General features: G+C 37.7%; 1 protein-coding gene across 1 annotated transcript; it reads left to right on the forward strand.

Moving 5' to 3' along the window:
- The first annotated feature begins 15,955 nt into the window (after nucleotides 1–15,955).
- LOC122688477 (NADH dehydrogenase [ubiquinone] 1 subunit C1, mitochondrial) lies at nucleotides 15,956–16,230 on the forward strand. The gene has a single exon (XM_043894494.1). It carries the CDS (start codon nucleotides 15,959–15,961, stop codon nucleotides 16,187–16,189), a length of 231 nt encoding a protein of 76 aa, XP_043750429.1. The 5' UTR covers nucleotides 15,956–15,958; the 3' UTR covers nucleotides 16,190–16,230.
- Nucleotides 16,231–72,089: the final 55,859 nt, after the last annotated feature.

The following is a 72,089-nucleotide window of genomic DNA, read 5'->3' on the forward strand; positions in this document are numbered from 1 at the left end:
GGTGCCACATGCATTTCTTTGTTTGTTAAAAGCAAATTCTGACGGCTCATATTTGAGTTTTCTGAGTTAGTTAGAATTTGACTATTACTTCATGATTGTTTATTTGCTATCATTTGATTCATCCATACAGAGCACCATTTATTGAGAACCTGTTATGAGAGGTGCGTGGCATACAAAGATGAAAGACAAGGTCTCTTTGGCAGAGAATCGCCTACTATCCTATATAATAACAAAGGCATTGAAGGAAATTCTGTCATAAAACTGGCTTAGTGTTGAGTTACTGAAAATAGCATTTGCTTGATGTAAATACTTTTGATAAATAACAAAACTCATTACCCTTGCTTCTGCTCAGCCCTTTTCTTACCATCAGAATTTGTATATGCATTTGTGTGTGTACATCTTCGGGTGCATTCATCTCTATCTATTGCTCTCTGCATAACTTTAGCAATAGTTATTAAGTGCTACCTCTGTGCCAGGCAGTGTGCTAAGCACTTTATGTACCTCATCCTACTTAATGAAAGAAAAAGAATGATGGATTAAGAACCTGGATGCCCTGATCACAAAACTAGAGGTAAATCACTTCACATTTCTATTTTGTCTTCAAAATGAGGGAGCTCACTCTAAGGCCTTTTTAACTGTAACAATTCTAAAAATGTGTGATTCCTGATGACTTCCTAAGTGTTTCAAGAGAGTAAGATTAATACCTGTCTTGGTTAATCCTATAATATTCTCTGCTTTGTGGACACCTGTTAAGAGGAAAAAGATTGAATAACAGACTTTTTAAAGAAATAAACTTTGTTTTTAACAGATGTATTCAGTTTGGGGAATAAAGGCAGGCTAGTTCTTTATTAAAAATATAAAGTTAAATGTGTATAAAAAATTATTCCCAGATATAAACATTTTTTATTTCTTAATATTCCCAAAAGGATTTTCTTTAGCTGTGAATGTTTAATGGATGAATATCTGGCCTTTAATAGTATGATTTTGAACTCCTAAAAATATTAGAACAAATTTAACTCTAATGAAAATGCCTATTTTCAGAGCATCCATATACATATTTAACCTGAAAATAGAACACTGAGGATTTCTACTCATTAAATTGCCATTGCTCTGTCCAGAGCCACTTGTCCATGTTCTTGTTGTGTCTGCTGCTTGTTATATTTTTCTGGGCTGTTTATTCCACAAAGGGCAATTGCAAAAGAGTTGGAAGCACTTTTTGTGCCAGGCCATTCTCTAGCTTAGGTTCATGCCCCTTGGTTCTCATATTTAACAGAAGCTCAGATAGCCTGAAGCATCTGTCCTTTTGGTTCCCTTCAGGATTGTGTACATTTCTTTGTCATATCGTCATTTCTCAAACCACAGAGTTTCTTTAAATAGCAGCCCTGTCCCAGTAGAATTATGGGGAACTAGAATGCTATAATTTGAAGCATATTCTGCTTCAAAGTGCATTGTCTTAGTTGACTTAAATATTTGAAACATATGTTTTATTTTGTTTTTACTGTTAAGAGGAAGTGGAATATGACCATGTTTCTGCAATGAAATATAACAGGAAATATTGTTTCTTTCTGTCCATATTTGGTTAATGTGATCAATTTCATTGATTAATAATACTATCCTTCCCCAAAACAATCAAAACACAAAGCAGAAAAATCGACCACTTCATAAAAGCTGAAAAAAAAAACCTGAAAAAATTCACACACTTATTTCAAAAAAGTGGTACTTGCAGATATTTTAAAATAGGGTTTGTTGACATATTACAAATAAACAAGTACTTACATATATACAGGCATCTCCATAAAAAAATAAATACATAAATAAAGAAGCCACAGTTTGTGACTATCATGTAGAACAAAAAAATGAGAAATTTCAGAAACATGAAATTCACCTCAATTTCTTTATCTGTTGCTAGTTTAGAAAAGTTATCTGTAGAGATAATAATTCTGTAAGAGCTTTACTCGTATCACATACTGTTATTTGACTTAAAGAAAAATCTGACTTCATACTATTCAATAGATGTCAGATTTAAGAATCAGTAACCTGTTTTCAACTTCATTATTTACACACATGCCTGAAAATATCTATAGAGGATTAAACAACGTTTCACTCTTCATCTGAAAGCTGTGATGAAGTATAATCAGACCTGAAGCTTCTTCCTTTTCATATGTTCCATTTTTCTGTAGGCACATTTGTAAATGGAGAATTCTTTTGAAATTCTCCTTGTTCAGTCTCAGTGGTTTTTGCTCTTTCTTTCACAATGAATTGCAAAAAGCCATTTAACTTCAAGGTTTCTAATCATCCAACTGCACTCCTTCTCACCTTTTTATTGACCACCTTTCCTTGGTTTTTTGTTTCACAAGCAAGATTCTCACCTTGCTGCACATTCTTTCAACTTGGCCATCAATATATAAAGTTGAGAAATCCTTCTAAGTCCAGACGCTTACAGCAGCATTCCACTTATCACTTCTTTCCATCCTCGGAGGGAAGCTCTATCTGAACTGTCTGAAGTGGCTGTTGACGATGTCTTTACTGCTGCTACATGGAAGACTTTTTTTGAGTACTGTCACCGAAAGCTTCCTAAAGCTCAATAAAGTATCGTCAGGTTGGGTCAGTGATGTTTATGTTTCTCTGACTCTACATCTCTCTCTCCCTACACTCTTCTGTCCTCTACTTTTCCCATCCTTTTAAATTTGTGACAAAAGTTGATAATAATACTTTCATAGTAGGCTCAAAAGATTATTTTAATAAATCTGAATATGTTTTATTTTTCATTCTACATTCTGATTTGTGTAAATCACTGCTGCTTTTGACCACCATCATATTTCAATGTATCATATTTATTTCATTTAAACATTTATGTGTGTTTATAATGTATATAAACATTTAGGTATTTTTTAATATATACATATATGTTTCCCCTAAAGTAAATGTGTATGTATATATATGTATATATGTGTGTTTACATGTATGTACATATATTTGTGTAGATATGGATATAAATGTGAGTATAAATATATATATATGCATATTTCTTCCCTCATAATCAAAATTCATCAACTCTACTAAATATTAAGAAAGTGTTTCAGTACACCAGAAACTAACACAATATTGTAAATCAACTATATTTCAAAAAGAAAAGATTTACACTATAAGAAAGTGCTTCAGACAGCAAGAATTAAGAAATACATAGTGTATGAAATAAATCTATATAATAAAGCAATTAATATGTACAAATATATATTTGTGTATCTTATTGTATACTTTCTATATATAATATGTAACAAATATTTATATATAAACACATGGAATAAAGAAATTCAGGTCTTTTTTAACCTCTATTAACCCAAACATATATTTCAATATATTTGTGTGACTTTTACAAATTTCTTAAAGTGTTTTCATAGATCCCAACAGATTGGGCTTGCACTATCACCCCAAAGATTCACAGAACACAGCCACATTATTTTCCCTTTTATCCAAATTTTGCCTTTGTTGTTTAAATAATTATGAGGTCTATCGAGTCATTCTTTTTGCTGCTTTCATTTAGCAATTATGTTTAACCAGAAAGTGCTGGGGAATAGAAACAGTAAATAGAAGCTCAATGGGGAAAAGAAAATACATTGAGATTTTCTTAGAAAATGTTTCCATATAAAATAAGCCTTCTGGGGAATTCACTGGCAGGCCAGTGGTTAGGGCTCTGCACTTTCACTGCCAGGGGCCCAGGTTCAATTGCTGGTCAGGGAGTTATGATCCTGCAGCCAAGATAAACAAAATAAAACAAACCTCTGGTATTAAAGATATTTTTTGTTCCCCATGACCTATGAAGTTTTTTTGTCATTTCATATGCTAAAACCAATGGTCCTTGAGCTATTTATTAAAAATACCTGATTGATCAATAAATGTACTAATGATGAATATTAAGGTACCCTTCAAGAAATATACTTACCTAGTAACTAGAAATCTTGGTATCAGATCCATGTGTCAGGATTAAAAGAGTTTTGGTGGGGCTTATGTGATGATAGTGTATAGAACAGAATCACTAAGTAATAAAACTGCACCATTTTTCACCTATCATTTTTCTGTAGATGCTTAGATAGGAAAAACTTAGACAAAAATAAAATTTTAAATATTTCAATAAACATTTTTTAAGTTTAAAATTATTTAAATGTGTTGAAATATGAAAATATAATAGTTTAAGAAAACATTTTATTTCAGACCGCTGTGAATATTTGGCCATAAAGGTATTCTTAACTATAAAGGAGAAGATCAATTTAAAAATTCATAAGATGTTTTCATGGAAATGAAAATTCAACTATAATATGAATAATACAGGCTTTTTCTATAATATTTTAAACTAGTTAGCATGGAATTTAATTTAATTAGATATTCACAACTCATATGTCTTAACCATGAATCTCAGCCATTTAACTTAAAAACAGTATTTAATCTTTTTAATGATTTTTGTATTGAAACATTTTGAACAAACTACAAAATTCAATGAATTAACATTATTTGTCCTGAATCCAGTAGCAAGGAGCAGTAAATTGAAGGTCAGGTTACATGCAGCTCCATTTTCTATGATTCTAGCATTTTTTTTTTGTTAATTTCTTATCAAAATAGTATGTGAACACCATATGACATTATTTATTTGATAAAATGTATTTTTGAGTTCTTATCAGTTGCTGGATATTATGAGTACAGATAAAACAGCAATCTATTCAGTGGCATAAAGCTATATCTCCCTAGAAACTGGATAAATCTGTGGGTTAAAAATGTACAAGCTCTATAATTTTTCCCTTTCTTCCCTTTCCATCTTTCATCTTTCCATAGTACTGTGGGGATTGGACAAAAATTTGATTTATGATTTCTTTCAAATTTTGGCTGATAAAATTACCACCCTCAATGCTCTGAACACTGTGAATAGTAAAAGCATTGAAAAGATGCTCAGTTCTTTCTATACTATGAATTTTAGAGCCTGTTTGTATGAGGATGATGAGGAAAATGAGTAATTGTGCATAAAAAGTCATTTCATGGGAGAAAGAGTGAAGACAGAGGCTTCAGACATGGGCTTTCTTATGAGCACTTGGTCTTTGAGCATTGGAAGACCTTTAATTAAGCCCTATTCCTCCTCATGGTGGGAGAACATCCCCACCAGGACGTTTCCCTGGCTTCCACTGGTAGTTTTAATGATTGTGCTTCCAGGTAGACTCCTGAGGGGAAGCAACTAAAAATTAACATATAGCATGATCCTGTCATAACGAAAAGTTGTAAATTGTAGTTTAACATGAGTTACTTGTAAATAAATACCGATGCATCTATCAGGGACACATTTAAATAACGAGACCAATTTGAGATTGTGTGTTCTGGAATTGGCAGTTTCAGTTTCAGGAGAGAAAATGAGTCACAGTATTGCATTTTCTTCATTGAAAGTGCACAGAAAACAGAGTTTATTGTACCCTTTGAGACAAATACCTTACTTGCAAGAGATTCTGTAATTGTTTTAATTCCATTTACCATGTTATTTGCTTTGACATTTTTGGTGTTTGAAATGTGATGATTTAGGTAAATATGTATATATGCTGGATATTTTGAATAGGTTACCTGACTTGTACAAATATATTTAAATTAAAATTTTGATACGACACTTTTGAATATAGGTAAAAAAATACATTTATCTGTTTTGTTAAACCCCTGTTGTTTTCTTTAAATACTAGATTATAGTGTCAATGATTTACTTACATGGATATTGTTCCTGTTTTCCTCCTAACACAATTATATTAAATTTTAACAACATCAATTGTAATATCTAACTGGTATCTGGAAGCTTGTGGAGAGCCCAAAGGTTTTATACAAATTTATATGTATCAAGCTCTCACTGATATGCTTTGCCAGTAGATATTTTACCTTGAGTAGTCAGCCCTGCAAATCCCTTCCTACAAAAGATTAAAAACATCCTCCTATTACATCTAGAGATTTCTTTTTGTTATTCAAAGCCATGAATAAATTTAGGAAAAATGTATATGATTTTAATGCCTTAAACCAGAAAGCTTCCTTGATTCCTATTAAAAAATGGAATATTTAATGTTTTCCATCTTCTGTGGTACTTTTTTTGATATTGCAGCAAAGAACAAAAAAGAATTCTGACAACATATAAAACAAAAAACTGTGTTTGAAGTATTATAATAAAACAACCTTTTTCCTTTAATGCTAAGTCCCTTTTTAATGAAGATCTTCTGGCAGCTCTTGAATGTATAACTAGTTTATATCATGGGATGAAGCTGTCTGTTCTGATGATTGACATGAGCCCACATTACAATGTGATTCTGAAAATTAGTCCATAGAGGTCCTTTTCAGGTACTTCTCAGACTGAGAGCTGCCCTCCAACTACTGTAGAGGCTTTTTAACCCCACTCATTGGTATTCTAATCTGGAAGAGCTGTCCTGCCTTTTAAATAACTCAGGCATTCAGGCTCATACCCCCCTTGACACATTACTTAGCCAAAGGATTCAAATGAGATTCAAGAAACATGCAGTACAGCACAAAGGGATTGGAATATGCACAATTAATAATCACACAGTTAATTCATTTTTAATGCAAGGAGGATTTCTGAAATTTCACATTCAGATTTGTAGCACAAAGTAGTGGCTGTCTACCCTGATTACATTTCTAAAATTCCAAAATATAGGCATTATTCTTAAGTAATTATTTTAATATTAAATAGACTCCCTAAAGGTGTAGCTTTAAGTGACATTAAGGTTATGACACAAACTGATAAAATTTTAAAGTGGGACTCCTTTCAGTTCAGATATTGTGCAAATAAATAAACACATGAAGAGTTTTTATGAGAATGGGAATAAGGTATGTATCTGAGTAGATAGGGTTTTGGTAGGGTTTGATTATCTTGGGTCAAAGCCAGCCAACTATGTTACACATTGCAATGTTTTGTTTCTCTCCTTGTTTTTTTCATATATAAGTATTTTTATATATCTAGTGTTAAAGATCTTGCTGCCCACATTTGAGAGGTGAATATGCAGTCTATTGAAATAAGAATGTCAATACATCTTTAACAGTTCTAAGGTTTTAGAACTACATCCAGGAAGACAACCCTTGAGCCAATAATTAGTTGCTATAATTCTTGCTATGTATGAATAATGAGTGCATTCATTCACAATTTGTACATTGTATGTTTCCTATATGGCAGATCCTGAAAATGAAAGCAGTGAATACGAGACAAAATTCCAGCTCTTGAGTAATTTGTATACTTGTGTACAAATAAATGAGCATGTTAAATTCAGAGGATAGTATGTGTTATGCAGAAAAATAGTGCATGGTAAGAGGATGGAGTAATGAGGCAGTAGAGAAATAGGAAGTGATCATCAGGAAGTGAAATTTGAGTAAGAAGTCTGAATGAGTCAGGAGAAAAATGTGGGGAGCGTATTAGGCCAATGAAGGGACAATCAATGGGCTCATATATGGACCTCCATGAGCTGTTAGAGTGGCCTAACTCATTGCACCCTCTACTTTGATCCACACCCTTCTCCTTAGAAATAGCCTAGGACAGAGGAGCCTTGCGGGCTACAGTCCATGGGGTCGCAAAATGTTGGACATGACTGAATACAGGCACACACAAAACAAAAACAAGCAGCAGACAACATAAAGGTAGGACTTTGTAGGCAACTCCGTTAAGCGGTGACATCTCTCTTTTAAAACATTTCTTACCACCGAGCTATATCAGTTGCATAGGGTAATTGTTAGATGGCTTGCAACATCAAAATTATTGTTTTTAAAAAATCATTTATGCTTTACAATGGTTTACAAACATATCAGTGGAGGCTTCACAGAGAGTTTCAATTACTCAGCTGGGCAGGGCATCATAGGATATTTGTACCAGTGCTTTTCCAAAATATTCAATTCCTCTCCCTTAACTTCTCCTCCCTCCCCAAACCTCATCCCCACCTTTAACCTGAGGGAAAAGGAGGAAATTTATCTTTCATGGGAACCAGGCCATGTCTGAAATCTAAAAAGATGGTTGGGGTATCCCTGGTATATGAAATAGAGGAATTGTAAGTCATATATTTATATGGAATAGCTTTTTTGACATCACACCATGTCTTCAGACTCTGGTTTGGAAAGTAGTTCCAACAGGCTAAGCTCACAGTGGTTTCTGCATGAACAGTGCAGGCAGATTTCTGGGTATCTGCTTATAAGTTTCCTATGCTAATTTAATTCTGGCTGTCTTCTTGTGGGTCTAGTTTTCATGTTTCTTCTCTCCTTTCCTTTATTTCTTTTCTTTTTGCTTAGTGTAAATTACTGGGATTGGCCCATGACTTATCTTGGACCACTAATGCCTGTTTTCAAGTATTAAATAGCTCTCAATCTCCAAGCTACAGAGAAAGATAAACTAGTTTTATTTGATGTCTTACTTTTACTAGTGTCCTGAAAGGTGAAATCATTCGAGCATAGGTAATTGCTCCAGCGAGTTTCCTTCATCTGCGTGTGTGATTGTAATTTATAAATACCAATTGGGTAATTGCCTGGAGAAGTTTGAAAAGCAAATGTTGCTAATGTATGGTTGACACACTGGGGTCCCAATTGATTGTATTATTTATAGTATTAATGAATCTGATACTCTTTCTCCCATCAAGGGCAACATTAGTTTTGCCTAATACTCAGTTGTATGACTGGTGCATAATTTTGCCTGGGAGAAAATAGGGAGCCAGGGTTAGCTTTCTCCCTCTAATATGTCATCCTCTGCAGTGCTGTGCACAACCCATATGCTAGTCCAGTGCCCAAAGCTCAAATTAGGTCACAGTCATGAATGCCTGGAATGCAAAAGTTGAGGTTTTTTGTTTTGTTTTTTTAATGTCGAACTCTCAGTATCATCTTCCTTTAATAAACTTAGTCTTAACAGTAAAATGGGAAACACTTTGTAGCAAAACTCCTACATTCAGATGATTAATCCATTAAAAAATTTTGCCATTAGTGATTTACAAAGGAATAAGATAAACTAAAATCCTTTCAGTAGATGCTTTCCCCTTGCAGGCTATGTCAGGCCCAATGTCAAAAGATAGCATTTTATATTCCTGAATTTGTGCCCGTTGGCATTTCCATTGTCAAACATTCATAACTAGATATAAAAATGAAAATAAAGAAAAAAACAAAACTCTATTGCCTAATCACATGAGTGGTCCCTTTGTAGAAGAAATGAAGACATTACTCCAATGGCATTAAGCAGATTTGGGTAACACCCAATGTAATTTCACTCTTTCCATTTGGAAGACACTCTCATGAGCCTCCAAGCTAAGAGAGAAAGAAGGAAAATATGTGGCTTCTTTAAGGAAGATTCATGCTCCTTTCCTCAGGCTCTACATTATGCCAAATTATAGCTTAGGAATCAGAGTAGACCCACAAGGCATTTTACTCATGTGGATTTGCCTGTCCATACCTCAAATGTGCTTCCTGAGAGTAGAACATAAATGCTCAGGGAGTGTTTGAGAGCATACTCCTACTAAGTTGTGATAGGGGGCCTTCAGCCTAAAATGAAGACACAGAGAAAGCCAACAGCTTTGGGATTCTTTACAACAGCAATTTACTCCTCTCACTCCTACATATCTTTGTAAAATAAGAGCCAAGTTGAATGAAAATAGGTCTCTTCCATGCCTAGTATATAAAAGAGCAGGAAAAAAGTTTATTTAAAATTTTCCTGTCTTAATCTCTCTACTATTGGGGGAAAATGTTATCAAGAAAAGCAATGCAGTTGCACTGGTTGTTTACATTTAAAAGTAAGGGCTTCCTAGATAGCTCAGTTGGTAAAGAATCCATCTACAATGCAGGAGACCTCGGTTCGATTTCTGGGTTGGGACGATCCCCTGGAGAAGGGAAAGGCTACCCACTCCAGTATTCTGGCCTGGAGACTTCCATGGACTATATAGTCCATGGGGTCTCAAAGAGTCGGACACTACTCAGTTACTTTCACTTTCTTTTATCACAATATACTTAATAATGCATAAGTTCACAAATGAGTTGGCATAGCATGCAGACTAAGAGGGACCCACATTATAGTTTAAGTCTACAAATAGATCTCCACCTGAAGTAAATTGCACCATGAGACGGTAAGGCTGTGAGGATGTATACTACCAAACTGTGTGCTGATACTCAGTGATACAGAAGACTCACTCATTTGAGTGAGAAAACTTAGATTGTTTTATATTGGAGGATAAAATTTTGATAGTCATTTTTTACTGTCTTGTCCATTCTTTCTCCTTCCATATTTGCTAAAGAGAAGAGGATTTTGGAAGAGTGCACAGGTGTTTATTTTCTGTTCCTGCTTAGGTTTGTATTATGTTTATTTTTTATTTTTCTTCAACTTTTTATTTTGCTTTGGAGTATAGCTGATTAACAAAGTTATGATAGTTTCAGGTCAACAGTGAAGGGACTCAGCCATTCATATTTATGTATCCATTCTCCCCTAAACTCCTCTCCCATCCAGGCTGCCACAGAACACTGACCAGAGTTCCATGTGCTATACAGTAGATCCTTGTTGCTTATCCATTTTAAATATAGCACTGTGTACATGTTGATCCCAAACTCCTTAACTATGCTTTCCCCTCATCCTTTCCCCTGGCAACCACAGTATGTTAATTTTTAATTTCTCTTTATATGTATCCTGTCATTCCTCCAAATATTTCAAAACACTTTTTCAAAATTTATGGAAAAATTATGCATGTCACTAACAGGAATTCAAAGGAAGGAATAGAACAGCAAGTAAGGACAGTGGTGAAAAGACATTCACCAAAGTACCTGATTGAGAGAAACAATCTTTTCTTGTCATTGACCAATTCACTATTCTTATTTCAAAGGTTTTAATGGAATAATTAAGCCTACACATCGCAAATCTTAAATAGGCCTATACCTTCAGTACTTAACTTTGAAAGGAGAGCATTGGTTAGGATTGGTTCTAGGTAGTTGGGATACTCTTAGGATTGGTTTTGAGTAGTTGGGATAAGAGACTGGTTTGTGGTTCACCATAAAGAAATGCAAAGGCAAAATGATTGCCTGAGGAGGCCTTACAAATAGCTATGAAAAGAAGAGAAGTGAAAGGCAAAGGAGAAAAGAAAAGATATACCATTTGAAAGCAGAGTTTCAAGAATAGCAAGGAGATAAAAGAAAGCCTTCCTCAGTGGTCAATGCAAAGAAATAGAGGAAAACCACAGAACGGGAAAGACTAGAGATCTCTTCAAGAAAATTAGAGATACCAAGGGAACATTTCATGTAAAGATGGGTTCAATAAAGGACTGAAATGGTATGGACCTAACAGAAGCAGAAGATACTAAGGAGAGCTGGCAAGAATACACAGAAGAATATACGAAAAAGATTTTCACGACCAGATAATCACAATGGTGTGATCACTCACCTAGAGCCAGACATCCAAGAATGTGAAGTCAACTGGACCCTTATGAACAAAGCACATGGAGGTGAAGGAATTCCAGTTGAGCTATTTCAGTCCTAAAATATGATGCTGTGAAAGTGCTGCACTCAATATGCCAGCAAATTTGGCAAACTCAGCAGTGGCCACAGGACTGGAAAAGGTCAGTTTTCATTCCAATCCCAAAGAAAGGCAGTACCAAAGAATGCTCAAACTACCACACAATTGTAATCATCTCACAATCTAGCAAAGTAATGCTCAAATTCTTCCAAGCTAAGCTTCAACAGTACATGAACTGTGAACTTCCAGTTGTTTAAGCTGGATTTAGAAAAGGCAGAAGAACCAGAGATCAAATTGCCAACATCCGCTGGATCATCAAAAAAGCAAGAGAGTACCAGAAAAACATCTACTCTGCTTTATTGATTATGCCAGAGTCTTTGACTGTGTGAATTCTTAAAGAGATGGAAATACCAGATCACCTGACCTGCCTTCTGAGAAATCTCTATGCAGGTCAAGAAGCAACAGTTAGAACTGGATATGGAAGAACAGACTGGTTCCATATTGGGAAAGGAGTCCATCAAGGCTGTATATTGTCACCTGCTTATTTAACTTATATGCAGAGTACATCAGGAGGAATGTTGGGCTGGATGAAGCACAAGCTGGAATCAAGATTGCTGGGAGAAATATCAATAACCTCAGATATGCAGATGACACCACCCTTATGGCAGAAAGCGAAGAACTAAGAACCTCTTGATGAAAGTGAAAGAGGAGAGTGAAAAAGTTGACTTAAAACTCAACATTCAGAAAACTAAGATCATGGCATAGAGTCCTATCACTTCATGGCAAATAGATGGGGAAACAGTGGAAACATCGAGAGACCTTATTTTCTTGGGCTCCAAAATCACTGCAGATGGTGACTGCAGCCATGAAATTAAAAGACACTTGCTCCTTGGAAGAAAAGCTATGACCAACCTAGACAGCATGTTGAAAAGCAAAGACATTACTTTGCCAACAAAGGTCCATCTAGTCAAAGCTATGGTTTTTCCATCAGTCGTGTATGGATGTAAGAGTTGGACTATAAAGAAAGCTGAGTGCCGAAGAGCTGATGCTTTTGAACTGTGGTGTTGGGGAAGACTCTTGAGAGTCCCTTGGACAGCAAGGAGAACCAACCAGTCCATCCTAAAGGAAATCAATCTTGAATATTCAGGGGAAGGACTGATGATGAAGCTGAAACTCTATTACTTTGGCCACCTGATGTGAACAACTGACTCATTGGAAAAGACCCTGATGCTGGGAAAGATTGAAAGTGGGAGGAGAAGGGGACAACAGAGGATGAGATGCTTGGATGGCATCACTAATGGACATGAGTTTGAGTAAACTCCAGGAATTGGTGATGGACAGGGAGGCCTGATGTGCTGCGGTCCATAGGATCACAGAGTCGGACATGGCTGAGCCATTGAACTGAACTGAACAGTGGTTTACCATAAGGGGTATAACAATGCCTTGATCATCAAGCACTTGTTTCCAGTAACTTATTATAGTCGCTCATTTGGTTTAAGGAAGTGCTATCAGAAGATCCCTACTTTCTGAGAGAGATATTAAATTATTTAGACCCCATGGATACAGTCATTAAAACACACTAAATACTTAGCATGTACTGAGCACAATACTCAGTTCAACAGTATTTGTGAAAGGAATAAAATTGTATTAATAATTCAAAAATCATGTGATCTAGTCTTTCCCATCTAAGCACCAAGTATAGATAAGATGTAGACAGTATAAAGGATTTTAGCAGTGTTTTTCCACTTAATTGGTAGGTTACAGCTTTATTTTGATTCTTTGTGCCTGCCCATGCTTTGAGAGCTGTTACCTTGTGTTATTTGACTACTCAGATTGTATTCAATTGTTTGATCTATTTTTAGATGATTGTGAATGTAAATGGTACATAAAGGAGTAAGTGTTATCTTTGGGTTATCAAGATTTCTCTCCTGAGCAGAAATTGCAAGTATTGCCTGTTACTCACACTTAAAAATCACCTTGATTTGATGGTACTCTTGGGTACAATTTCTACTCTCCCATTTTGGAGAGCTTTTTCACCATAAATACATTTTAAAACACAAAATGAGGTGATTTGGCCCATTTTTCTATGTATATAATTTAACCTTCAAAGGATTATGGTCTATGGAGCAAACAGGTTAATAGGAAGGTTTTAAAAAGACATTTTTTCATCTGATGGGATGTAATTGTACCTATGGAGCTGTTATGGTCCATTGTATAAATCCTTCAAATTCATGGACTATTGGCCCAAAACACAGTAATGGATCCTGCAGAGCATTGAAAATCTATCACGTTAATATTGCCGCAGCATATGCACAGTCTGAAGTTTATTCTCCCATCCGCGCCTTAGAGGATTTGTATGTAATTCTCATATTAATAGGCATGATTCCTGTACTCCAGATGGAATGGTTTGCCAAGCCCCTTACATGTTAAGTAAAACGTCTTCTCGGGATTTGCGCTAAAACCAATGGTAATAACATTCCTATAAAACACTGCCATGTCTAACAAAAATATTTGCTTGTTCCGAATTCCCAGAGGAATCACACCACTTCGGGTTTGTAAAGCAACAAAGAGCTTTTTTAAAGTTGTTAGTTTACAAATCAGCATCTGAAACCATTGAATTGTATCCAACTGAATGCTAAGGTACAGTCCCTTCAAAACTCCTTTCACTGATGCTGGCAAGAACGGTTTTGTTCTGAACACATGTGTATATTTCTAGTTTTATAGACTGATGGACTTTTTTGGAAAGCCTAAGATGCTCTCTATCACAGCATCTCAATTCTCTTAATCTTGTTTTCTTCCTCTCTCTGCAGAGCTGTGAAAGTAAAGGCTATTGGCAGCACAATTTCATGGTCACTCAGAACATAGATCTGTAATGTCAGAGAACTCTTGATCCTAATCCTTAGCTGCACAGACATAAATAGGGACCGAAGGCTGAGGCCAACACAATACATAATCAAATCTATAAGGACCGAAGGGACCTTATAGGGACCTATATAGGACCTAAAGGGACCAAAGGCTGAGGCCAACACAATACGTAATCAAATCTATAAGGAGCATTTCTACAAAGTTTTAGTCTAACTAGAAAGGAAAAAAGGAGATGAAATAATGTTTTCTATCTATATTAACAAAGTTAACCCATTTTCTAGAAATATACTATTATCATTCATTTTAGTGTTAAGTCTGACAAGCTTTTATTTTTTTTTAATTATCATGTCAGGGGCTTGAAGAGTATTAGTTTTTGTTGTTTTTTTTTTTTTTTTTTTCATTATCTTCACTGCTCTCTGTAGACTGTATCATGGCCCCAGAGAACTCTCAAAGAGGTCAGGTGGAGCCCAGGCCTCTTCTTAACAATCTGAATAATACTTTGTTTCATTATCTAGGAATTGTCAAGGCAAAAACAAAGATAATGGCCAAAAGAATACTACTTGGATGTTGAAAACCTCATGGAGGTTCAGAGAATTGAGTTTGCTTGATTGATATTGACTATTCTCCTTATTTTCTCCAGGGAAGAGACAAATTCAGCAGGGAGTTAATCTTCACAGGTAGACTCTGATAATTTTATATTTTTTATCATCTCATAGGTTTTCCTTACCCAGATGTGCTGGAGGACCCCACAGTCACTCTTGTTCAGCTCCAGGATGATAAACTCAATGTCTATGGCTAATTCTCAGTTGTCAAGCATTCAATATAATATTTCCAGTGAATCTAAACCACTTACTTATAAATGTCTATTAAAAAAAAAGTTTAAAAGTAACATTGTATTTAATTCCCTTTCTACTTAAACCTGTTTGAAATGGATTGGCTGTCAAAAGGTCCCAAAACCGGTCCCAAAACTCCACTGCGAGTGACAAAGTACCATCATTTCTCTCTTCAGAAAAATGGAGATTTTACCTCTCCATGTGCAGATGACAATTGTGAATTCAAATCAGAAGCAAGCTCAATAATGTTTACTTGAAAAGTTAAAATGAGATCATCATTTTAAAAAAAATTAGACAAGATTCATCCTCATTCTCATAAGGAGAACACTTTTGTTAAGTGCTCATGCATATGAGTGCTACTATATTGACTTTATTGACCCAGCATGTCTACCTCCTATTTCGTTGGGAAAGTATTTTCTTTCCTTTGGAAAAGTACCCATATTTCCCCCCTTTCGTCACCTGAATATAATATACACTGCCCTGTAGTATGAAGGCATATGACTTCTGGTTTCAGTTGATAGGTTCAAGGAAGGACTCTTAATCCAAGTAAGATAAACTGTAGCTCCTTCCTTAGTTATCCTCCCCTGGCTACAAACAACTGTCCAGCAATAGGTACTTTAAACCAGCTGAACCCATCAGACTATTTCATAGCATTTAGCAAAAGGAAGACATCTACAAAATCAGTTTCTCCCTAGGAATTTAATGCTCTACTATATGCAATTAGTGAGAAGTCAACAGCCATATTCCCTGCTCAAAAATCTAGAAGAATAGAGGCAAGATGGCGCCGTCCGCGTTGATGCGCCCATTCTGGAAGCTGCTGGCCCCAGCTAGGTTCCCGATTGTCTCTTCATCGCGGTCAAAGTTCTACATCCGGGAACCGCCGCATGGCAGCCCTAACTGGCCGAAGGTTGGATTGACCTTGGGCACCTCCGTTTTTTTGTGGATCTATCTCATCAAACAACATAATGAAGATGTTTTAGAGTATAAAAGAAGAAATGGGTTGGAATAAACTTTTGAAATACTAAAATAGTATGTTCCATATAGTGATTATAGCAGTTCCTCTGGATTCACGAAATCTGTTGAATTGTAAACGTGAGAGAAGGAATTACGTGTGAATATATGTCAAGTCAGCATTTGTGTTTTACATGTTTAAATTAAAAAATACTTCTGTATTCTTCAAAAAAAAAAAATCTAGAAGAATAGCATTAGCTGGTCTGGGAAGAGAAAGAAAAGAATAAACAAGTTTAAAGAAGAATGGAAGTCAGATATAGAGGGAGAATCCTAATGCTTCTTCTGTTCTTGAATGTAGTAGTTACTTCATCCTTGTTTTGTGAAGATTACCATATTCTTAAATTCTTCTTGTTTCTTAAATCAAAATATGGTTGTATTTTTATTACATGCAACCCAAAGTTCTGTTATACTTAAGAATAAATTTTAAGTAATAGAAATATGTATTGTGTTTTATAATAATCATAGAGTTTATTTGCAACAAATTAATGGTTGATTTTTAAAAGTTCATAAAAATATAAACTTCTCTTCAAATTTTCAAATGTTTTTATATAATATGCTATACTGAGTTTGATCTTAAACATAGAACAATTCTAAATTCTAAGGTTCAATTGACCCCAAAAACCTGGTTTTACATTTTAACTATATTTAACTACACTGTTTGTTTTTGATGTTAATTTTAGGCTTTAATGTAAGCCTCAGGAGCAATAAAAGCCCTGAATCTAAAAAGAGCTTATTGATACAATTAATTTTGGAGATAAATGAGAACCCAGAAGTGTTCCGTGGTCTCCCTTTTTTTCAAAGGTACAGTGGTAGGTAAATAAGAGGTCACAGTGAGGCAGGGAGTAAAATGAGTTGACCACGAGATATATCAATAAGCTCCAAAAAAAAATCCAGCTGGCCAATAAGAAATGAAATATTGCTATTTGTGGCAACATGGATGGACCTAGAGAATATCATACTAAGTGAAGTCAGTGAAATACAAATATTATATGATATCACTTATATGTAAGATCTAAAAAATAATACAAATGAATTTGCATACAAAACAGAAATAGATTCACAGACAGAAAACACACTTATGATCACCAAAGAGGAAATGGAAGATGGAGGGATAAATTAGAAGTATGGAATTAACAGATACAAACTACTATACATAAAATAGATAAACAACAAGGATTACACAGTGAATTATATTCAATAATTTGTAATAACCTATAATGGAAAATAATCTGAAATATATATATAGGAAGAGTGAGTTAGATATGACCGAGCAACTAAACAACAGCAGCAATATTGTTATGGGAATAAGTGAAAATCAGTGAAGAGTTTTGAAATAACTTGTAACAACAATAATTAAATACATAAAAACAACGATAATCTGAATATTAAGTCACATATTGGGTTTTTTCAAAGAAGAAGCTGAAATATTTTAAATATAAGATTTTTCTTAGGAACAAAACCTGTGAAGATAAGAAAATAAGATGAAATAAACAGAACTAGAAAGAGACAAGTCAAACTGCAGGTAAGAAGAACCTCTGCCAACTCTTATGCATTGAGTTGTGTCTATGCCCCTCCTTCCAAAAAGATATTGAAGTCCTAACTCCCAATAACTATGAATGTGACCGTGTTTGGAAATGGGGAGTTTGCAGATGTAATCAATTAAGGTAAAATGAGGTCACACTGGAGTAAATAGATTCACAGAAATAGATTCACAGACAGTAAAATCTGTAAAGTCGTTTCTTTCTTTCTTTTCTTTTTTTTTTAATAAATTGTTCTCTTATTAGCCCCAGAAAACCAAGGCATTTTTCTTTTTGTTTCATGTTTTGATTTTGGGCCACAAATCATGTGGGATCTTAGCTTCCTAACCAGAGATCAAACCAGTACCCACAGCATTGGAAGGCAAAGTCTTAACCACTGGACTGCCAGGAGAGTCCCCAAGAGTATAATGGCTTCTTAATCCAAATGAATGTTGTCCTTGTAAGAAAAAAGCCATATGAAGACACAGAGACACAAGGAGGATGGCATGTGAAGACAGAAGATTAGACTATGCATTTATTAGCTAAGGAATGCCTGAAGCTATCAGAATGTGGGAGAGAGGCATGGAAGAGATTATCCCAAGAACTCTCAGAAAAAAACAACCCTACCACCATCCTGATTTTGGATTTCTAGGCCCCAGCACTGAGACATACTTTCCTGTTGTTTTAAGCAGTCCTAGGAAACATGCCTGGAGAAGGCAATGGCACCCCACTCCAGTACTCTTGCCTGGAAAATCCCATGGACGGAGGAGCCTGGTGGGCTGCAATCCATGGGGTCGCTAAGAGTGAGACACGACTGAGCGACTTCACTTTCACTTTTCACTTTCATGCATTGGAGAAGGAAATGGCAACCCAGTCCAGTGTTCTTGCCTGGAGAATCCCAGGGACAGGGGAGCCTGGTGGGCTGCCATCTATGGGGTGGCACTGAGTCGGACATGACTGAAGTGACTTAGCAGCAGCAGCAGCAGGAAATATACCAACTGAGTAGGAGGCTATGGAGCAAAAATTGCCCATTAGTGTCTTATGTTGAGCTGAAATGGTCATGCTTTATACCTTGACCTTGCTCAGTCAGCAACTATAGGAGGTCCTTGGAATGGAATGATCTTGGGGAGCACAGTTGGGGTAGACCCTGAAGGACCTGATTGCTGGAGATATATATATATATTAACATGAAAGTCATTTTCCTAAATTCATAAACAATAATAAAACCCAACATTAAAATAGGGAAAGGACATTAAAAATTAATAACGAGATAATTTATTTTTCTTCTTTTATTGTTACCAGGATGTTTTGTCTCCTAATTTAGCCTCAATATTATACCATCAGTAGCCTCAAAGTTTTCAATCTATGCTACTTCTCTGACATTGTTTCCATATTTTCACTAGAAAAGTGGGAAACTGCTATGACTCTTCATTCTGAGGTAGTGTTGTGACGGTCATCTATTAATGTTTTGTTGTTCTTCAGTCACTAAGTTGTGTCTGACTCTTGGAAACCCCATGAACTGCAGCATGCTAGACTTTCTTGCCCTTCACCATCTCCCAGAGTTTGCTCAAACTCATGTCCATTGAGTTGGTGATGCCATCCAACCATCTCATCCTCTGTCACCCCCTAACTCCTTCTGCCCTCATCTTTCCCAGCATCAGGGCCTTTTCCAATGAGTCAGCTCTTCACATCTTGTGGCCGAAGTATTGGAGCTTCAGCTTCAGCATCAGACAGTCCAATGAATATTCAGGGTTGATTTCCTTTAAGATTAACTAGTTTTATCCCCTTGCTGTCCAAAGGATTCTTAAGAGTCTTTTCCCGTGTTTAGTTCTGAATTAATATTTAGACTTGCCGCATATAGTAAGTGTAAGAGCAGGCATTTACTTGCATGTCTTACTTCACATAATTGTGACCATATGTGCAAGTCTATGGAGAAGGCAATGGCACCCCACTCCAGTTCTCTTGCCTGGAAAATCCCATGGACAGAGGAGCCTGGTAGGCTGCAGTCCATGGGGTCGCTAAGAGTTGGACACGACTGAGCGACTTCACTCTCACTTTTCACTTTCCTGCATTGGAGAAGGAAATGGCAACCCACTCCAGTGTTCTTGCCAGGAGAATCCCAGGGATGGGGGAGCCTGGTGGGCTGCCGTCTATGGGGTCGCACAGTCGGACACGACTGAAGCGACTTAGCAGCAGCAGCAGCATGCAAATCTAAGGGCTACCCTGATAGCTCAGTTGGTGAAGAATCCTCCTGCAATGCAGGAGACCCCAGTTCAATTCCTGGGTTGGGAAGATCCTCTGGAGAAGGGATAGGCTACCTACTCCAGTATTCTCGGGCTTCCCTTGTGGCTCAGCTGGTAAAGAATCTACCTGCAATGTGGGAGACCTTCATTCAGTCCCTGGGTTTGGGAGATCTCCTGGAGAAGGGAAAGGCTACCCACTCCAGTATTCTGGCCTGGAGAATTCCATGGACTGTATAGTCCATGGGATTGCAAAGAGTTGGACACGTACTGAGCAACTTTCACTTTCATGCAAGTCTAAATGTCAGGAGCAGAAAATCTTAATTCAGGATCAGAAAGCACTTTGAGGGAATTCCCTGGCAGTCCAGTGGTCAGGACTCTGAGCTTCCACTGCAGGGGCACAAGTTCAATCCCTGGTCAGTGAACTAAGATCACACAAGGTGCATGGCACTGCCAGAAAAAAAAAAAAAAAAAAAGCACTTTTACGTGCCAGATAATTTGGAGTTATCCGGATAATTTCTTAAACATTTCCTCCCACTTTGAAATTTTAACTTTGGACTAGTACTGAATAAAATGTGTCACCTAAACTGCAGGAGACCAGTGAAACTGCTAATAGCAAAAGACCTCCTTGCCTATGGATTCCCTGATGGCTCAGATGGTAAAGAATCTACCTGTAATGCAGGAGACCTGGGTTCAATGCCTGGGTCAGAAAGATCCCCTGGAGAAGGAAATGAAAACCCACTCCAGTATTCTTGCCTGGAGAGTTCTATGGACAGAGGAAACCATCAGGCCACATACAGTTCATGCGATTGCAAAAAGTTGGACACGACAGAGAGACTAACAGTTTCTTTCCCTTCCTATGTGCCAATGTACATTCAGATACATAAAGTGGGAGAACTGTGAAGAATTCTTCAGACTTTGAGCTGGCTCTCTTGGCTTATAGGCTTCGTTTTTGGTATCCTCACACATGGAAGCCAGCGAGGTACTTCTTACCTGAACAGAATGCAGTTCCCCTTTCAACTGCTTCAATGAGACAGCTGTGCCTGGAACATGGCCCCTCCGTGGAGCCCAGAAGCTGAGCCTGTAGGAATCCCTCCCCTGCAGGGCACTAGCTTGAGTTCCTCCACCCTGCCTCTTCCCAGACTGTGGCTGTTCATCTCTTTAGCCTAATGCCTAGCTCTGAATTGTCTTCAGGATGTCATTTTCCCACTGACTGCAAGGAGCTTATGTGCTGTTACTTATTTGGCAATAAGGTCATAAGCACATTTTCTCTGTCAAGCATATGCATGATCAGAAAGGTGTGCCCCCTGCTCATTTATGTTCATGCTGTAAATCTGCTTTCTGGCCTCCGAGCTGATCTCATCAGGAGTAAACCCAGAGCAGCACTTCCAGACAGTTATATTGAGATTGTAACCCTATGTGCCGTGCTGGCCTTTTCTTTTGGTGAATCAGGGCATAAGTACTGCCCTAGAAGATTTAAATAGACAGTTACTGAGATCAACAAGATCTTTTGCAAGATGTCCAGAAGGGCCCAGTTGGAATATTTTAAATGGACTGTTTTCATTGGCCTGGTATGAATCAGTTGTTGTTGTTTTTTCCTCCTTGGTATCAGCGAAAAAGAATTCTCCCCGAAAGGGAAAATCTTGTTAGTTTGGTGGCAAATCTCCTTCACAGTGGCACCTGAGCCCAGATGTCTGTTTTTGTATGACGTGCCTTTAGAAGTTCAGACCTTGCTGTCTGTGATAACTAGGATTAGAATCCTTTTTGCTTTTTGTGGTGGCTTTGTACTGTGTCAACTTAGTTAAGTTGAAATTTTATTTCCCACAACTGCCTTTCCTGATTATGGTGGGTTAGGATGAACTGCAAGAGAAATTGACCTGCAAGATCTGGAAGCTAGAAGTAAAAGTGCAACTATTTCTCCACTCTGAATGTCTGCGCAGGCACTGAGGCAGTTGGCTGTCCTGATCTGCCGAAGTACTGTGTTGGTGTGGAGCACTAGCTGGGCTGGAAGCTCTTCTAGTTCCTACAGAATCTCCTTTCTCAGCATCTCTGAATCTTGGATAGGCTTCCCTGGTGACTCAGACGGTACAGAATCTGCCTGCAATGCAGGAGATGCAGCTTTGATCCCTAGGTCAGGAAGATCCTCTGGAGGAGGAAATGGCAACCCACTACAGTATTCTTGTCTGGAGAATCCCATGGACAGAGGAGCCACGTGGGCTACAGTCCATGGGGTCGCAAAGAGTCGGACATGCGTGACTGAGTGACTGGGCACACCTGAATCCGGGACCATGTGCACGGGCAGCTCCCTGGTAGAGTGCCAGCCTCTCTTGCAGGTGATCTGTATCACTGAAGTTGGAGACAGTGAGAGACAAATGTGAGTTCCAGTGTATCCTTCCTCTCCCTACTTCTGCTCCATCATTTATCCCCAACTGTCTGCCCTGCTGAGACCATACTCAGTATCAGATGCAAGAGCAACAGCCTTGCATAGATGATTTAACCTGTGCCCAAAGTGCACAAAATTAAATCTCTATGACAAATTTTTCATTCTATATCACTCATTGTGTGTTTGTGTTTCTGGACAATCTGTAACTGATACACTTTGGTTGAGTGTATCGACCATTCTCTGCATAACCAGAAGGGCAAACATTTTCCTCTTTCCTCATTCAGTTGATCATCATGTGGCTTGTTTTTCCCCTTGACTGGGAAGATGGTAAGATTTTAATCCCTAAGTGATCTTGTCCCTCTGCACTTTTTGTGCTTCTGGTTAAGTAGAGACAGTAACTATCAGTCCCTTGGTGAATAAAATGCCAAACCACACACGACACCCACTTTGCACTCCCTATTAAAATTTTACAGGTCAAAAATCCAAAACCCACTTAATAAAAATTGTTCTTCATCATAAGTGACAAGAGAGAACAGGTCAATCTATGGAATAATAGCGCAGTAATTAGAAACTTTGTAGTTGATAAAGTGTGACTGCTAATCAATGTTTGGCTAATTAATCAATATTTTAATCATTAGACCTTTTAAATTTGTTTTAATGAGCATTTCCTCTAATTCCCCTGATCCCATTGCTTCCAGTGCTTCTGTTATCACTGTGAAAGAACAAAGCTAGGATTTGTCTGTTTAGGGTCCAGTATTTCTTTAGACTGTAGCATAATTCACCTCTTGTATGTATCAGTTCAGTTCAGTTGCTCAGTCGTGTCCAATTCTTTGTGACCCCATGTATCGCAGCATGCCAGGCCTCCCTGTCCATTACCAACTCCTGGAGTTTACTCAAACTCATGTCCATCGAGTTGGTGATGCCATCCAGTCATCTCATCCTCTGTCGTCCCTTTCTCCTCCTGCCCCCAATCCCTCCCAGCATCAGGGTCTTTTCCAATGAGTCAACTCTTTGCATGAGGCAGCCAAAGTATTGGAGTTTCAGCTTTAGCATCAGTCCTTCCAATGAACACCCAGGACTGATCTCCTTTAGGATGGACTGGTTGGATCTCCTTGCAGTCCAAGAGACTCTCAAGAGTCTTCTCCAACACCACAGTTCAAAAGCATCAATTTTTTGGTGCTCAGCTTTCTTCACAGTCCAACTCTCACATCCACATATGACCACTGGAAAAACCATAGCCTTGACTAGACAGACCTTTGTTGGCAAAGTAATGTCTCTGCTTTTTAACGTGCTGTCTAGGTTGGTCATAGCTTTCCTTCCAAGGAGTAAGCATCTTTTTAATTTCATGGCTGCAACCACTGTCTGCAGTGATTTTTGGAGCCCCCAAAAATGAAGTCTGACACTGCATGTATAGATACCCAAGAATGTCCAGATTTTGGTGACTAAACAAGAAAAATGTAAAGTCATCACATTATGTTGGATCATTTGCTTAATGGAAAAAACATAATTTAGAACATCACATTAAAAAACCATCATAAACTTGGCTTTCACAGAAGTGTTTCGAAACATGTGTTCCTTTCCTTACTGTTAGGATTGGACAGTGTGCATGAAATCTTACTGTCTTCTGTTTCAAGTTCAAATTTTCTTTGATGCTGCGTCATGAACTTCCACTGACCTGCATGGCCGCTGTGTTGTTTTCCTCTTCCTCTTCCTTCTTTTCCCCCTTCTTTCTCTTTTGCACCTGCACTTCCTCTCCCTCCTCTAGTCCATCAGCCTTCTCCATCCACAGCCTTTACTCTGCCCAGAATACAAACACACCATGTTGGAGATTTATGAGAACAACGTAAGCAAGGGCAGAATGCATTCCCTGTCCTGCTTAAAGGCTCGACTACCAGTGAGGTTCAGAGAGGCTGAGAATTGTGTCCACATGACACACAGTCTAAAATAGAACCCTAATCACCTAAGAGTTCTTTTTATATATTCAATGTTCATCTTCAAATTAACTTGGAAATTTGACTTGGAAAGAGGCCTTTTCACCAAGTTAGACAGGTAAAATCTTTCATTTCCCTGCAGTCTTGGTGCAGCAGCTACCAATTTCCATCATATTTCCTTTCAAGCTATATCACTAAAAATGAAGACATAAGTAAAAGAAATAGCAAGAAGTACTCTTGTATGTGCCTTTAAAGCTTTCTTAGGAAAATGCCATAGGGACACCACAGAAACTCAGGCTGGGCACCTGTGAACACATGGGGTTACAGCACTGCAGATCTTCCCAAATGATGTGTTACACCATGTTAGTACATGTGGTGTGTGCCATGAACAGAGCTGGGAATCACTATGGCTGTACAGGCCTCAGAGACTCTGGAACACAAAATAGTAAACACTACACCATCCAAGACTGAGATGACAAAAGTCTTGGCTACCTGAAGGTATTTTCTGATATGCTGATTATTCTGGAAATTCAGGCACTTTGTAAATTATGAGAGTCAATAGTGAAAAAGTAATTAAATATGTGATGAGAAGTATCATTAGTTTGCGCTGGAATTTTGATAACAATTTATGTGATCATTAGGAGAGCTAGTCACAATATTTCAATTCTATCCTTTCAAGCACGTGGTAGGGTTACTCATGCTCAGTCATCCAGCCTTGTCTGACTCTGAGACCCTACGAACTGGGACCCTGCCAGGCTCCTCTGTCCATGAGACTTCCCAGGTAACAATACCAGAATGGGTTGCCATTCCCTTCTCCAGGGGATCGTCCTGAACCAGGGATCGAACCCACATCTCCTGTGTCTCCTGCATTGCAAGTGAATTTTTTACCCCCCCAAGCCACTGGGACACTACCCACCATCTCTGAGGTTAGATGTGATTGTTGATTTGCCTCGACAACTAGAAATATATGTCTCTTCTTAGAAGAAGAGTTAAAAACCACCGGGTGACTCTTCACCTTCCTTTGGCTTTGTCAAAGAGATTGTGGAAGGTGAACTCTCTGATGGTCTGGGCCCCTGCTTGGCTACAAGGAGCACAGGGCTACAGCAGGTGTGCAGCATCACAGAATCTACCTGAGTTGTACTAAGCCTTCCTGACTGATAGGGCCTGCTTTTTGGATGAGTTTAGGTTATGTGGTATTGTGTACAACATCCTTCTTTTTAAAAGCACTTACAGCCCTCTGCAGTGTCATGTGAATAGTATATTCTTCTCACATACAGATATAACACAAACCAAGGAACTAGTATCTTGTGTCTGACTTTGGGCAACCAGTCTCATTATTAATCACAATACTTCATAGAATCTGTTTCATGTTAGAACCATGGTGTTCTCTTGAATAACTTTACCCCCTCTTATTTTAGCTACAAACCCTAAGTGACCTCTTTTACTTTGCTTCTTATTTCCCAAAGTTCAATATAGCCGATCTGTCACCAGTGAAAAAAATTCATGGAGGTGGTTATAAAATGCATACAGCTATGATAGGATTTATTTAGATTTTCTGAGTAAGGAATTAACTGCTATTTTCAGAGACAAAAGAAAAATCCCATAAGGTCATCTTTGTAATAAATTTTCCTTTCTATTACCTATGAAAAAGCAAAACCACTACATTCAGAAAAAGAAGGCTTGCAACTGATATCTAGTATTCTTATTTTGATCATCTCAACCTTATCATGTGTCTTAAATTAATTAGTTGGCATTACACTTTGGATCTTACTTACTGAGTGAGATCCTCTGATAGGGAAGTCCAGGAATCCTAGAGGTAAGCCATTAAGTTCCTGAACCACCAGACAGTAACAGATTTTGGGTTCTAGGGGGTCAAAAAATAACACCACTGTTCCCAACCCGAGATCAGAACCAATTTACAGAGAATGATACAGGAGTCAAGCGGTTAGAGATCAAAATGTCAGCTTTATTACTGATAAAAGCAATCGTGAAGGACATAGCTTAGATAAGTCCTAATAGTCCTGCTAAGGTTCCTCTGAATTGAAGTCACCCCATTCCCATTACCACCAAACAGACAACAAACAAAACCCCTGCCGTCCGCAGAGGTGGAACACAGCCGGCCCGATCAACTTTATCACACAGCTGACAGCAGGTGTAAATCCACCCTCTCTGTAGGCTGTGCGATTCCAGAGAGAAAAGCGAAGGGACAGAGTGTGGCAGGCAAGTCCACTTCATACTTGCGAACCAAATAAGTTGTTCCTCTTTTCTGGGCAGGGAGAGCATAAGGCATGGTGAGTGAGACGCTGGGCAGAGTTTCTCATCCTCAGCACTGTTGACATTTTGGACTGGATAATTTTTCATTACAGAGGGGCTGTCCTATGCAGTATAGGATAGACACACCATATACGAGGAGCACAAGCATTAGATGTAACAATCCAAATTTACCCAAATATTATCTGAGATTGGGATGGGAGTGTGAAATGACTCCTATTAAGAACCGTAGTTTAGAGACTTCTTTTACTTGGAAATGGGAAGGAAAAACAGTTTAAGTGTTCCTTATTACTGAGAACTAGCAGTTCAGTGCATTTGATCATTAGATTTTAAACTGCCTGACTACTTCTTTGAAAATAAAGCCTAGAAAAGTGTCTTTCAAGTAGGCAATAATACTGCAAAACATTCTAACTAATGATAATTCAGACATGACCAGAAGAAAAAAATGTTACTTGCTAAGAAGAAGAAAGTTATCTTTCTACTGATTAGAAAATAAAAAACATCCATATATGTGGTATTAATGAAAATTATCAGATGACGGTAAAGAGACAAAAAAGTAGAAGTGAGGAATATGACTAAATTAATCCACCCAGTATTTACATGTTCCCTCTCTTGTACACAGCATTCATCTTAGTGTTTAGGGGATTATAAACTGTACCTGTACTCTATCATCTAAACTCTGTCTTCCCTGTTGTGAAAAATATGGGCATTCTGACACAAACCTATAAAAAGTTCAATATCAATATCAGGTAGGGTGTGAATCAGTGCAATTCATTGTTCTCCTTTTGCCTTTTAGAATCTATGTTTTAGCTCCCTAAAGTGGAGAAAGTCTTGGCTGCTTTTGTTTTCAGTCTGTAAGCTTGATATCTGCTCCCTCAGAGATTTTTCATCTGGATTAGGTAAATTTCATATATTCAAGTAAATCTATTTGCCATGTAGCTAAAGACACTGTGATAAGCTGTCAGAAAAGGAAAAAAAAATCCTCTCCTGACTTTGGGTAGCAAAAGTTGTGGAATAAGATAAGAAACCAGGAATAAGAGAATCAAGTGAGAACAATGGGCTGTGGGCTAGGCATGGACTTGTGGCCAGAAGCAGAAGTCATTGAAAGACAAAATGAAACCTTGGGTCAGAAAATGCTTGCACAAAATGAAGAAGAACCCTGTGGTTAATGGTGTTCAGCTTTTTGATGTCATATATTCCTTCAAAGATCTGATAAATGCTATATACTCTGTTCCTGAAGAAATGCACACACGTATACAAACATATGGAAATTTTTTCTAAAGTTTCAGTGGATCTTCACAGATTATTTCACTGAGATAAAACAAAGCTATTGGGCTGAAGTCTGAGTAGCCAGGGTAACTAACTGAACAAAGGAATTCTCCTCTGCAGTTGCTACCTAGGATAATGCCTTAAATGAAACAATAGCATCAAAATAGTGCAGGCAGTTATTTAGATAATTTGAAATCAGAAATCTTTTTGAACTTAAGCATATTTTCAACCACAATTATCTTTTAATTAAGTGTTTTTATTGATCAAATTCATAAGTCTTCAATTCATGTTGTCTCTGGATATAGTGCTGATTTAAATAAATACATATCTTAATAATCTCCTTTTCCAGTTTATACCACATCACTGACCACTTAATTATAAAATTTTAAACTCTGATGTAGAAGAGAAAACAGATTTGTTAGGCCATACAGTACTTTAAGATAGCCCTTAATATGTTTTTTAGTGCAGATATATGTTGTGCCCTTAGAACATAAGTTAAGCTGTCTACATTTGTTTCATTCGTTTTTGTGCATGTGTTTCTTTGGATATTCTACCTTGGTTTTCTGTTTTTTAAAATTCTATTCAATTTCCCTAGTTCTGGATATAAAAGCTCATGATTACATTTCTCTTTACCTTTGATACTGGCAACAGAAAACATAAATGAAAACTATAAGGTATCACCCTAAGATCTCACTTGACCTCCATCCACCACAGTCCCAACTTAGATAGCCCTTTGGTAAGCTTTAATAAGAGCTAATGCATACTGAATGTCTGTGGGTTCCCTGGTGGCTCAGTATTAAAGAATCTGCCTGCATTGCAGGAGACATGGGTTTGATACCTGAGTTGTGAAGATCCCCTGGAGAAGGAAATGGCAACCCACTCCAGTATTCTTGCCTAGGGAAAAAAGAAATTAAGGCTGATTTGTGAATTATACATGAAGATATCCATAATATTAATATCATGTTTAAGGGGAAAAGAGTATCTATTGTATGTCAGGCACTGTCCTAAGTACCTTATATAAACTATCTCACTTAATTTGCAAGAAATACTACAAAGTACCTAGTTTAATCATTGCTCCTAGTCCCCCAATTAAGGAATCTGAGGTCTAAAAGATTAAATGACTTTGATCACCACTACTAAAAGTGATGAGACTCAAGACTCTTAGTTTCTTAGTCTCTGAGTCTTGAGTCTTGAGACCCAACCAGTCAATCCTAAAGGAAATCAGTCCTGAGTATTCATTGGAAGGACTGATGCTGAAGCTGAAACTCCAATACTTTGGCCACCTGATGTGAAGAACTGACTCATTGGAAAAGACCCTGATGCTAGGAAAGATTGAAGGTGGAAGGAGAAGGGGACAACAAAGGATGAGATGATTGGATGGCATCACTGACTCGATGGTCATGAGTTTGAGTAAGCTCCAGGAGTTGGTGATGGACAAGGAAGCCTGGCGTGTTGCAGTCCATGGGATCACAAAGAGTCACACATGACTGAGCAACTGAACTGACTAAGAGTGATAGAGCAGAAATGCAAATTCAGACCTTTGATTCTCCAAGCATTTTTCACCTCTCCATTATACTACCCATATGCACAATTATTTGCTTAATTCTTTAATAGCCATTATTTTTGCCATCTGTATCCAAATGTATGCCTTTCCAGGATATGTAATTTCTGCATGTAAAATCTCTGTATGTAATTCAAAAACAATGCTAATTTTAATATTTTGTTAGCTGACCAAAGGAGAGATGACTGCTTTCACCCTTCAGGGCATAATGCATTCCATGTACAATCCCTAAACAGAAGTATATGCCCTGCTGCATTTTAAGCATTTACAAAATTTTTGCTTAGCTTGTTCTTGAAGTCTGTTTTATCTATTTCCAAATTTCTTTCCTTTTGTATGTCTGAAAAATTCTGCTCCACATACATCTTTATTTGATGCCTTCACTTTTTTCATTCCTTAATTTTTCTTCTCATACCTTGTAAGAGAAAGAAACTTAGTCAGCTGAAGAGAGCACTTTCAGGGGGTTCAGAAGGCTGAGATTTTATTCTTGACTCTGCTACTGACCTGTTATATGCCCTTGGGTTTAACCTCACTGCACCGGACTTAGCGAAGAGGTGTTTCGGCTTCTCTCCTAACATGCACTCAATGGGCCAAATCCTCCAAATGAGCCAATTGCACTCTGGGATTAAGTTAAGCCATTTGGAGGGGCATTAACCCTTTCTGGTCAATGAATTTTTTATGCACGAGTAGAATAACTAGCTAAACAGAGCCTACTGTCCTTCATTACGAGCTCCTCCTCCCCCAGATACCTAACTTACACATAAAATGTCACACTCAGTCAATAACCAAGCAATACTTGGGAGAAGTGCTGAGCAGTGGGAAAAAAAGGAATAGCAAGTAAATGAAACGACCCTCAACAAACAGGTGAACAAACTGTAGAAGTCAATGACATGAAAATGGACCGCTTTCCCCTCCTCAGTGAATTTAGTAGTTGCCTGTTTGTCTCTCCTCCTCTTTACTGGCTGCAGCATTCCAGTAGTAAATGTGCCATAGAACAGCCCTGCATGGCCACCGCACTGCCTGGAAAGGAGCCTATTCATTAAGTTCCGGGATGGCATCCATTGCCCTCTGGATCAAAGATAAACTCCTGACTGTTGTCTTCAAAGCTCTCCATTAGCAGGACTCACTCCACTTATCTGTTCTAATCTCAAGCCTGTAAGTGACATTCTCTCTATAGTAGATTCACAGTGAGTTCTCACACTATCGCCTCCAGCCCTTCTCCTGAAACTTCCACATACACACCCCTGCCTCCTGCCTTTCAATTACACCAGAAACACAAGATCTGTCTCCTCCCAAGTTTCCCATGATCAGTTCTTCCAGAAAAACCCTCTGTGAAGCTGGGGATCTTTAGAGATAAATGTATTTTTCCTTATCATGGAGTTGGGCCAGTGATTCTCCTACTAAATTTGCATGCTTCTTGAGTACTGGGGCCTTTTTTTTAATTGATAAATTAGATGTCAAGTCCCTAGACAGGAAATTTGTTGATAGGGTAAGAAGTGGTGGTGGTTCAGTCACTAAGTCGTGTCTGACTCTTGCGAACCCATGGACTGTAGCCCACCAGGCTCCTCTGTCCATGGAATTTTCCAGGCAAGCATACTGGAGTGGACTGCCATTTCCTTGTCCAGGGGACCTTCCCGGTCCAGGGGACCTTCCCTGCCCAGGGATGAAACTCGAGTCTTCTGCATTGCAGGTGGATTCTTTACAGACTGAGGTACCAGGCAACTCTCTTGAATACTGGGGTCCTTTTTTTAAATGATAATTTAGATGTTCAGTCTCTGGACAAGAAATTTATTAATAAAGTAAAAAATGAGAGGAACACATTTTATAAGCTGAGGATACAGCAGGGTATTGCACATATATCATGAACATCCTTTTTCAGTTTGTATGGTAGATTGTACTTTCATATCTAGTTACATATTATGTATGGGTCTCTGTCACAAAATAAAGAGGGAAATATCTTCAAATAAAAAGCAAAGGGATTAGAAAGAGGGAATTATTGTTTTGTTTTTCTGTTAAACAATTCATTTAAAATCTGGAAGTAAAAGCTGTGGGTTATGAATGAACAGATGTTTAACAATTTGTTATTCCAATTTTTATAGTACATCCAGATAAAACTTGAACAAATACGTAGTTGTGCAGCCTTGAACAAATTACCTAATGTCTTTAAGCCTTCAGTTTTTTCAGTGCAATAGAATAACTTCACCTAACTCCAATGGTTGAAGAATAAAACTAAATCATACAACACTATGCTTGGCACATGTTATGAACTAAAAAAGTACAAGTTTTCTGGCTCTCTCCCATCTCTAGTTTCTTCATGTGTTACCACACTTTTAATCCCTGAATGGAAGAATAGGATGGAAACAAATATAGAAAAAAAATAAAAAGAAACCTCCAAGAGTGATTAAAAATTGACAGATAGAAGTTATAATTTAATGAAATCTTCTAGCTGATGGCCTAGATGCAGCCTGCTAAGATATCTAAGACGATACAGGAAAAGTAGAATGATAATGCTTTCTTGGTATAATTTAGAAAAGAAATAATCCTGTTTTCTTGAAAGTTGTCAGGAACACCTTTCATCTCTCTCAGACTCTATTTCCTGGTTCAGAAACACAAGGTCAATGCCAACCAAAACAACTAGAAAGGTGGTTTTGTTTTTGTTTTTTTTAAGCAGCTAGAATTCTGGTAGACTATCCTGGCAGCTATAGAATCTGCAATAAAATGCCAGGAAGGGAAAAAATAAATGTAGGGCTAGAATGGGCCTTGAAAGCATAATACATACTAAGGATTATAATTTAATATGTGCTCCATCTGTCCAGGGTGTTGGGCAAGAAGAGTGTAAAGGTTCAGGTCAGGTCACTATAACCTCCACTAACTGAATATATTGCAGATAGTAGAAGTTGTGATGGAAGTCATGCACTTCAGTGTACTGACTATGTCTAGATCTGAGGATGGGAGAGTACTTTAATTGATAGACTTGGGGAAAAGGGTAATATATCAGTGTAGTGTCTTATGACAAACACTGAATTTTGATAGGTCGCTCTGCCTGCCAGTGGTAAAGAATCTGCCTGCCAGTGCTGGAAACATGGGTTCAATCCCTGGGTTGGGAAGACCCTCTGAAGAAGGAAATGGCAACCCACTCCAGTATTTTTCCTGGGAAATCCCATGGACAGAGTTGCCTGGTGGGCTACAGTCTATGGGGTCTCAAAGAGTCAGACATAATTGAAGACTGGGCATACACGCACTGCTCAACTGAGGATGAATAAACAGAAAATAACAGTTTAGGGGAGGAAAGAGGAAAGGAGTTTGAAGGATAGCATGCCATGCAGATCCAGAGAAAACCTAAAAGTAATTTATCCAGATCCTGAAGATAATTTTATAAAACTGATATCTTCAGTTAAGGTCAGAGATGGCATCTCATGTCCTTGGGATTAAAGACAAACTCCACACCACTGGTATTAACTCTCCATTGGCAGGACTCACTACTGCTGCTGCTTAATTGCTTCAGTCATGCCCGACTCTGTGTGACCCCATGAACAGTAGCCCACTAGGCTCTTTTGTCCATGGGGATTCTCCAGGCAAGAGTACTGGAGTGGTATGCCATGCCCTCCTCCAGGGGGTCTTCCCAACCCAAGGATTGAACCCAAGTCTTCTGCAGTGCAGGCAGACTCTACCATCTGAGGCACCAGGGAAGCCTCGCTAACCAAACAATAATCATTAGACCCATTATGAAATAGGAACCAAAACCCACAAGCAGAGTTGAGGATGAGAAAGAAAACATAGTGGAGGGAAATGCAAAGGAAGTTGGATATCATAAGAAATGATAGCAATACTGGAAAACACTTTTAAAGAGCTCATTTAAGCCATAGCAATATTTTGTAATCTACATAGATGATTAAGTTTCAGATGGTGATTTTATTCATTCACTCATTAAGCAAATGTGTATTAAGTGCTTACTCTGCCAGACACTGTGCAAACAGTGAACAATAAGTTTGGGTCTCTAATCTTAAGATTAATTTTAAGATTAATATAATCTTTAATCATATATGGCATAAAGAATTCAGACAAAAATACAAAAGCGCTGATATTGATAAATGCTAGGAGAATTAGAGTAAATTGTGTAATAGAAAGTAAATGGCAACCACTTTAAGGACTGGGTGGTCAAGGGAGTTCTTTCCAAGACAATCACATGAAACTGAGACACAAATGGCAAGGAGCCAGCCTTTCAGAGAGAAGTGGGGAATTCTAAGAAAAAATGTTACTGCCAAAACCCCGATGGTAGAAACAAGCTCACTGTGTTCAGAGGATGGTAAGAAGGCTAGTATGGCTACAGTCCATGGAGTCACAAAGAGTCAGACATGACTGAGCAAATAAGCATGATGGCTGAATCTTAGTGGACAAAGAGATTGTGTTAAAATATGATTAGATATGAAATCAGAACATATACAGTTTTGTTAAATCAAGGAAAGTAGCTTAGATATCATTCTAAGTGTACTGAAAGCCATGGGAGGTTTTAAATGAGCAAATTGATCCGTGAGTTGGCTTGAGTACCCAGAAAGCAGAATCTGAGACAAAGCTTAAATGTGAGTACTACTGGGGAGAATTTGATCCCAAAGAGCAACTAGGAGGAAGATGGGGGCAACTCAAAGAATGGAGGAGAGCCAGTACAATAATGCATTGGTATAGCAGCCAACACTAGGGACCACTGCTTACTAAATGCAAGAGAGCATCCAACAAACCATATGGAATGTAACTTTGAACTTTCTTTCCCATTTCCCACTGGTTAAAAAATGCCCCACCAGATACTAATATATATCTATATGTCTATAGCTATATGTATGAAAATAGAATCTATATATTTAATTTAACCTCTAAGATAAGAAAAATTAATAAAGTATAATTTAATAAATTATTAAATTTAGAAATTGGAGAGGAAAAATTATAAGCTTATAAATTTAAAAATTAGCAAAACTTATCCACTTGGACATTTTAAAACATTATCAATGCCAAATAATGAGTCAAACAAGAAATTACTAACACAATAACAGAACAATTTATAAAATAAAATATTTAGGTGTGTAAAGTTGTGAAATGAGGCTAAAACTTGAACACAAAGAAATTCCAAATGCTAAAAGATTTTATTTAAAAACAAAATAGATTAAACAATTTCACATAAGAAGCAAGTAGGAAAGTAGCACTAAAGAAAAATAAGGTTTGAAAAAAGAAATTGAATAATGAGTAAAGATGAAAAATTAGAACTTTTCAAGTTTAAGATGTGATTTTTCTAAAAAAAAAAAAAAAAGTAAACAAAAAACATGGAAAGGGGAAAAAAACCAAAGAACCAAAATTACATTAAGACTGCCAAAACTCAGTCTTCAACTTCTGCCCATGTAAGAGCAAAAGAAATTTGATTTACCCCCTTAACCAAATACAAAACTGGACAAAATAAGTAAAGCTACAATTTTCAGACATTAGACAGTGAGTAGAATAGGAAGGGCATCCCTGAAGAGAAAAGGAAATAAATCAAGTGAGTCTTATGAATGCCCCCTTTCTAGAGAAATTTTCCATACACAGAGAGTAAGGGGTAATTGAACAGACTGGACGTCTTGCTTAGCTGAAGAGTTCAAAATGCTGGAAGGCAAAGTTGGCTAGAATCTGTGCTGCAAAATACCAGAGCTGAGGAAAATAGGACTAGTAGCAAAAGACAAAACAGTCAATAGAAACTGGCCCAGGAATGATGAAGATGATAGAAATCGCAGACAAAGACATAAAACAAGAAGATATAAGAAAACATAAGCATGATAAGGAAAGAAGTAGATCTCTAATTTCTAAAGATAAAAACTACAATTAAAAAAAATACTGAATGACATTAGCAACAGATCTGACTCTGTGGAAAGAAAAATTAGCTGAAAGATTTGGCAATAGAAACTATTCAAAATAAATGTAAAAAGAAAAAGGCTGAAAAAAATCAACATAGTGTCAATGAGCTGCTGACATTAAGAGATTAAACAAATATGTAAATTGAGTCTCAGGTAGAGACATGGGACTTGAAGAAGTGTTGTCCAGAATTCTTTTAAGTTTGTTGAAAGCTGCACATCCACAAATTCAAGAAGCTAAATAAATTCTAAGAAAAAAAATGAGGAAAATGACATCAAATCACACCATAAACAAATTGCTGAAAAGCAATGAATAGAAAGGAAAATCTTAAAAGCAACCTGAAAAAAAAAATTTAGGAAGAGAAGAATAAATATCAAAATAGCATCTTTCATGATAGAAAACCAAAAATTCAATACACAATGGTGAAATATCTTCAAAACATTGGAAGAAGAAGGACAGGACAAAGAGGGAGAAAAGCTAGAACACTATACCCAGAAAAGATTATCATTATAAAGCAAAGGCACAAGTTTAGCTATGCAAAATCTGAGATAATTCATTACTAGTAGGCTAGTACCACAAGAAACTTTAAAGGAGGTAATTACTGAAAGTTATAATAATTGGAAATATGGCTCTACACAGATGTAGGAGGAATGCCAGAAATAGTAAATATGTGTGGGAAAAAATAAAATGTGGGAAAATATCAAAATAAGACATTCTTCCTATTAATGAGAAGTGTTCAAAGCAAAATAATAACATGTATTTTGGCTTTGTAAATAGGAAAGAACATGAGGTATAAAAGTACTAGTATGGCCTGGGAGTGGAGAAATGGAATTATTGAATTTTAAGCTTCTTATACTATTCTTGAAGTATAAATAAAGGAGTATAACTAATAAAATGGAGATAAAAATGATATCATAAAATAAATTAATACAAATGAAGACAAAAAAGGGAAAAGAAACAAGCATCTTATTGGATGCAGTGAAAATAAATAACAAGATTTAAACTGAACTTTATTGATAATTGCATTAGATGCAAACAGTTAAGCACTACAGAGTCAATTATATTTGATTTTAAAAAGCAAGGCTCAATTACATAATGTCTACAAACAAAAAAAACTTTAACTATAAAGACATAACTTGAAAAGGCTTCCCTGGTGGCTCAGATGGTAAAGAATCTACCTGCAGTGCAGAAGATCTGGGTTCAATCCCTGGGTCAGAAAGATCCTCTGGCGAAGGAAACAGCAACCCACTCTGGTATTCTTGCCTGGAGAATTCCATGGATAGAGCAGCCGGGCAGACTCAGTCTATGGGGTCGCAAAGAGTCTGACAACTGAACAACTAACACTTTCACTTCAACTTAAACGTAAAAGAATAACAAAAAATATATCTTAAGACTAATTTTAAAAAAGCAGAAGTGGCTATATTAGTATCAAACACTGGATCTATGAAGCCGCTATATCTATAAAAAAGACTGAATTTTGATTAAAATTCTTCTTATAAATGTTTCACATGCTGGGTATGACAGAATAAGATACTACTGGATAAGACTGCCTGCATAAAATATCTACTATATAAAATTTGAACATAATGAGAAAGGAGCTAGAAAGTGTTTGAGAGGAAACAGAAGCAGACAGCTTTGGGTAGAGGGTTCATAACTGCTTGGCAAAGAAAGAGTAGGAAGCCATATAATTCTCACCTCTGTGACTTATAGTCCAGACTGAGTACAGTAAAGGAGTCATACCTTTGCATGTGAGAAACAGACCCTAAACAATCCAGGGCCATTCAGAATACCTGAACTGAGACTGAATCTGCAACATAAGAAATATAGTTTGCAGTTCAAGTTCAGCCCTGAAAATTATCTGCTAAAAGCATGAAAACAATATTCATTGGATTAAACCAACAGAATTCAGAACCTAGACAGCATTGATAATGTTCAAGATATAATCCAAAATTGATACGTGAAGAACCAAGAAAATAGAACATATTCAAATGAGAAAAACAATTGTCTGAGGCCAAGATGGACCAAATGTTGCAACTAACAGGAAAGAATTTTAAAGCATCCATTATAAATATTCTCCATGAAGTAAAGCAAAACAAGTTTCCAATGTCTGGAAATCTTAACAAAAAAATCAGAAGTCTCAGCAGAAACACAATAAGAAAATCAAATGGCGTCTGACCTCCAAGCTGAGGGAGTAAAGAGTACAGTAGATGCCCTCCCCAGGAAAACAATAAATTAAGTGGTGAAATTAGAAAGCTATTTTCCAAAGTTTCTGGAAATTTCCTTAAGGTCATACAACAAATGAAGAAATACACATAGAAGAAAATCTACTAAATGTCAGTAGGAACAGTGAATGTCTGTGGCATGTGAATCATGACTTGGTAATTACACACATCAGCCCTGTGTTACAGAAATTCTGCCCTGGCCATGTGCAGTCTAGAAGATGGGACTCCCTTCCCCAAACACTCCCAGTCTGACTCTCTTCTTTCACTCCAGTAGAGGTAAGTTGCTGGCGTTTCTCATCGCATCCCGCACCCTTAGAGCCCTGTGTTGCAGAAGTTCTGTCCTGGGCAGCTACAGCTGAGACCAGAGCTCTCTCTCTACTCAGCTGAAATACTGGGACCCTGATAGCCTTTGCCCAGCTCACTCACAGGATGGAAGTTCCATGTCAGAAGGAGCAAAAAGAGAAGACTAAAGATTGCCGCTCACACCAGTGTCACACATGTCATCTCAGGGAAAAGAGGTCACAGACCCAAGATCTGGTATAGTGCTGCAGGAGAGACAAGAGAGATCATAAGAACAAAGATCTTCACAGCTCTACTTGAAGGTACTAACTTTAATTGAAATAGAGAGTAGAGAACTTCACCCTTAAGAGTGTCCTCAAAAAAAAAAAAAAAAAATGGTATCTTGGTGGAAAACTGAGAGTAGCCAGTAGCTCTGACACAAGCAAAACATCGGTGCAGCCAGAAGTGTTATAGAGATAGCAAAGAAGAGCCCTTCCCTGATCATAGACAACTCTAGTAGGCAAAAGGGTGTGCTCATTTGCCTGATGGCACCCATTGAGGACCTGGCAACCTGCTCCAGCATTTCTTGCTGGGATAATCCCATGGACAGAGAAGTCCATGGAGTTGCAAAGTGTAGGACATGACTGAAGAGACTGAGTATGCATACACTCAGGCAATCATTCAGGAGTATTCACAGCAAGATCGGACAGATGAGATAGCATGCTGCAAGGGACACATGGAACTATCAATACAGGGGTGAAGCCATATTGGCGTTAAATACAACCTCTGACAAAACACTGTTTAATAATAAAGCATTCTGGCCTAGAAGGAACTCTCAGAAAACCAGATTGAAAAATAAAATTACACTTGTCCCTAGCAGTCTGGAAGACTGTATATGTACAAGACTGTGCCCTTCCAGGAGAACTCAGAGAGGGAGCCTCCACACGCTTTTTCTCTGGATGAAAAAGCACTAGGTGGCTGGGAGGCAGGAGGGTGGGGGCAGGGTGTGTGGAATAGGAAAATAGAATCTCTGAACTATATCAACTTTCAGGTCCAATGGTGAAAGGTAAAAAACTAACTGCCTAAGGGGATTTAAGCATAACCTTTGGCCAATAAGTATCTTGTGCTAGACCATGGGCAATCCCTATGAAACAAGCCTAAAGAAATAAAATAAGTAAAAAGGTCTGATTAGGAGTATTGTGAGCAGCGCACTGCAGGCGAAATAAACTTTGTAACATCAGTTCCGCCAAGTCACAAACAAAGAAGCAAACAAACAAGAAAACAATTCCTGAGGGCAACAGTACCTGGTCACTACAATATGTCCAGTATTCAGAAAACAAATATGAGATATGAAAAGAAATAGGAAATCTTGACCCATACATAGGAAAAGAAAGCAGGCAATGTATATTGCTTTTGAGAGGCCCAGATATTGGACTTAGCACACAAAGACACCAAAGTAGCAGTTATAGATATATTCAAAAGCTAAAAGAGGCCCGGAGCCAAGATGGCGGAGGAGTAGGACGGGGAGACCACTTTCTCTCCTACAAATTCATCAAAAGAATAACTGAATGCAGAGTAAACTTCACAAAACAACTCCTGATCGCTGGCTGAGGTCATCAGGTGCCCAGAAAAGCAGACCATTGTCTTCAAAAGGAGGTAGGACAAAATATAAAAGATAAAAAGTGAGACAAAAGAGCTAAGGACGGAGACCCGTCCCGGGAAGGGAGTCTTAGGCGGCCTTGCTTGGGCTAGGGTCCGGGCCTGAGTGCCCTGAGGACAATCGGAGGGAGCTTCTGTGAGGTGCCAACTTGAACTGTGGGAGACCAAAAGAGAGAAAATTAACCGGCCGGAACACACTGCTGGCCGTTCGCAGAACAAAGGGACGGAGAAAGTCCCGAGAAGAGCTCGCAGGCTGTGGACCGGCCCAGCCCCGCCGGAGGCAGGAGGCAGGGGGGAGGGGAAGGTCGCGGCGAGACACAGGGCGCAGGCACCCGACCGGCGCCGGTGGGGACTGGGGCTGGGGACGCAGAGGGCGGAAGGCGCGCGCACCCGACTGGCGCCAGCGGAAACTGAGACTGGGTCCGCGGAAGGGAGTGAGTGCGCCACACCTGGGGATAGTGCGCCCATCAAGCCCCTCGCTGCCTGGACCGCTCTGACGGGGAAGGCACAGAGAGCAGGCGCAGCTTTTTGCTCCGCGTTTTTGTGTAACACCCGAGGGCTGGAACCTAGCGCAGCGCGGGGCGCGCTCCATATAGAACAGCCGGGAGCCTGAGCAGCGCAGACGGAGAAAGCAGCGTCAGCCCCTCCCGGCAGCGCCAGCCCGCCCCCGCAGGGCCAGCCCCTCCCCGCAGCGTCAGCCCCGCCCCGCAGCGCCAGCCCATCCGCAGCGTCAGCCCCTCCCAGCAGCGCAACGGAACTAGCTACCTGAATAAGAGTCCACCTCCGCCCGCCTGTGTCAGGGCGGAAATGAGGCTCTGAAGAGACCGGCAAACAGAAGCCAAACAAACAAAGGGAACCGCTTCAGAAGGGACTGGTGCAACAGATTAAAATCCCTGTAGAAAACACCGACTTCACCGGAAGGGCCCTGTAGATATCGAGAAGTGTAAGCTGGAACGAGGAGCTATCTGAAACTGAGCCGAACCCACACTGACCGCAACAGCTCCAGAGAAACTCCTAGATATATTTTTACTTTTTTTTTTCTAAGTAAGGAAAAAAAAAAAAACTTTTTTTTTCTTTTTATATTTTTTTTTTCTTTTTATATTTTTTCTTTTTTATTTTTTCTCTTTTATTTTCCTTTAAAATTCCCTATTACTCCCCCATTACTCCTTAACTTTCATTTTCATAGATTTTTATGATTTTTTTAATTAGGGGAAAAAAAAATTTTTTTTTCTTTCTTTCTTTTTTTTTTTTTTCTTTTTTTCTTTTTCGTTTTTTTCTTTTTTCTTCTTTTTTTTCCTTTCCGTTTTCTCTTTTATTTTCTATTTTTCTTTTTCTCTTATTTCTTTTAAAGTCCTCTAGTACTCCTCTACTACTCTTCATTTTCATTTTCACTACACTATAACCTTACAAAAAAAAAAAAAAAAGAGAGAAGCCCTATCTTTAAACCGAAGATTATTCTCTCCCAATCTTGACTCTCTGTTTTCTACCTCAGAACACCTCTATTTCCTCCTTTCCCCTTCTCTTCCCAATCCAATTCTGTGAATCCTTGTAGGTGTCTGAGATACGGAGAACACTCTGGGAACAGACAGCTGCGTAGATCTGTCTCTCTCCTCTTGAGTCCCCCTTTTTCTCCTCCTTCTCATCTCTATCTCCCTCCTCCCTTTTCTCCTGTTCATGTAACTCTGTGAACCCCTCTGGGTGTCCCTAACGGGGGAGAATCTTTTCGCCATTAACCTAGAAGTTTTATTATCAGTGCTGTATAGTTGGAGAAGTCCTGAGACTACAGGAAGAATAAAACTGAAACCCAGAGGCAGGAAACTTAAGCCCAAAACCTGAGAACACCAGAAAACTCCTGACTACATGGAACTTTAAGTAATAAGTGACCGTCCAAAAGCCTCCATACCTACACTGAAACCAACCACCACCCAAGAGCCAGTAAGTTTTAGAGCAAGACATACCACGCAAATTCTCCAGCAACACAGGAACATAGCCCCGAATGTCAACATACAGGCTGCCCAAGGTCACACCTAACACATAGACCCATCTCAAAACTCATTACTGGGCACTCCATTGCTCTCCAAAAAGAAGAAATCAAGTTCCACGCACCAGTACACTGACACAAGCTTCCCTAACCAGGAAACCTTGACAAGCCAAACGTCCAACCCCACCCACTGGGTAAATCCTCCACAATAAAAAGGAACCACAGACCTCCAGAATACAGAAAGTCCACTCCAGACACAGCAATCTAAACAAGATGAAAAGGCAAAGAAATACCCAACAGGTAAAGGAACATGAAAAATGCCCACCAAGTCAAACAAAAGAGGAGGAGATAGGGAATCTGCCTGAAAAAGAATTTAGAATAATGATAATAAAAATGATCCAAAATCTTGAAAACAAAATGGAGTTACAGATAAATAGCCTGGAGACAAAGATTGAAAAGATACAAGAATTGTTTAATAAAGACCTAGAAGAAATAAAAAAGAGTCAATTAAAAATGAACAATGCAATGAATGAGATCAAAAACACTTTGGAGGGAACCAAGAGTAGAATAACGGAGGCAGAAGATAGGATAAGTGAGGTAGAAGATAAAATGGTGGAAATAAATGAAGCAGAGAGGAAAAAAGAAAAAAGAATCAAAAGAAATGAGGACAACCTCAGGGACCTCTGGGACAATGTGAAATGCCCCAACATTCGAATCATAGGAGTTCCAGAAGAAGACAAAAAGAAAGGCCATGAGAAAATACTCGAGGAGATAATAGCTGAAAACTTCCCTAAAATGGGGAAGGAAATAGCCACTCAAGTCCAAGAAACCCAGAGAGTCCCAAACAGGATAAACCCAAGGCGAAACACCCCAAGACACATATTAATCAAACTAACAAAGATCAAACACAAAGAACAAATATTAAAAGCAGCAAGGGAAAAACAACAAATAACACACAAAGGGATTCCCATAAGGATAACAGCTGACCTATCAATAGAAACCCTCCAGGCCAGAAGGGAATGGCAGGACGTCCTGAAAGTAATGAAAGAGAATAACCTACAACCTAGATTACTGTATCCAGCAAGGATCTCATTCAGATATGAAGGAGAACTCAAAAGCTTTACAGATAAGCAAAAGCTGAGAGAATTCAGCACCACCAAACCAGCTCTTCAACAAATGCTAAAGGATCTTCTCTAGACAGGAAATGCAGAAAGGTTGTATAAACGTGAACCCAAAACAACAAAGTAAATGGCAACGGGACCACACCTATCAATAATTACCTTAAATGTAAATGGGTTGAATGCCCCAACCAAAAGACAAAGATTGGCTGAATGGATACAAAAACAAGACCCCCATATATGCTGTCTACAAGAGACCCACCTCAAAACAAGAGACACATACAGACTAAAAGTGAAGGGCTGGAAAAAAATATTTCATGCAAATGGAGACCAAAAGAAAGCAGGAGTCGCAATACTCATATCAGATAAAATAGACTTTCAAATAAAAGCTGTGAAAAGAGACAAAGAAGGACACTACATAATGATCAAAGGATCAATCCAAGAAGAAGATATAACAATTATAAATATATATGCACCCAACATAGGAGCACCGCAATATGTACGGCAAACACTAACGAGTATGAAAGAGGAAATTAATAGTAACACAATAATAGTGGGAGACTTTAATACCCCACTCACAACTATGGATAGATCAACTAAACAGAAAATTAACAAGGAAACACAAACTTTAAATGACACAATGGACCAGCTAGACCTAATTGATATCTATAGGACATTTCACCCCAAAACAATCAACTTCACCTTTTTCTCAAGTGCACACGGAACCTTCTCCAGAATAGACCACATCCTGGGCCATAAATCTAGTCTTGGAAAATTCAAAAAAATTGAAATCATTCCAGTCATCTTTTCTGACCACAGTGCAGTAAGATTAGATCTCAATTACAGGAAAAAAATTGTTAAAAATTCAAACATATGGAGGCTAAATAACACGCTTCTGAATAACCAACAAATCATAGAAGAAATCAAAAAAGAAATCAAAATATGTATAGAAATGAATGAAAATGAAAACACAACAACCCAAAACCTATGGGACACTGTAAAAGCAGTGCTAAGGGGAAGGTTCATAGCATTACAGGCTTACATCAAGAAACAAGAAAAAAGCCAAATAAATAACCTAACTCTACACCTAAAGCAACTAGAGAAGGAAGAAATGAAGAACCCCAGGGTTAGCAGAAGGAAAGAAATCTTAAAAATTAAGGCAGAAATAAATGCAATAGAAACTAAAGAGACCATAGCAAAAATCAACAAAGCTAAAAGCTGGTTTTTTGAAAAAATAAACAAAATTGACAAACCATTAGCAAGACTCATTAAGAAACAAAGAGAGAAGAACCAAATTAACAAAATTAGAAATGAAAATGGAGAGATCACAACAGACAACACTGAAATACAAAGGATCATAAGAGACTACTACCAGCAGCTCTATGCCAATAAAATGGACAACTTGGATGAAATGGACAAATTCTTAGAAAAGTATAACTTTCCAAAACTGAACCAGGAAGAAATAGAAGATCTTAACAGACCCATCACAGGCAAGGAAATCGAAACTGTAATCAAAAATCTTCCAGCAAACAAAAGCCCAGGACCAGATGGCTTCACAGCTGAATTCTACCAAAAATTTAGAGAAGAGCTAACACCAACCTTACTCAAACTCTTCCAGAAAATTGCAGAAGAAGGTAAACTTCCAAACTCATTCTATGAGGCCACCATCACCCTAATTCCAAAACCTGACAAAGATGCCACAAAAAAAGAAAACTACAGGCCAATATCACTGATGAACATAGATGCAAAAATCCTTAACAAAATTCTAGCAAACAGAATCCAACAACATATTAAAAAAATCATACACCACGACCAAGTGGGCTTTATCCCAGAAATGCAAGGATTCTTCAATATCCGCAAATCAATCAATGTAATACACCACATTAACAAATTGAAAGATAAAAACCATATGATTATCTCAATAGATGCAGAGAAAGCCTTTGACAAAATTCAACACTCATTTATGATTAAAACTCTCCAAAAAGCAGGAATAGAAGGAACATACCTCAACATAATAAAAGCTATATATGACAAACCCACAGCAAGCATCACCCTCAATGGTGAAAAATTGAAAGCATTTCCCCTGAAATCAGGAACAAGACAAGGGTGCCCACTGTCACCACTACTGTTCAACATAGTGTTGGAAGTTTTGGCCACAGCAATCAGAGCAGAAAAAGAAGTAAAAGGAATCCAGATAGGAAAAGAAGAAGTGAAACTCTCACTGTTTGCAGATGACATGATCCTCTACATAGAAAACCCTGAAGACTCTACCAGAAAATTACTAGAACTAATCAATGAATATAGTAAAGTTGCAGGATATAAAATTAACACACAGAAATCCCTTGCATTCCTATATACTAACAATGAAAAAACAGAAAGAGAAATTAAGGAAACAATACCATTCACCATTGCAACAAAAAGAATAAAATACTTAGGAGTATATCTACCTAAAGAAACAAAAGACCTATACATAGAAAACTATAAAACACTGATGAAAGAAATCAAAGAGGACACAAACAGATGGAGAAACATACCGTGTTCATGGATTGGAAGAATCAATATTGTCAAAATGGCTATTCTACCCAAAGCAATCTATAGATTCAATGCAATCCCTATCAAGCTACCAACGGTATTTTTCACAAAACTAGACCAAAGAATTTCACAATTTGTATGGAAATACAAAAAACCCCGAATAGCCAAAGTAATCTTGAGAAAGAAGAATGGAACTGGAGGAATCAACCTGCCTGACTTCAGACTCTACTACAAAGCCACAGTCATCAAGACAGTGTGGTACTGGCACAAAGACAGAAATATAGACCAATGGAACAGAATAGAAAGCCCAGAGATAAATCCACGAACCTATGGACACCTTATCTTTGACAAAGGAGGCAAGGATATACAATGGAAAAAAGACAACCTCTTTAACAAGTGGTGCTGGGAAAGCTGGTCAACCACTTGTAAAAGAATGAAACTAGAACACTTTCTAACCCCATACACAAAAATAAACTCAAAATGGATTAAAGATCTAAATGTAAGACCAGAAACTATAAAACTCCTAGAGGAGAACATAGGCAAAACACTCTCCGACATAAATCACAGCAAGATCCTCTATGACCCACCTCCCAGAATATTGGAAATAAAAGCAAAACTAAACAAATGGGATCTAATGAAACTTAAAAGCTTTTGCACTACAAAGGAAACTATAAGTAAGGTGAAAAGACAGCCGTCAGATTGGGAGAAAATAATAGCAAATGAAGAAACAGACAAAGGATTAATCTCAAAAATATACAAGCAACTCCTGCAGCTCAATTCCAGAAAAATAAATGACCCAATCAAAAAATGGGCCAGAGAACTAAACAGACATTTCTCCAAAGAAGACATACAGATGGCTAACAAACACATGAAAAGATGCTCCACATCACTCATTATCAGAGAAATGCAAATCAAAACCACAATGAGGTACCATTACACACCAGTCAGGATGGCTGCTATCCAAAAGTCTACAAGCAATAAATGCTGGAGAGGGTGTGGAGAAAAGGGAACCCTCTTACACTGTTGGTGGGAATGCAAACTAGTACAGCCACTATGGAGAACAGTGTGGAGATTCCTTAAAAAACTGGAAATAGAACTGCCATATGACCCAGCAATACCACTTCTGGGCATACACACTGAGGAAACCAGATCTGAAAGAGACACGTGCACCCCAATGTTCATCGCAGCACTGTTTATAATAGCCAGGACATGGAAGCAACCTAGATGCCCATCAGCAGATGAATGGATAAGGAAGCTGTGGTACATATACACCATGGAATTTTACTCAGCCGTCAAAAAGAATTCATTTGAACCAGTCCTAATGAGATGGATGAAACTGGAGCCCCTTTTACAGAGTGAAGTAAGCCAGAAAGATAAAGAACATTACAGCATACTAACACATATATATGGAATTTAGAAAGATGGTAACGATAACCCTATATGCAAAACAGAAAAAGAGACACAGAAATACAGAACAGACTTTTGAACTCTGTGGGAGAAGGTGAGGGTGGGATGTTTCAAAAGAACAGCATGTATACTATCTATGGTGAAACAGATCACCAGCCCAGGTGGGATGCATGAGACAAGTGCTCGGGCCTGGTACACTGGGAAGACCCAGAGGAATCGGGTGGAGAGGGAGGTGGGAGGGGGGATCGGGATGGGGAATAAGTGTAAATCTATGGCTGATTCATATCAATGTATGACAAAACCCACTGAAATGTTGTGAAGTAATTAGCCTCCAACTAATAAAAAAATTAAAAAAAAAAAAAAAGCTAAAAGAAATCATGCTTACAGAACTAAAGAAAAGTATGATGACAATGTTTCTTTAAATCAAAAATATCAGGAAAGATAGAAATTATTAAAAAGACCCAGAGTTCAATCCCTGAGTCAGGAAGATCCCCTGAAGGAGGGCATGGAAACCCATTCCAGTGTTCTTGACTGGAGAATCCCATGGACAGATGAGACTGATGGACTATGGTCCACAGGGTCACAAAGAGTCAGATATAACTGAAGTGACTTGGCACATATATAAAGGTAAAATCAGAAGTGGAAAAATACAATAGCAAAAAAGAAAAACACAATGTAAGTTCCCAGAAACAGATTTGAACTGTCAAAAAAAAAAAAAGAATCACTGAACTTGAGGATACAGCAATAGAAGTCATGCATCAGAAGAACACAAAGTAATAAAGAATAAGTAAAATATGACAGCTTCAGAGGAATGTGAGACTTCATTAAATGTATCAACATGTACAAAATGTGAGTATCAGAAAGAGAGGAGAAAGACTAAGCCTCAGAAAAATAATTGAAGACATAATGGCTAAAATCTTCTCAAATTTGGTGGAAAACAATCTATGTGCCAAAACACTCAAAAAGTTCCAAGTATGATTAACATAAAAATTTCTGTGCACAGATACACTATAGCCAAAATGCTGAAGCCACACTCAAAAAAATATTGAAAGCAACAAGAGAAAATGACTCATCATGTACAAGGGAACACCAGTAATTTTAAAAGTGAAATTCTTAACAGAAACAGTGGAGACCATAGGAAGGGATGACATATTCTAAGTGCTGAAAGTTAAAAATCAAGCTGGAGAGGGTGTGGAGAAAAGGGAACCCTCTTACACTGTTGGTGGGAATGCAAACTAGTACAGCCACTATGGAAAACAGTGTGGAGATTCCTTAAAAAACTGGAAATAGAACTGCCATATGACCCAGCAATACCACTTCTGGGCATACACACTGAGGAAACCAGATCTGAAAGAGACACGTGCACCCCAATGTTCATCGCAGCACTGTTTATAATAGCCAGGACATGGAAGCAACCTAGATGCCCATCAGCAGATGAATGGATAAGGAAGCTGTGGTACATATACACCATGGAATATTACTCAGCCGTTAAAAAGAATTCATTTGAACCAGTCCTAATGAGATGGATGAAACTGGAGCCCCTTTTACAGAGTGAAGTAAGCCAGAAAGATAAAGAACATTACAGCATACTAACACATATATATGGAATTTAAAAAGATGGTAATGATAACCCTATATGCAAAACAGAAAAAGAGACACAGAAATACAGAACAGACTTTTGAACTCTGTGGGAGAAGGTGAGGGTGGGATGTTTCAAAAGAACAGCATGTATACTATCTATGGTGAAACAGATCACCAGCCCAGGTGGGATGCATGAGACAAGTGCTCGGGCCTGGTACACTGGGAAGACCCAGAGGAATCGGGTGGAGAGGGAGGTGGGAGGGGGGATCGGGATGGGGAATAAGTGTAAATCTATGGCTGATTCATATCAATGTATGACAAAACCCACTGAAATGTTGTGAAGTAATTAGCCTCCAACTAATAAAAAAATTAAAAAAAAAAAAAAAGAATTTTATAGCCAGTAAAGCTAATTTTCAAAAATGAAGGAGAGGTAACAATTCCCAGATAAACACAAACAGGGAAGTTGTTATTAGCAGAACTACCTTATAAGAAGTACTAAAGTAAGTTATTCAAGCATGAAGCAAGTGACATCTGACAGTAATTTGAAGTCACATGAAAGGAAAAAAGAGACAGCAACATAAAGGTAATTATGTAGGTAATATACAATGATGGTGTAATTGTATAATGTTTTAATCTTTTCTCCACTTGACTGATTTAGAAAGCAACTGCATAAAACATTACGAATGTAATTGTATTGTTTATCATTACAGAAATGGAATATATTTGACAATAACAGCACAAACAAGTAGGTGGGAACAAAACTGTATTCCAGTAAAGAAATAGCAACACATGGTAACTTAAGTTCACAGGGAGGATGGAAGAGAACCAGAGAGGGTGAATAAAAAGCTTAGCACAGCAGACTGTAAATATACATTTGCTCTCACTAAGTCTCAGCTTCCTTAAAAGAATATGTACTGCTGAGTTTGTTACATATAGACATAATATGAATAGCATGAATAGCACCAAAAATTGGGAGGGAGTGGAGTTTTATAGTAGTAAAATTTCTATATTTTATTGTACATGTTAATATAAACTAGAGGGGATAATTTAGTATGCACATTGTAAACTGAAGAGAATTCACTAAGAAAATAACTCAAAAATATAACTTAAAAAATCATTACAGAAACTAAAATGTCACACTACAAATCTTTACACTTAGGAGAGAGGAGGGAGAAAATCTCGTGGGACACATAAAAAACCAAAAGCAAGAATGCAGCTTTAAATCCAATCACATAAATAATAACATTAAATTTGATGGTTTAAGCCATCCATTCAAAAGACAGATTTTGAGAGATTAGATTTTTTAAGAAAACGGACCCAACTATATCCTGTCCATAGGAAACACATTTTAAAGTCAAACATACAAGTAGTTGAAAGTAAAAGGATAGAAAAGTTATACCATGAAAACAACTGTAAATGAGGTAGATGAGCTATACTAATATCAGATAAGACTTAAAAACTTCTAGAAGAAACATTTCTCAACTTATTTTATGTGGCTAGTATTATCCCAAAGGCAAAACTACAAAAAAAAAAAAAAAGAAAGAAAGAAAGAAAAGAAAACCATAGACCAATATTTTTATACATGCAAAAAATCATTTTTAACATATCAGCAAATTGAATTCAGTAATGTATAAGAATAGTTAGCATAACAATATCAAATGGGTTTTATGCTAGGATTTCAGACTTGTTTAACATCTGAAAATCAATTGATGTAAAATACCCTATTAATAGAATAATGTACAAAATTCATATTATCATCACAACAGATGAAGAAAAAACATTTGACAATATCCAACACAGTGATAAAAGGCAGTCAAATTAGAAGAAACTTCCTGAACCTGATAAACAACATCTGTGAAGATCCTACAGGTCTCATCACATTGTAAGTGAAATGTTTCTTCCAAAGATCAGGAAAAATGTAAGAGTGTGTACTCTTGCTGCTTGTATTTGATATTGTACTGGAGGTTCTAAAATGGACATTTAAGCAAAAAAAAAAAAAAAAAAATCATCCAGACTGTAAAGGAAGAAGTAAACCTAGATATATTTGAATACAAAATGAACTAATATACATGAAATTCTAATAAAACTGCTGAAAAGCTATCAGAATTAATAAATGAGTTGAGCAAGGCTTAGGATACAAGAATAAAGTACAAAAAAATCAATTGTCTTTCTATATACAGGCAATTACATTCTGAAAATTAAATTAAAATAATATTTACAATAATGTCAAAAAGTAAAATTATTAGATATATATGTAACAGAAGTAGGACAAAACTTGTACTCAGAAATCCATAAAACAGTGTTGAAAATTAAAGACCTAAAAAAATTAAAATTATAATAGAGATTGTTTTGTCTTAATTATCCACTTTGCCCCAGAAATGTTTATCTGTATACAAGGTATTAACAGAAATAAGATACACTGGCATGAAAAGAGATTAATTTGTCATTGATTGTAAAAAAAAAAAAAGGCAGATTATTAAGAACTCAATATAGAAGGCATTGAAAGATTGAAGGCAAAAGGAGAAGATGATGGCAGGGGGTGAGATGGTTAGATCGCATCACCAACTCATTAGACATGAACTTGAGCAAACTCTGGGAGATAATGAAGGACAGGGAAGCCTTGTATGCTGCAGTCCATGGGGTTGCAAATAGTTGGACACGACTTAGTGACTGAATAACAATAGAAGGCATATATTAGCAAGCACTGATTTTTATATATGTGTGTAATTAATAAAAATATGTAATATATTTAACTTGCTATTTTAGTAAGTGAGCTTAATATTATAATCATTTAATAATTAAAGTAGAAGACAATATGGGTATCTATTTGATTTCAAAAGGCTGAACATCCATTTAGGTTTTTTAAAATACACCAAAAAGAAGATTGATGAATTAATGTATATAAAATAACATATTTCTGAGCATTAATAACAACAAATGAAATTTAAAAAACATCAAAATTTCTGAAATAATATTTCTTATTGGAAACAGTGTCAGACTTTATTTTGGGGGGCTCCAAAATCACTGCAGATGGTGATTGCAGCCATGAAATTAAAAGACGCTTACTCCTTGGAAGGAAAGTTATGACCAACCTAGATAGCATATTAAAAAGCAGAGACATTACTTTGCCAACAAAGGTCCGTCTAGTCAAGGCTATGGTTTCTCCAGTGGTCATGTATGAATATGAGAGTTGGACTGTGAAGAAAGCTGAGCACCAAAAAATTGATGCTTTTGAACTGTGGTGTTGGAGAAGACTCTTGAGAGTCCCTTGGACTGCAAGGAGATCCAACCAGTCCATCCTAAAGGAGATCAGTCCTGGGTGTTCATTGGAAGGACTGATGCTGAAGCTGAAACTCCAATACTTTGGCCACCTCATGCGAAGAGTTGACTCATTGGAAAAGACCCTGATGCTGGGAGGGACTGGGGGCAGGAGGAGAAGGGGACGACAGAGGGTGAGATGGCTGGATGGCATCACCGACTCGATGGACATGAGTTTGAGTAAACTCCGGGAGTTGGTGATGGACAGGGAGGCCTGGCGTGCTGCGATTCATGGGGTCGCAAAGAATCGGACATGACTGAGCAACTGAACTGGAGTGAACTGAACTGAAAATGAAATAAAGACTTCACTCTTCCATATATGAATAGTGCATATACAAATCAATATGAAAATTAATAAACTTCAGTAGAAAAATGTGAAACAATAAGTATTGAATAGAGTGCATCAGTGTTTCAATTGCAAATAATTAAAATTAGAGTTAAAGGGAAATAGAAGATTTGCTTATCAAATTATTAGAAATAGACAAAATAATCTTTGGGAAAATTTTCCATAAAAAGGCCCTGTGCCTCTAATAGTAGGTGTTTAAAAAGAGTTTTCTCAAGAGTAATTTGGAAATATATATTAAGACTATTTTAAAATATGTATTTCACCTGCTTCAATAATTACACTTCTAAAATCTTTCTAACAATAAATGTAAAATCATTATTTGAAATATTCTAATTTCAACCAGTAGTAGAATGGTTAAATTGTGTTAGAGGCAGCTGTTTAAAGAAATCTCATGAAAGTGTTAGAAATCATATTTCTCAGGACTATTTCAACCTATGGCCTATGTATGTAATGTGTTATTAGATGGAAAAAAATTAAAAGAATTCTATTAAAGCCATGGCTCAGTTAATGGAAAGTAGACAGAATTTTCTTAGCTTTTGTTTAACCTACTCACTGGATTAACTCAATACTATTATTCCCTCTATAAAATTAGTCACAGAATTGCACATACACCGAGAATGCTTGAGGTTGTCAGGCTTCCTACTTCAGCTCTCACCCGTTAAACTGTCTGCTTACCAATCATGAGTTATGTAAGTGTTCAAAGATCTCTTTATGCCATTTGAATTTACACTTGTAATTAAATAATTTAATTAAATTTTATATAAACTGATGGAATTGAAGTGTGAAAAGGAAGTATTATTCTGAAAAAAATAAAGCTGATGACTAGGAAAGATTAACAGTCTCTAAAAATAGATTGAATTTAATTACACACTTGTGATACAATATATTTAAAATGTGGGATATTGTAAAATTTTAAAATAATCCTCACTCAGATTACAGACATCTCTAAGTTTTCATATTACTTTTAAGAAACCAATACTCGAAACTGTAGACCACGTAGAATAGAGTATATGAAAATGCCTTCAAGGATAAGATAGTCATAAGTAAAGTCTTGGTCCCATGTCAAGATATTACCAGATGTTTATGTCTTTGTCTTTCATTCAGATAAATGGTTTTAGGTGTGAGTGTGTCATTTTATATGATTCTCACTCTTCCTGACTTTTTCAAAGATGACACTAACAGTCAGCCATGATCACTCTTAAGTAGTATCCTGTATAATCAACAGCCAATGGGATCCTTGCTGTCTTGATGCTGTGTGTGACCCAGGTACCATGACAGAACCCTAATGCTGGAGGTTTGAAGTCAAATTTGTCTGTCTGCTAGTCTGGTGGAATGGGGACTCAAAATCATAAATGAAGAATAGTTACAGATAAACAAAACAGAAGGAGCAGGATTTTTTGTACATCAGAATGTGTGGCTTTAAGAGTAAAAATTTACCAAATATTAAGAGTGATTATTACAAAGCAGGGGAATTTTGAGTCATGTCTGTTTTCTCTTTCTACAATTAACATACATCACTTTTTAAACAGGAAAAAAAAAAAAAGGAGAAATGCATTATCAAGGAATGTAGTAATTCAGTTAGGATCTTAAACGGTACTGACAAAAATTCATGTAATTATATTTTGAAGTAAAAGTCATATAGAAGTATAAAATTTAAATAATTTCTTTACCTTTGGCATGAGAAGGAACAGACCAAGTGTTCCTGCAATGATTATTTGTGGGTACATGTGCAAAATGGACAGGGATGGAGGTTAGGGAGGAAGGAGCTGGGGAGAGAGAGGGAGACTTTGGTCTAGAAATCAGCCACCACTAAGAGAAAGTTGGAGTGACCCTTCTAGAATACAACAAAAGGGAGAGAGGGCAGATTTTCCTTTTCTGAATGTTGCTTCATCAATAAGAGTGAATTCTTGGCACATAAGCATCTCTAGAATATGGAATATGTCTTTATTCTTAAATTCATATAAGCTACCCAGAAACTCTTAAGTTCCTGGAATTTTTATTAAAATTTTCATATAAACAAGCTATCATTTTGAAATTATAGTTCCTGGTAATGATCTCCATGGATGCCATCAAAACATACATTCACACTAGAAGACAGGGGATGAAAGAAATGGGGAAGACACATTCTTAAAGATACATTTTTGTTATAATGCTTATTTTTCTTTATTCATTCACATTGAGCATTACAGCACCATTAGTAAATTGTTATTTTTATGAGTCTGTTTCACTCAGGAGATTTCTTAATTCATTACATTTTATTAGATCAGCAGTAATGAACCAAAAATAATATCATTTATTTTTATTACTACTGTAGGTTAAATCACAATGATTTATATAGCCAGATTGAAGCAATGACTGTGTAATTACACTGCTATTGTCAATGATATATTTTTCTTAAATAAGACACTTTAACCACATGTAAAGATGATAAATATAAACACTTGAAAGTGAAAATGGTAGACTAGCCAAACAGCTACCATTTTGTACTGGTGATATGATATCCATTCTGGATGTTGGGAATGACTCATGTAAGGAAAAATGTAGATATTAATGATGTGACAATGATATGTCTCTTCACATTAGGATACATGGTTTTAAAATGTTATCATTGTCTCAAAAATACAGCAAGCCCATTCCCTTAAGTATAAACTGAATATAACCATTCCAGAAAGACAATGGTCTGTATTTTTCTTCTATTTCTATATATGGGAAGGACTGTTTTCTAAGCATCTATGTTTTCCTTTAACATCTTACAATTCCTGAAAGTCATAGTGTGCTAGTAAATGTTCTTCCAGTCCAATGTCCTGAAGCCTTGTGTCACTTTAATTGATCCTGTCTTCAGGAGAAATAGAGAATAGCTACTCTGGCACCTCTACTGTGATCCTTAAGCCACTTGAAGACATCAAAAAATGTTTTCCTTTTCTGAGTAACTGATCCCTGGTGGCTCAGTCGTAAAGAATCTGCTTGCAATACAGAAGACCTGGCTTCGATCCCTGGGTTGGGAAGATCCCCTGAAGAAGGAAATGACAACCCACTCCAGTATTCTTGCCTGGGAAATCCCATGGAGCCTGCTTCAACTATCGTCCATGGGGTCACGAAGAGTCAGACATGACTGAGCTACTTACACTTTCACACTTTCTGAGTAAAAAATAAAACTCTATTCAAATAGAAGATTTCAGTAAATAAATGTTAAGGACTCAAGCCAACAAGTTTTGGGGATTTTAGTACATTGTATTAATATTTGCAGCTATTATTCAAGAATTACCTTCAAAATATCTAGAAGAAAAACAGTTATGGGTCTGCCACTCATTGCTCATAATCTGGTCTACAAAACCATCCAAAGCCAAAAAATTAACTCATTTGGCAGCAAAACCTGGCCAAGAGCAATTTTGTGGCTATTTACATTCTTTATTCTACTTAGTGTGATTATTCAACTTTTTTTGCAGTTTTATTAATGTGCTTGGTTATAGAATGTTGCCTAGAACCTGCTGCAAGCCTTCCCTAATAGGTAGCGAAAACACCCTCTAACTTTCCAAAATTGAAAAAAAAAGAAAGTCTTTATTTTGAAACATGATGGATCCAAAGGTTTTGGAGAAGGATTTTTGAATTTGGTTTGGAAAGGTGAAATGAAGTATTCTCAGTATTGTCATTCTAAGCTATTCTCCTGGTTTCACTAATCTTTAAATATTTCATTGTTTGCTTCCTAACCTTTCCTCTACCCTGTCTGGTTAATTCAAAACAATAATGTGCAATACAAAGTCAGGTAGTTAGGTACCTTGTCACTGGTGCTGAGATAACATGAGGACATACTAACACTTGATGTACAGAGGTTACAGCAGATGGCTTCATTGTAAGCAACCCAGGGGAGAAAAGATCAGAAATATTTTGTCCAAAATTTTTGGAGAAATTGGAGTCAGCTTACAGAACCAAGAGGGATATGACTGTTTTACATTTAGGAATCTGACAACATAGCTTCCTAAAACAGGAGGAAAACATAATTAGGTTCTTGATGGTTTATAAACTATAATCGTGCTCCCAGAATACCCTCATTCTGATATCTCATCTGCTTTTAACATTGGAGAGCCTTTTGTTATAGAGTTATTTCATGCTCCAGACCATGAAGAGTTAAGTAATTCCCTAAGAGTGGGAAGTCACAGATATTTCTCCTTATATATAGAAGCAATAATATTTTGGAAATAGCTATTTATTTTAATTTCTAACAGTTTTCTTGAGATATAATTGACCTGCAGCACTTTATAAGTTTAAGGTGCAGAGCATAATTCCATACATAATGAAATGATTGCCACTAGTTTACTGAATATTCATCATCTCGTGTACACACAAAATGAAAGAAAAAAATAGATTTCCTTGTGATGAGAACTCTTAGGATTTACTCTCTGCACATACAACAGTGTTAATTATATTGATCATGTTGTGCATTACATCTCTAGTACTTATTTATCTTATAGCTGGAAGTTTGTACCTTTTGACCACCTTCATTGAATTCTTTCTTAAATATTGAAATACCACATATGTGGTGGTGGTTTAGTCGCTAAGTTGTGTCTGACTCTTGTGACCCCATGGACTGTAGCATGCCAGGCTCCTCTGTCCATAGCATATTTCATTGCTACTAATTTAGAGCACTCCAAGTAAAATAAATACAAAAACATTCTAGCTCTTTTTCTTCCTTTTCCTCTTTTCCATCTCTTTTTTGCTTCTGTTTTGGTTGAGTTTCTTCAGGGGCAATTTCAATTTATCTCTGACAGTGTGAATATGACAGCAGAAGCTAAGAAATATATGCGTAGTCACACAAAATGAACACACAAGAGCCCAAACACCAAACGTATGCTCACACAGCTATGAACTGTTCACTTTTTCTTAACCAGGAGATTCCACTGAACAAAAAGGGAGACACTGCAGCCTAGTTGTTAAAATGTCTGTGATTTATATACATGTTATGTCAGAATATAATTTGAAGGTGTAACACATTATAAGCTTTATCTCCATGGACATTGCTGAGTGGCAGTTGCTGGTAGCAACCGCATGTTCTCACATCTGTGTCTATTCCATAGTCTGTCCTCAGAGCTCTTTCTCCCTGCCGTAGGTGTGAGCAAAGGAACACCTGGTACTTTAATTTTTTTTCTTTCTTCCTTTATTTTTTCTGAGTATGCCTACGTCAGTACATGTCTTGAAGGCTTAATATCATCATGGCTAGTTATTTAAGTGAAAATGGCCTATAAATGATAAATTTAAACAGAGAAAGCCACTCCATGTTTTCAGTTATTTCACAAGAAACAGCACAGGGTAGGATGTTCTTAAAGGTAAAATGCTCTTAAAGGGGTAAAAATGTTCTTAAAGAGGAGTTGAAAACTTTTAAAGATGTTATTTTGGTTTTGTAACATTACTGAAAATGATTAATTTATAAGAAATTCTGAATCCAGTCAACTACCACAAGCTAAAGATCCAAGCGTTACAGTTTTGTCAGCATACAGTTGAAATTGTTAGGTTTCTCTGTTCAAATTGTGGTTTCTTGTTTAACCTTTTTTCTTGTCTTTTCTTAGTTGGCCTATAAGTTAAAGTCTGTCAACACAGGAATTTTTTGAGGGATGATGCAATCATTATTTGTTGTATTTATTAAACGAAATAAAAAAAAAGTTTTTTTAAAAAGGTTTTAAGTAGAGCCAAAGAGAAAAAACTCACAGGGCAAGTGGAAACATTGGGTTTATAGTTGACCAGAGAAGAAAAGTTACTAAAGACCATGAATTTTGAGGAATTTGAGGACAACTAATATGAATATTAAGTCAATCCCACTACAGAGCAGGAATTACTAAGAGAGAAAGCATCTTCCATGTGCTGACTCCATGCTGTTACCCAGCATATTTCCCGCTTTCCTAAGAACCATCCTTATACTAGGGAACAGATCTTTGGTTGGGAAGATTCATCTGTGGAGAGTTTGGCTAGTGCAGGTATTGATGCTACATCTAAATGTAACATTTTATAGTACTTTAGGGATCTCTCATTATTTGCTACTGAAATACCCTTTATTGAATTAGCAAAGGCTTTCACCACTTAATTCGAATCTATGATTGCGGGAACAGAAACTAAAGCCTAAAGGGAAGTATTAACAATTTATGGGAAATCTTTAAGAGATTGAAATAGCTAATAGAGATAAAAGAAAGTTTGAGTTAGGATAATCAGATAAGCTGATTAGTGTGAATACCAAGCAAGTAGCAAAGTTTGTAAGATTTGAATTGTATTCCTTGTAACCTTTTATGTTCACAAGTTCTCTAAGGTGGGTAAATAGATAAAATCTCAGAAAACAAAATTTCAAGTCCCTTACTTTGTTCAGTTATTCAAGATGCTAATAATGTGTCTGATAATTTTGTCCCCCCTGTAAAAATCAGTGATTGTTTCAAAATAAGAAATGTAAGTGGTCAGTATATAGAATAGAATGACAGTAAAAAGTTTAAGAGCTGAAAAGAGTGAAAGGCAAAGGGCAAAACACTTTATTCAACTGAATCAGCAGAAAGTAAGACTTTTAAAAGTTAAAATAAAAAATGAGTTCGATCCAATTTCTCTATTTCTTCTTAAAGTCACAGTTTTCTTTTATCCTGGATTTAAAATGAGCTAATGGACAGGACCTCCCATTTTCTTCAATTCCTTGCCTGCAGAATTTGATGCAGAATTACTTTTTCTCACTGAAATCTATCATGTGTTATTGAAGGAAATAAAAACATAGCCTTATTGGCTGTGGAGAAAAGAAACCATGTTTTAGGAGCAAGACAGAGGTCAGCATTTGTGTTCAAGTTCGGTGTCACCATTTGAGTGGCTTCCAAGTGAACAGTTCTAACCCTGTTCAGTTGATAGCCTAACTCACAAAAGAAAACATCTTATTTCTGATACATTCCATCTGAGTACACAAAAGTTACCATTAACCCATGAGAAAAGCAACTGGCATACCTTGGTATTAAAATTTTTTTTCAAGGTAAACATTACATTATGCAAAGCTGAAAAGCTTAAAAGTGTCACAGGCTGGTGGCCAGTGTGTTATTGTTCTTTCCATGGGAGATTTCAAATCTTGGGCTCTGTATAAGAATTTCTAGATTTGTGAAATGTGCTTTTGAAAAAGTTTTATAGAAAATACAATTTAACATTAAACTATGTCTGTTCCTTTAAAAAAAAAAACTATTTTGATAAACAGTTAACAAGAGATCTACCTTGTTAACAAAATTTTAAATACAATATTTTCTATAGGTATGATGTTGCACAGCAGACCTCTCAAGCTTATTTATCTTGCTTACTGAAACTATACCCATTGATTAGCGACTCCTCATTTACTCTTTCCCTGAACCCCTGGTGAACACCATCCCAATCTTTGATTCTATGAATTTGACTATTTTAGATCCCTCATGTTAGTAGAATTATGGAGCATTCGTCTGTGACTTACTTAGGTCACTTATTGTGTCCTCAGTGTTCATCCATGTTGTTGCACATTGCAGAATTTTCTAATTTAAAACAGAATAATATCCCATTGTATGTATACAATATTTTCTTATCTGTTCATCTGTTGATAGGTGTTTTAGTTGTTTATGCGCGTGTGTTAAGTCGCTTCACTTGTGTCCAAATTTTTGCGACCAGTAACTTTTTGCGACCCTGTGGGCCACAGGCCGTCAGTCTCCCCTGTCCATGGGATTCTCCAAGCAAGAATACTGGAGTGGGTTGCTGTGCACTCCTCCGGGGGATCTTCAGACCTGGGGATCGAACACATGTCTCTTACAACTCCTGCATTGGCAGGAGTGTTCTTTACCACTAGCGCCACCTGGGAAGCCCTTTATTATTATTATTTATGTCCTTAGTCTTTCAGTCATGTCGAACCCTTTGCAACCCCATGGACGGCAGCCCGCCAGGCTCCTCTGTCCATGGGATTCTTCCAGGCAAGAATACTGGAGTGGGTTGCCATGCCCTCCTCCAGGGGGTCTTCCCAACCCAGGGATCAAGCCCAGGTCTCCTGCATTGCAGGCGGATTCTTTACCAACTGAGCCACCAGAGAAGCCCAAAAAGGCCATGAAAGTGTTAGTTGCTCAGTCGTGTCCAACTCTTTGCGACCCCATGGACTGTAGCCCACCAGGCTCCTCTGTCCATGGAATTCTCCAGGCAAGAATACTGGAGTGGGTTGCCATTTCATTCTTCTGTGGATTTTCCCAATCCAGGGTTCAAACCTGGGTCTCCTGCATTGCAGGCTTATTCTTCACCCTCTGAGCCACCAGGGAAGCTCTTAGTTATTTCTACATCTTGGCTATTCTGGATAGTGCTGCAATGATATCTCTCTGAGACCCTGATGTCAATTCTGTTGGGTAAATACACAGGTGTAGGGTAGCTGGATAATATGGTAAGTCTATTTCTAATTTGTTCTTTGTATATTACTCTGAAAAAAGTCCCATTCCTGAAGATTTACAAAACCCTGGAATATTAACTGAAAATTCTCTCTCCAGTTTCATTTATTACCTCGCTTCCATATTCTTGAAATCTGAACATGTTTTGTCTATTTTTCTGTTACTTGAATGTATAGCATTGCTTGGTTTCTCAGCCTTCATAGTATTGTTCCTAGAAAAATTCAATCTTTCTCTTTCCTTATTTAACCCAGACCTAGGATATCTAACCAACCTAGACAGCACATTAAAAAGCAGACATTACCTTGCCTACAAAGGTCTACCTAGTCAAAGCAATGGTCTTTCCAGTAGTCATGTGGATGTGAAAGTTGGACTATGAAGAAAGTTGAGTCCTGAAGAATTGATGCTTTTGCACTGTGGTGTTGGAGAAGACTCTTGAGAGTCCCTTGGACTTCAAGGAGATCCAACCAGTCCATCCTAAAGGAGATCAGTCCTAAATATTCATTGGAAGGACTGATGGTGAAGCTGAAACTCCAATACTTTGGCCACTTGGTATGAAGAACTGACTTCTTGGAAAAGACCCTGATGCTGAGAAAGATTGAAGGCAGGAGGAGGAGGGGATGACAGAGAATGAGATGGTTGGATGGCATCACCAGCTCAATGCACATGAGTTTGAGCAAGCTCCAGGAGTTGGTGACAAGGAAGCCTGCTGCAGTCCATGGGGTTGCAAAAAATCGGACATGACTGAGTGACTGAACTGAACTGAATGAGGATATCTAAACTCAGCTTTCCTTACATGTCTGGGTTAGGTGCTCATTCACATCAACACCTCAAGGGGTAGCACTAATTGCTGTTTACTGTAGTTGTCTCTTAGAACATTTTTTTTTTTTTTATCACAAGAAACCATCAGTTTTATTAACATGTAATATCACACATATTCAGAATAAAACCTTTTCCAATCCACTGTGTAACTGATTGGACAGATTACAAGCATAAACAACGATATTCATTCCTCTGATACAATGATCTCAGAACTGTGATTTCTGCGGTTACAAAATGGAGGCTTACATTTACAAATGAAACAAGATGTACACTAATTACATGACTTTTCTGAGAAGGGTTTCCATACATTTCTAGGGTATCAGAGGTATCTTTATTTGAAACATGTCAACTAATATTCATGACTTCTGTTGATATTATAAAGACACATCAAGAGTTCAGTGAACTCTTAGAACATGTTTAATCTCCTCAAGAGATTCAAATCACTAGGAGATCACAGACAAAGTCATTTTGTTTACCATCCCATGCTGGGAACATAGCTTGTGTTCAGTAAAATTTGTTTAATGGATACACAAATGTCTGTTGCCACTGAGATAAACTTAATTTGTGTAAATATTTTTAATTCTTAGAATTTTATAGTTAATGATAGATGATTTTCGTTTCACTTTTTATTGGTAAACTTTTTATTAATGTGTCACTTTATTAATGGCAGGGATAATAATAACTGCTACTAACTTTGTTAAGTTTCTACCATTACTAGGCACTGTATTAAGTGCTTTAATATAGTATTTCATCCATCTTTATAATAGCTCAACAAAGTGTATATCTCCCATTTTACAAACAAAAAACTAAGGCTCAGAAGTAATTTATGCAGAGTATAATAACAAAAAAAGTGTGAATTTGAATCCAGTTCTCTTTTCAAAGATTGTCTTAATGACATTATATTAAATGACTTAATGCAGGGAGATTCAGGGAGTAACTTATAGAAATTGATTAGTCTTCATTATTAACCCTTTGCTATTGAATGATGAGGTAGATAATTATGTGAAAGAAAATTATCTAGATAAATGAGTGAATATGAAAAAAAAACCAAACCTCTCTCTCTGGCACCATGTGTTTTGTGCTGTTCCTAACAAATAGCCTTAAATATAGACATACACCTACCTGTTACAAGTCCTAACAAATAGCCTTAAATATAGACATACACCTACCTGTTACAAGTACTAATTAATACCGTCTCGGCTTTGTCCAGGTTGCACTAGTGGTAAAGAATCTGCCTGCAACGCAAGAGACAGGGGTTTGATCCCTGGGTTCGGAAGATCCCTTGGAGAAGGGAATGGCTACCCACTCTCGTATTCCTGCCTGGAGAATTCCATGGACGGAGGAGCCTGGCGGGCTGTTGCCCATAGTTTTGTAAAGAATTGGACACAACTGAGTGACTGACCATATCCTCATCCCTCTTTGCTCACTCACACACTACTATATCCAATTTCCAGCTTCTCATGACTTTTCACCATTTCTACTTGATGACTATCATTACTTTGTTGTAGAGTTTTGGAACATCATCTTTTTATCATCCTCCTTACTATGAACGTTGTTGGGACTTAAAAATAACAACCAAAAAAAAAAGAAAAAAAACAACCAGTGGTGTGGTTCCATCACCACATTTGTGAGATAGTAACTATTCTATACTATCCCACTTATACTGACTTATAAAATTAAGTCATTAATAGATGGCAGATCATGGATATGAATCCAAGCTGTCTGACTCCAGAGGTAGTGATTTTCAGCTGTCAGTAGTCCTCATTAAGAAAACAATGGGAACATAATTCCTCCTTTGTCTGCCTTTTGTCTCATTACTCAGTTTAGTGAAAGTGAAAGTGGGCTCAGTCGTTTCCAGCTCTTTGTGACCCCATGGACTATGCAGTCCATGGACTTCTCCGGGTCAGAATACTGGAGTGGATAGCTTTTCCCTTCTCCGGGGATCTTCCCAACCCAGGGATTGAACTCAGGTCTCCTGCATTGCAGGCAGATTCTTTACCAGCTGAGCCTCAAGGGAAGCCCAAGAATACTGGAGTGGGTGACCTATCCCTTCTCCAGTGGGTCTTCCCGACCCAGGAATCACACTGGGGTTTCTTGCATTGTAGGTGGATTCTTTGCCTACTGAGCTATGAGGGAAGCCCTCACAAACAGTACACAGTTCAGATCAAGAGGAAATCTCTGTCTCTTAAATTTAGACATATGCTCTGTTATTTCAGAACATCTTTCTATTGGAAAACACTTGTGCAAAATTTCTAAGTACTATCAAATATTTCTATGCACGACCCGAGAGCTTTATTACGTGAAGCTGAATGCTAAATAACATTTAATTTAACTTTAATTGATTCAGGAAAGATATGCTAGGTTTTTCTCTGTTCCTTTTTACATATTTTTCCACAATATTACTCAAATAATTATGTAATATAATATAAACCTGATATTTTGAACCATATATTTCTAATATTTAATGATAAATTCTCCCAGTAAACTAATCACAAAGTTCCTCACATCTAGATTCATTGCCATGATTTGGTGGTAGCATCTGATCTGACTTGAGAGAGTGTAGGTAATATGTGATAAATTGCTTAGCAAATTAGAAATTAGGACCTTTGACATGTTAAATTAGGCTAGGGCACCTGTAAATTGACGAGAGGTAGTTTTCAACATGCTATACAAGACACTGAGTTCAGAGACAGGTATAAATTCTTCCTTACTATTATGTCTGAAATTACAGGTTGTTTCCTTGATGGCCTATGTTGCTTAGGGATTAGACACCCGAGCCAAAATATTGAGCTCAAACTTGTTTGGGAGACTTCCTGATATTTACAAAATATTTCAGGATGATTCCTGCCAGCCAGAATCATCCCTGTTCCAGCAATTAGCAAACTTTCTGATTTTCTTTTTTAGATTTAGAACTTGCCCCCAAAAGAGACATAGGAAAAATGTAGAAGCATGTCCACTGTACAAATATCATTTTGGCCTTATCAAATATGAAAAAATTCATTCGATAAATCTAGAGATGCTATCATGTGACTGTTTGGCCATAACCATAAATACCAAGGTTTGGGACTGTTTCATAGATATCTGATTTGAAATTACTTTTATTACTAAAAATGAAAAACAGTATCATATTGGAACCTAATAGAGAAGTTATGGTTCAAAACATGTATTATCAAACATCATCATCAATAACAAAGTGTCAAGGTCAGCTCACAAGGTAACATTTCATAAATTCCCCCTAAAGAAATTAAGTTTCCTGATTTCTGTCGATACTGCTGTTAGATGAGGGGGGGGGGGGGCGGGGAGGAAGACGTTTTCCTATGAATCAGTGGCTAATCTAGTGCTATCAATGGTTTCCATGAAACATTCTCTCAGAGAATGACAATGACCATGCACAAATATTCTGACAGAGATCTGGAAATGACATAGCAACATCTAGTTTACTGGTTTCTCAAGGTAAGATGATCAGTGGTCCTTGGAGAAAGATAGCTTGATGTACCACCTTTGATTTTGCAGTCTTGAATTGCTCATCTGTAAAGCACTTTTGTTGACTGAAGGGTCTGTGAATCAGGATGAACAAAGACATATTCACATTCTGGCAGTTATGTGGACACACACTTCAGTCTAAGTGTCAAAGCTCAGCAGATATTTTTATAAAAGGGATATCTCACTTGCCAAGAGTGACACTTGAAAACTAGCTTCACTTAGCATCTCTGAATCTCATGAAGATAGCATGGCAGCCAAACACTATTCTAAGGCATAAGACCAAATAAATAAGAACCTTATCACTCAGTGATATTGCTCATTTTCTTCTGACTGATCGAATAAATGTTAAATAGCATAAGGTGTCAGTTGGATATATGTTCCAGTCATTAGTTAGCCTGCATTTTGTTTAGAAAGTGATTTGCTAAAATATGCTCCTATTAATCTACTAGTAAGTGTTCTGTGATATTTTCTGTATATTTAGCAGAGGTGGAAGTCACTTGGATATGCTTAAATTTTCCAGTTTTCTGAGTTCAGTCTTTCTTTGGCTTAACATTTGAATACTAAAGTGTTAACCCTAAACTGCTTATCCTTTGCATGTCATAACTGGCAGTTACTCCTCATTAATAATTTCAAGAAGGAGGAATGTCCTGTGTCTTAGTTTCCCAGTCACCTCTTTCTCTGATTACTTACTGCCACTGTATTCTAGATGTTGCTTGGATCATACCTCCTGCAGTTGATTCCTTCTCCTCATCTGGTGCTCAGCCAAAGTTGTATCACAGACTCTTTTTTTGTGTGATCAATCGCTCAGCTGCTCAGTCATGTCTTACTCTTTGCAACCCCATGGATTGTAGCCCGCCAGGCTGCTCTGTCCACAGAATGTTCCAAGCAAGATTACTGGAGTGGGGTGCCATTTCTTACTCCAGGGGTCTTCCTTACCCAGGGATCAAACCCACATCTCTTGCATCACCTGCATTGGTTACCGCTGAGCTACCTGGGAAATCCCACAGGCTGTTTCAGTTCAGTTCAGTTCAGTCGCTCAGTCATGTCCGACTCTTTGAGACCCCATGGACTGCAGCATGCCAGGCCTCCCTGTCCATCACCAACTCCTGGAGTTTACTCAAACTCATATTCATTGAGTCAGTGATGCCATCCAACCATCTCATCCTCTGTCATCCCCTTCTCCTCCCACCTTCAATCTTTCCCAGGATCACGGTCTTTTCAAATGAGTCAGTTTTTTGCATCAGGTGACCAAAGTATTGGAGTTTCAGCTTCACCATTAGTCCTTCCAATGAATATTCAGGACTGAGCTCCTTTAAGATGGACTGGTTGGTTCTCCTTGCTGTCCAAGGGACTCTCAAGAGTATTCTCCAAAACCATAGTTCAAAAGCATTGATTCTTTGGCACTCAGCCTTCTTTAGAGTCCAATTCTCACATCCATACATGACTACTGGGAAAACCATAGCCTTGATTAGACAGACCTTTGTGGGCAAAGTAATCTCTCTGTTTTTTAATAAGCTGTCTAGGTTGGTCATAATTTTTCTTCCAAGGAGTAAGTGTCTTTTAATTTCATGGCTGCACTCACCATCTGCAGTGATTTTGGAGCCCCCAAAATTAAAGTCAGCCACTGTTTCAACTGTTTCCCCATCTATTTGCCATGAAGTGATGGGACCAGATACCATGATCTTAGTTGCTCAGCCCTTGTAGCTCAGCTGGTAAAGAATCCACCTGCAATGTGAGAGACTGGGTTCGATCTCTGGGCTGGGAAGATCCCCCGAAAAAGGAAAAGGCTACCCACCTCAGTATTCTGGCCTGGAGAATGCCATGGACTGTAAAGTCCATGGGCTAACAAAGAGTCAGACAAGACTGAGAGACTTTCACAGGCTGTTTGCAATGTCCTAAATCAGGAAACTGAGACTATAGTACGGCAAGAGTTTTCCTCAATATTTGAAAGAGGGTCACATAATAGTTGGAGAAGGGCATGGCAACCCACTCCAGTATTCTTGCCTAGAGAATCCCATGGACAGAGGAGCCTGGTGGGCTATAGTCTGTGGGGTCACAAAGAGCCAGACACAACTGTGTGACTTTCACTCATTCACATAATAGTACAGTACCAGAATCAACCAGAAATTGAATCCTAGACACACCTTTTACTAAAAATTCCTCAGACTTTCCTGCTACTAACTGTTACCTCTCCAGAAGCCATCCCAGATTCTCACACTGCTCCTGAAGGCTGGTTCATGTCTCCTTTAAAACAACCTTGCCAATAGTCAGTTGATTCAGCACACAGGACTCAAGAAGAGAAAAGGGAACAAAGTTTTTACTCTCTTCCCATTGCAAATGGCCCTCAAACCTCTCCACCCCCAAGACCTTCTCTATGGGCTTGTTCTTCCCTGCAGAAATTCTAGTAAATATTCCATAACGTTTATGATCCCTTTACTATCATAAACAACTTTAAATCACAAAACAGACTTAGTTCAGAAAATAAATTGCCTTGTGCTCTTATCAGTAGATACTTTGAAGCTTTTATAAAAAAATTAAAGATTTTCCCCAGGCCCCACTGGGAGTCCAATGAGGGCAGAAAGTTTGGCACATCACCTCTACTTGGCTCTATATCTCACTGCCCTTCTCTTCCTCCCCCACAGAAAAGAACTCTGGGCCCTTCATCGTGGAGAGCAGAGGAAGAGAAGTAAAGAGCAGGGAAGTTTGGACTTGATTGGAAGCCAAATAACTCAGTGTTAGTTTCCTCTAGGATGACAGATGTCTTAAACTTGAGTCATTTCTATTCTTTTGTGTTTTATTCATGAGTGTTTGGAGGATTATTCTGTTCTGAAGATTATTGTTGTTGTTGCTCAGTAGCTAAGTTGTGTCCAACTTTTTGTGACCCCATGGACTGTAGCCCACTAGGCTTTTCTGTCAATTGTATTCTCCAGGCAAGAGTACTGGAGTAGGTTGTCATTTTCATTTCCTTCTCCAAGGAATCTTCCTGACCCAGGGATCGAACCCACATCTCCTGTGTCTCCTGCATTTGCAGGTGAATTCCTTGCCACTGGCAAGCCCTCTGAAGGCTACATCAGTTCAGTTCAGTTCAGTCACTCAGTCGTGTCTGACTCATTGTGACCTCTGCAGCACTCCAGGACTCCCTGTCCATCACCAACTCCTGGAGTTTATTCAAACTCATGTCCACTGAGTTGATGATGCCATTCAATCATCTCATCCTCTGTAATTCTCTTCTCCTCCTGCCTTCATTCTTTCCAGAATCAGGGGTCTTTTTCAAGGAGTCAGTTCTTCGCGTTAGGTGGCCAAAGTATTGGAGTTTCAGCTTCAACATCAGTCCTTCCAGTGAATATTCAGGACTGATTTCCTTTAGGATGGACAGGTTGGATCTCCTTGCTGTCCAAGGAACTCTCAAGAGTCTTCTCCAACACCACAGTTCAAAAACATCAATTTTTTGGCGCTCAACTTTCTTCATATCCCAACACTCAAATCCATACATGACTACTGGAAAAACCATAGCTTTGACTAGATGGACCTTTGTTGGCAAAGTAATGTCTCAGCTTTTTAATAAGCTGTCTAGTTTGGTCATAATTTTTCTTCCAAGGAGTAAGTGTCTTTTAATTTCATGGCTGCAGTCACCATCTGCAGTGATTTTGGAGCCCCCAAAATTAAAGTCAGCCACTGTTTCAACAGTTTCCCATCTATTTGCCATGAAGTGATGGGACTAGATGCCATGACCTTAGCTTTCTGAATGCTGAATTTTAAGCCAGCTTTTTCACTCTCCTGTTTCACTTTCATCAAGATGCTTTTTAGTTCTTCACTGTCTACCATAAGGGTGGTGTCAACTGCGTATCTGAGGTTATTGATATTTCTCCCAGCAATCTTGATTCCAGCTTGTGATTCATCCAACCCAGCATTTCTCATGATGTACTCTGCATATAAGTTAAATAAGCAGGGTGACAATATACAACCTTGACATACTCCTTTCCTGATTTGGAACCAGTCTGTTGTTCCATGTCCAGTTCTAACTGTTGCTTCTTGACCTGCATGCAGATTTCTCAGGAGGCAGGTAAGATGGTCTGGTATTCCCATCTCTTTCAGAATTTTCCACAGGTTATTGTGATCCACACAGTCAAAGGCTTTGGCATAGTCAATAAAGCAGAAGCAGATGTTTTTCTGGTACTCTTTTGCTTTTTTGATGATCCAATGGATGTTGGCAATTTGATCTCTGATTCCTCTGCCTTTTCTAAATCTGCTTGAACATATGGAATTTCTTGGTTCATGTACTGTTGAAGCCTGGCTTAGAGAATTTAAAGCATTACTTTGTTGGCGTGTGAGATGAGTGCAATTGTGTGGCAGTTTGAGCATTCTTTGGCATTGTCTTTCTTTGGGACTGGAATGAAGATTGACCTTTTCCAGTCCTGTGGCCAGTGCTGTTTTCCAAATTTGCTGGCATATTGAGTGCAGCAGTTTCACAGCATCATCTTTTAGAATTTGAGATAGCTCAACTAGAATTCCATCAGCTCCACTAGCTTTGTTCTTAGTGATGCTTCCTAAGGCCCACATACTTCGCATTCCAGGATGTCTGGCTCTGGGTGAGTGATCACACCATCGTGATTATCTGGGTTTGAAGATTTTTTTGGTACAGTTCTTCTGTGTATTGTTGCCACCTCTTCTTAATATTTTCTGCTTCTGTTAGGTCCATACCATTTCTGTCCTTTATTGAGCCCATCTTTGCATGAAATGTTCCCTTGGTATCTCTAATTTTCTTGAGATCTCTAGTCTTTCCCATTCTATTGTTTTCCACTATTTCTTTGCATTGATCACTGAGGAAGGCTTTCTTATCTCTTCTTGCTGTTCTTTTGAACTCTGCATTCAAATGGGTATATCTTTTCTCCTTTGCCTTTTGCTTCTCTTCTTTTTACAGGTATTTGTAAGACCTCCTCAGACAGCCATTTTCCTCTTTTGCATTTCTTTTTATTGGGGAAGGTCTTGTTCACTGCATCCTCTACAATGTCACAAACCTCCCCCCCTGTTCTTCAGGGACTCTGTCTATCAGATCTAATCCCTTGAATCTATTTGTCACTTCCACTGTGTGGTCATAAGGGCTATATTTCTCCTTCAATTCAGGCCCAGATTCATCTGGCATAGCATTCCTCTATCAGCTGCTAGTTTCCTGTGGTCCATTCTACATAACCTGTCTTCTTCACCAAGTGCCAAACTGTGGGTAAGTCCATTTAAGTTTAGTCCAAGTTCCCCCTTATGCACACCAGTGGGAAACCCTTACCACCCATGTATTTCAGATATTCCTGAAAGAACTGCTTCTCCTCACTCTACCGTCTGAATCTTGCCATCCACAATCATCACTTTTAGGGAAGTTTTTCAGAACCAAGTCCTAAAACATTAGTTAAGCTCCTTGTAGAGTGAGATGAAACCATACTCACATAGTTGAAAATAAAAAGGAAGTCCCCTCTCTTCCACCATGTTGGGAAAATTAGAAGAAATGCACTGAAACTCTTTTTAAAGAAATTTGCCTCCAGTTGCAAGTTTCATTCTTTCAACTGGTCCAACATTATTTAAAGTCTGGAGGTAGGGTTCAGTTAAAATTGACAATACTGGTGGCTCAGAAGGTAAAGAATCTGCCAACAGTGTAGGAGACTGGGTTCAATCCCTAGTCAGGAAGATCCCCTGGAGAAGGGAATGGCAACCCACTCCAGTATTCTTGCCTGGAGAATTCCATGGACAGAGGAGGCTGGCAGGTTACAGTTCATGGGGCCGCAAAGAGTCAGACATGACTGAGTAACTAACAGAATCACCTCCTTTGGAAGTGCTCTTTATGAACCTAGTATTTCATTTTATTTTTATCTATTTATTTTTTAATTTACTTAATTGGAGGCTAATTACTTTAAAATATTGTGGTGGTTTTGCCATACATTGACATGAATCAGCCATGGATTTACATGTGTTCCCCATCCTGAACCCCCCTCCCACCTCCCTCCCCATCCCATCCCTCTGGGTCATCCCAGTGCACCAGCCCTGAGCACCCTGCCTCATGCATCAAACCTGGACTGGCGATCTGTTTCACATATGATAATATACATGTTTCAATGCTATTCTCTCAAATCAACCCACCCTCGCCTTCTCCCACAGAGTCCAAAAGACTGTTCTATACATTTGTGTCTCTTTTGCTGTCTCATATATAGGGTTATCATTACCATCTTTCTAAATTCCATATATATGCGTTAGTATACTGCATTGGTGTTTTTCTTTCTGGTTTACTTCATTCTGTATAATGGGCTCCAGTTTCATCCATCTCATTAGAACTGATTCAAATGTATTCTTTTCTATGGCTGAGTAATATTCCACTGTGCTTATGTACCACAGCTTTCTTATCCATTCGTCTACTGATGGATATCTAGGTTGCTTCCATTATAAACAGTGCTGTGATGAACATTGGGGTAGACGTGTCTCTTTCACTTCTGGTTTCCTCGGTGTGTATGCCCAGGAGTGGGATTGCTGGGTCATGTGGCAGTTCTATTTTCAGTTTTTTAAGGAATCTCCACACTGTTCTCCATAGTGGCTGTACTAGTTTGCATTTCCACCAACAGTGTAAGAGGGTTCCCTTTTCTCCACACCCTCTCCAGCATTTATTGCTTGTAGACTTTTGGATAGCAGCCATTCTGACCAGCGTGAGATGGTACCTCATTGTGGTTTTGATTTCCATTTCTCTGATAATGAGTGACGTTGAGCATCTTTTCATGTGTTTGTTAGCCATCTGTATGTCTTCTTTGGAGAAATGTCTGTTTAGTTCTTTGGCCCATTTTTTGACTATGGAATTGAGCTGCAGAAGTTGTTAGTATATTTTGTTATACATATGGGTACCACCTATTTGTGGGCATCCATCAAAAGTAAGGAAAATACTGCTGCTTTTATCATCTTGTTTCAAGAAAAAAACAAAATCTTATTTTCTCCCTAAGAGGATTCTATAGCCATTCTTTCAAGTAAGGAAACTTTAGCTTCCAAAAAAAAAAAAAAAAAGTGGTTCTGCATTGTCCTCTAAAGATACTGTGTTGTACTATGTACCACCCTTGGCGTCACTGTATAACTGAAATCAACCATTGTATCATGGTGTCTCCATAGGCCTCTGGTGTACCTACAGGAAAAAAAATGTGCTTAAGTATAAATATTTTCTGAGCTCCTTTGATCTTGCTGCTCAGTAAAAGAAGAAAAATCTGCTAAAATAGAAAAAGGGAGAGAAAGAAAGGCAGAGTGTGTGGAGAGGTGGAAGATTTTTTCCTCCTCTACACTTCAGTAGGATTTTTACTGAGAATACTGAGAATACAAAGCTGGCTACTAGAAATAAACATTAGTTGAGACATCTAAAGAATGGGAATAATAATAACAATTTCCTTTTAGGGTTGTTGTCAGAATTTAAACTGTGACTCTAAGTAGTGAGTATTCATTAAATGTATTACCACCATTATCTTTATTAAAGTGTTGAACATTTTTGCCTGTGACAGATGTGGTTTTTATTGTAGTTATTGGGTTTTATTATGTTATTATCTCTGTGGATTTATGTTCATTTCCCTGTTAACTAAAGAGACTGAGCGTGTTAGTGGACAAACCAATCATCTGATTTTTTTAATAGGATGACTTAATGTTTTACCATCTTCTAGACATATTTTGTGCTTTCCTTATTATTCTCTTGTTTTGATTCTTTTTC

Source organism: Cervus elaphus, chromosome 33 (genome assembly GCF_910594005.1).
Source record: "Cervus elaphus chromosome 33, mCerEla1.1, whole genome shotgun sequence".
NCBI lineage: Eukaryota > Metazoa > Chordata > Mammalia > Artiodactyla > Cervidae > Cervus > Cervus elaphus.

Coding starts and splice junctions, on each gene's coding strand:
- LOC122688477 (XM_043894494.1), top strand. CDS start 15,959: ATGGCGCCGTCCGCGTTGATGCGCCCATTCTGGAAGCTGCTGGCCCCA.